The sequence below is a fragment of the Rosa rugosa genome, chromosome 1, assembly GCF_958449725.1.
Source record: "Rosa rugosa chromosome 1, drRosRugo1.1, whole genome shotgun sequence".
NCBI classification, from domain to species: domain Eukaryota; kingdom Viridiplantae; phylum Streptophyta; class Magnoliopsida; order Rosales; family Rosaceae; genus Rosa; species Rosa rugosa.
The window spans coordinates 48,549,216-48,610,163 of record NC_084820.1 but is presented as its reverse complement, the minus strand read 5'-3'; the positions used below and the strand labels follow the sequence as shown (position 1 = coordinate 48,610,163).

General features: G+C 38.0%; 1 protein-coding gene and 3 long non-coding RNA genes across 4 annotated transcripts; 1 reads left to right on the top strand and 3 right to left on the bottom strand.

The window, feature by feature from the left end:
* Positions 1–2,943: 2,943 nt before the first annotated feature.
* Positions 2,944–60,461, bottom strand: LOC133739724 (uncharacterized). Its single transcript, XR_009860781.1, has 4 exons — positions 59,816–60,461; positions 59,511–59,715; positions 59,321–59,376; positions 2,944–2,986 (listed from the first exon to the last, which is right to left on the bottom strand). It is a non-coding gene; the product is annotated as an uncharacterized LOC133739724 (long non-coding RNA).
* LOC133725209 (uncharacterized) lies at positions 11,761–31,765 on the top strand. Its single transcript, XR_009854316.1, has 2 exons — positions 11,761–11,938; positions 31,361–31,765. It is a non-coding gene; the product is annotated as an uncharacterized LOC133725209 (long non-coding RNA).
* Positions 17,904–26,289, bottom strand: LOC133725208 (uncharacterized). The gene has a single exon (XM_062152363.1). It carries the CDS (start codon positions 24,492–24,494, stop codon positions 18,990–18,992), a length of 5,505 nt encoding a protein of 1,834 aa, XP_062008347.1. The 5' UTR covers positions 24,495–26,289; the 3' UTR covers positions 17,904–18,989.
* On the bottom strand, positions 52,118–54,736 carry LOC133739720 (uncharacterized). Its single transcript, XR_009860778.1, has 2 exons — positions 52,402–54,736; positions 52,118–52,297 (listed from the first exon to the last, which is right to left on the bottom strand). It is a non-coding gene; the product is annotated as an uncharacterized LOC133739720 (long non-coding RNA).
* Positions 60,462–60,948: the final 487 nt, after the last annotated feature.

Genomic DNA, 60,948 nt, shown 5'->3' with positions numbered 1-60,948 from the left:
ATTAGATCTGGCTCAAAGGGATCCGTTAAAGATTTTCTTCCTCACTCGGATCCATCTCAAGGGATATTGCCTCTCTAAGATATGTCTAGAGGAGATTTCACTTCACTTGAATCTTCCTCAAGGAGATTTTCTTCTTACTTGGATTTAACTCAAAGAGATTTCCAAACAATGGAGGAATAGAATTCAGTCTTTGAATATACATGATTTGATCTAGTATAGGATCTAAATTATGTGTTTGTGATTGCTTAAGCATACTGTTTCTTACAATTGGTCGTTATAAGTCGAAGTTAATTCGAACAATACATAACATTGTAAAGAACACTACGGGGAACTCACCTAATCACATTGACTGCTGAAGTGGATCAGGAAAATTATCAAGAGAGAAGACCAACTCAAAACTCATTAGTACTCTTAAAATGTGATGGTGAACAAATAAAGCTTGAGCACAACAGCCAGAGCTAACTGCAGCAGAAGGATCCCGGCCACAATCAAGAACCACCTTTCACCTGCTGACATAATGTGTGTTTGAAGGTTAATGACCACAAAATGGCGGACATGACCACAGCCACACAAGCAATTACTTGTTGGAGAGGGCAGAGACACTGCAAGCAGAGAGTAGCAACGTCAGCTAGCTACTGTATCCATCTAAATCTGAGATTTTTCATAGTAAAATGCACCTATGAAAGCATTGGCTCTTGATAAACAAGGAAAAATTTACCATTTAGTAATTCTAACCTAAAACATTAATGTCCAAACTCTTAGAAGTAACAGCATTTAAGAAAGCATCCCCGGGATTCAACTTTTGCAACGTAAAATTTTGACATCCAGAAAATTTCTGATAAATGTTTTCCTCCCACCCTAGATCTACATTTTAATGTGCATAAGTCGAAATAGCTGGAATAAGCTTTGGGGAGATCGAAACGTTTCTGAAATACATCTCTTTAGTAATAAGGCTAAGGATAAAAATACATCAAAACAAGGGACTTACCAAAGCTGGAATAAAGGCAAACAGGGACAAGCCATACAGATAAAACATTAAGTCTAGGCTCTGGCTGGTAGGTTATCTTGTAGAACTTTATTTATAGATCATTTGTTGCATATTTTATCTCATGATCAATTAGGAAGGTTGGCCCAAAAGGCAATAAGAACAAGTATTAGAATGATATCCTCTTCTTTAAGTAAAGCAATGGGAGTATAACTGAGCTAACATCAAGAGCAATATGAATCTCGTCTTATGTTGGAGATATGGTATCAAATATTCATATTTAATAAATCTAATCGGGCAACCAAATCAATTAAATTAATTGAGCACATCATATAGAGTTATAGACACAAATAATATAAAGAAGAAGAGATATGTCAAGCCTGTGAGAACAAGATACAACCCTTTGCACGTGCAGCTCATAACGGTCGTCTACAACTCGAATATACAACCCTTTGCACGACTAATGGTAGACAGGGTGCCAAGTGTTTATCGGCTGCCTAAGGATTAGGAAATAGGAACAAAAAGAAGAAAGATGAAGAGTAAGAGAATGAGAGTAGTACAAAGTCCTCTACCTTTTGTCTCAAGAGTTAATGTTTATAGAACTCTTTATAACCCTTGGAAAAGATATGACTCTTCATTTAAATTAATATTATTTAAATAATAATATGAGTTTTGAATCTTAATAATTTAATAAAAAACCAACAATCCCCCACAAGATTCAAAACTCAATGAACTCAAAAAGATGGGATGGTTGAGAGAAGGAAATTTGGGCAACTTTTATACCATGCAATGGGTGTAGGTGTCTTCCGAACTTGAACTTACACTTATTGTAAACAACTTTCATTTGAAGGAATCATAGTTCACTATGAGTCTTGAACTAGACCTCTTTTAATCAAATTACACATTGTCACACACATGATATCAATACGTAAACTTGGCGCGGGTTAGCACTATTTATGGCCATGCGCTTAATCTTGATACTCATGAAAGTTATTAGAGAGTAGCCCAGCTCTCACAGTTACGGCCTCACAACTACTCTCACTTAGGTGAGTTCTCCAAGAGTACATGTGACAATACCCCGCGGGAGTTTGCCCGCCTCTAAATTTATTCAAGGTAAGATACCTTTCCTTAATTTCACATGCATTAATATAGCACATTAATGCCTTAGGGATGTGAGGGAGAATCTCTTTTCGGATGTCTCCCTAAAAATTTGTGCTATATATGTAAATGAGTCATGCAGTATGAAAAATTGAACTTCCTTCATGGGATCTCCAATCACAGAAGTTGGGTTTCTTCCCTAGGTGATTCCCTTATGGGCTTAACCACACCCCCCTACGACATATAATATATATTATAGTCTCCTACCCAAGACTATAGCCTTCTAGAGGCATATATGACTTTTTGTCATATTGAATGAATTCGATCATTCAAGACTTGCCCCCCTTGCTAATACATCCATGTTGGATAAGTTTTGGGTGGAGGACACGCTTGATATTATACAGGATGTTCTTATTGAGGATGATTGTTCTTTATCACGAGGTTTAGACTCTATGCCCCCCTCATTGTATTGTCCAAGTATAAATAATGAAAATATAGGAAGGAGCACCACCACTCCAACCTAACGTGGCTTTTGCCAGTCTTCAAAAAAATTGTTACACATTGACACTCGTACAAGTGTTCAGGAGCACATTCAGCTAGAAATTAGACCATCCCATAAATTGAAAGACTTCAATACATATAATATTACACCACATCTGAACTTTAGGTTTCAAAAACCCCTTTAATTTGTTTCCACTCTTCTTGAGGCTAGCACCTCCAAAAGACCCTTTCTGTTGTACCTTGGCTCTAAGCTCCTTCAGTGCCTGCTCATCATTAGAATAACAGCTTTTTATTAATAATTAGTCAAATAACTACATCAAAAAAGAACTAGGATATTGTGACAATTTCATGAACTCTCACCTTCTCCTCATCCTTCTTCGTCTGAAGGTTAGCCAAATCATCCTGCACGGTAGCAAATAAAAATTGACATTGCAAGGAAAATTGCGATAAAATCTATAACAAGGCAAGTCCTGCATGAGCCTAAACATGGGCTCGATCAATAAAATCTGAAGAAACATATGCTAAATAAGAACGCAAGACACATATAACCATGCCTCAAACCCAAGGCAAAGATCAAAATCTAAGCAGGACAATCCAACCTTAGAAACTTAGAATACAAGATTTTATCATGGAACAGCTTATATTGTGGTAATAACAAAAAATAGTTAACGTATAAAAATGCCAAGCGCAAAAACATTCCAAGCTAGAAGCCAAATGCAACAATTCCTACTAGCAACGGCTATGTTTCTTAGAGTGATCTAAGATATTCATGCATCTTCAATAAGAATTTCATCTTCTAAATTCTAATGTGTAATGATTGTGATATATCTGTAGTAACGCATTCCATTGCATGAAGAGCCGGGCAGGAAATGGCATCAAAAATAGTTTTCACACATACAATACGAATCTTCTTTCAAAATATTCTCTATCCCTTGGTTGCAAACTTGATATAAAAGCCTCAGGCTTGGTTTAATAAACTTTAGACTTTAAGTAGACCGACAGAGAGGTGTATTAATTAGCTTTGAGTAGTTCTAGAGATATCAAAATTTTATACAAAATGATGTGGCATATGCCGCAATGTCACTTTTGTGCTGAATCTACACTGATCCTCAATAAGAACATCCTGTATAATATCAATGATCCTCGATTGTTCACAATGTATTCAAGAGCCCTCTTCTGCTTCTACTCATCCAAGGCTTTGTTCTTCCAAAAGATAGAGGGCAAACGTACTAATTGGATTTTCAACAAAAGATTAAGACAGTGGTTTAGTTTTTTGTTTTCGCAAATTCTCATTTCTTGTTTCACTCTTTTATGGTTTGTGCATATTTTTGTTGCCAATCACCCGATTAGATATGTGCGCCCAACTGTTCCTATAAAATTCCCAAATCCTAAACCCCCCAAGTCCCTAATCCCAAAATCAGAGCAGAAAGAAAAAAAAGCTCTCAAGTGAACGCAAAATGAAACTTCCAGCAATCTGCAAGAACTCCGACATTGATCTGCTTCCTTCCGACGGTAGGCCAGATCAGCATCGGACTCCGAGGGTTGCTCCCTTCCTCCGCGTCGTCGATTTTCCTCACCAACCCGTCCAGCGACCTCCAGCTCTCCTTCGCCGACGCGACTTTCATCAGCGATACGTAGACCTGTAAATGGATCGGTGTAATACCCCGGAAAATCCAAATTAAATTCCGTGGTTTTTTTAGAAATGATTTCACGATAGTAGGAGCGAGTACGAAGCTTGGAAAAGTTGTGGAATTAGTTCGAACGATTTTATTTTCGAAAACGAACGTTTTTAGGGGGTCAACAAAGTTGACTTTTTATACGTTCAAAATTTGGGAAAACTTCCTTCATGAAAGTTGTAGAGCTCGTCGATACGAGTTCGTGGACATGTGGAACGCAATATTCGGAGTTCGTATGATTAAGTTATGAATATTTGAAAATTGGGAATTTTCTATAAATAGGAAAAATATCTGATTTTTTTCATTAAGGACAAAAAATTTGTTTTTTTGCGGAATAGTCCCCCCTCTCTCTCTCTCTCTCTCGCGCAAAACCCTCCCCACCCTTGCCGACCCGCCGACCCGACCCGACGCCAGCGGCGCCGTCGCTCTTCCTCCGGCCACGACCCGGCCCTCCCCGAGGTCGCCTCGAGCCGCCCAGCCGCTCCCTGCCACCGCCTTGCCCCGACGCTGCCCCCAGATGGAGATCGAAGACACCCCAGCTAGGTGAACCCGACCCGACCGGAAAACCATTTTTCCGGCGTTGCATGGGCCGATCGTCCCCATTTTCGTGATCTCCTCCTCATGCTGATCATCCCCATGTAAGCCTTTCATCACGATTTTTTGTATAGAACGCTAGATCATGGTTTGACTTTTTCGACGTCCCTGATTTAATCTGGAATCTGATCAGACGCTCCGGATTAATCCAACTTCAACGCTTGATCTAGGACGATCTAGGCCAAACCAGACTTAGCTCCAGGTATGGAAGTCGATCACCCTTTCATTTTGAACCAGTTTGTAGTTGGTCACTTTGCCATCTGAGGTGGTTGACCGGCGTTGACCGCCGCGTTGACCGCCCACTGACCACCGCTTGTGGCGGCGCATCAGACCATATTTCGAGTTTTCATTATCTAGGCGATGATCTATGCATCCATACGAGCGTTTTGATATATAACATGGTCATGTTAGAAAAGGTTGATAAATAGTGGATTTACGTTTTGACGTTACTATTTAACGTTTTTACGTTTATCTTCGGTTTACGATCTGTGAAGATCTGACCATCGGTTTTGCTTCAATTTTGGATATGTTGATCGTATGACTGTCCCGGTGACCTTGTGAGGTCACGGGTGAAGATCCGACCGTTGGATCTTCGTATAATTGAGAAATAGTGATTCGGAAGGCGATTCGTGAGAATCTGACCGTCGGATTTTCATATAATTTTGTGGAGATGTTAGTAAAGGCGATTCAGGAAGATCTGACCGTTGGATCTTCGTGATATTTTTGGAGGATGATCCTAAAGGCGATCCGTGAGGATCCGACCGTTGGATCATCATTAAATTCAGATCCGACCGTTGGATCATCGTTTAATTTGAATCTGAGCGTTGGATCGTCGTTTAATTACATATTTGAGTTGTTGGCTAAGTCAAGATCATTATTGGACTAGGTGATTGACGGTTTGAGTTGGTGGACGATTGTGGATCGTATTTTGAGCTGAATTGAAGACGCAGCGGGATTATCGAGGTGAGTAAACCTCACGTGGTTCATATTACGAACCCAATATATTTAATTGCTTTATTTTGCAATCATATGAACTATTGTTGGTGTATTAGACATTCCTGTGTGAATGTCTGTATATATATTATTACGTGAAATAATATGTATTGTTGGAGTTGTGTTGAGTTATTGTTGAGAAACAATATATTGTGAGAGGTGTTGAGTTTTATTGTTGGGGAACAATAAATTGTTGTGATCTGTGGAGATCACTAGGTCACGAGGTGACCATGGCATCTATTAGTGAATCACGCTCTCGTACCGGGCTGGTGGTTATTAATAGTATTAAATCGTAATCACGTCTGTGGCCGGACGAGTGGTTACGTTCAGTTAGAGCTCTAGTCTGTCTGCCAAATGTGGAGTGACCTTATGAGTGAAATTGAGAGTAACTCATAAGTGTCAATATATATATGGTAACCTTATGAGGGAAATTGAGAGTAACTCATAAGGGTCTATATATATATATGAGTCTGTCTACCAAATGTTGGGAAATCTTATGAGCGAATTTGAGAGTAACTCATAAGTGTCTATATATATATATGAGAGTGAGAAAGTAACGTGGGTTTGTGGTAGTCTTGAAATCTAATAAATCAACAGTTCTTTCTTGTTTACTCATACTGGCTGTAAAAAGCTTACCGGGTTTTGTGTTGTTGCAACTCCCGGTACACTATTCAAATTGTGTAGCGGGTAATCCTACAGGACAGGAGAACCAGGACGGTGATCGTGCGGTTAGAGCAATTGTTAGAGTTTTACAACAATTGTAAGTTGTGAGGTGTGTTATGCTCATTTGAGCTTTATAATATATTGTGAGAGTGAATTGTAATAATGAACTCGAAGTTTCGAGATTTGGTTTTTTGTAATTGTAATTATTCAGGTTTCGGATTTGAATTTATTATTCAAAATTCGGGGCGTGACAATCGGATTTGGAGCGAATCGACCTAATAAAAAAAGTCAACCCGAACCCGCTCCGTTAACTTGGTGGATCATTGATAGCTCGATCCAAATCCGTATCCACCGGATAAACGGATACCCGATCCGCTAATCCGATCCGTTTATAATTTTAAATATTTTTAAATTTTAAATAGTAATATTAAATTTGTATCATGATACCTCATAAAATATTAATAAATTATTAAAACATCATGAAGAGTATCACCGAAAGTAGAATTACATTATCAAAATATTCCCTACGCCCGATAAATTATGAGAGATGTCAGGAGATGTGTATGAGATTAATTGTGCTTCTACAACCTTCTTAGCTTTTAGGTAAACTAAGCAAAGCCTTTATCAATAATGCTTCTTGGATGATGGACTAATTGACTTTGTTTACGAAGAACGTCCCTTAGGATTTTGCAAAAAAAATTGAATTAAGAAATTATTAATATTTTATATTTTTCAAAAAATAATAACGTATTAAAAAATAATATTTTATTATTATGAAACGGACCGGATCATTAACGGATCGGATCGACCTAAATCCGTATTTGATCCATTAAATAAACGGGTTAACGGATTCGGATTATTAACGGATCAACGGATCAAAATTTTCAATCCAAACCCATCAAATAGCGACGGATCCGGAGCGGGTTCGGATCAAAATCCGGTCCATTTATAGGTCTAGCGACAAGCACTCCTCCGCCGCCTTGGCGTTCATTGGCGACAGGATCGGCCACTTTTTAGCCACGTCGCTCACCGCATCACCAATTGGCCACACTAACCCCTTCACCGCCCTCGGCGACTCTTCCTCCGCCTGGGCGTGGCACGAGCGCTCCTCCACCGCCTCAGCGTGGATCAGGGACTCCTCCGCAATAGCGTGCCTCGAGTGCTCCTCCACCGACTCAGCGTGGATCAGCGAGTCCTCCTTCGCCACGCGCCTCCTCTTTGCACCCTCGGTCAGATCTCTATGCTTTCTTTTGTCTTTGATTCTTGATGAGCCCCAATTACATGTGTTTCTTATGGCTCTGAATTAGTGGGGTGCATTATCTCCAGTGGTCACTAATAATTCTTTGATATGTATTGTGGTTTGGTGGTAAAGCGGTTTGTGTATTGCTATGAAAGTGAAGAGTTTGGTTATCTTTTTCATAACCAGCGTATAATTTAATTAGTGTAAATAGAGTTGACAATGGTTCGTTTCTACAACTAGATGTGTTAGAAGTCTGCATCTAGGCGTTTTTTTTCCTGCATGCTTAGCTCTATAGAGTGAAGAGTCTGCTAACTGTTTGTGGTCGACACTATCTTATGGTGCAAGCTTATCCAGTCATCTTGTTTTATCTAAGAGTATGAAATTCTTTTTGATCATATTTTGTATGAAGCATAAGTGAAACTTATAGCTTAAAGTATGAATGTTTTCACCTTTAGGAATTGGTTTTGCATTAGTTTTATGATAATGCATGTATTGGTATTGGATTCATTTAGCAGACATGGTTTGCATCAAGTTAATTTGTAATTGAAATTATCTAATAGGGTGATGAGAGTAATATTTACTATGTTTTTAATGCATTTCTCTCTACATTTTACTTAGTTATTTTCTTAACAATATCATTTCTAACTTAGTTTTCTTTTTTAGGTACTTTTGAGTCTAGAAATGGAAGGCAAGGAGTTATATGCACAGAAATGAAGTTTTCCCAGTTCTACTAGGAAAAGGAATCCCAGTTGAAGTAGGAATCCTAAGTCAACTAGGAGTGAGCTCGAAAAAATGATGTTTAGAAATAAGAAATGACAGAGTCCCAATTGGACTGGGAAACCTGATCACATTAGGAATCATGATGGTACTAGGAGACCTGGGAAGACTAAGAGATGTTGTGGCTTTAAGATGACTCAAGATTGTTCAAGAATGTTCTAGAATGCACAAGAATGGCGTCACATATAAAGATGGGCTTCAAAAATGTCCAATTGAAAAAGACTGGCCCAAAGATTGAAGCATGTGACTTGCACATGAGTCTCTAGAATCATCTATGACGTCTTGGAGAAGTTTGATTCCCATAAATATTGCTTTTGTTATGAGAAATAAAAGGAATATCTAGAAGATTCAGCAATGCATCAAAAAGGGAGAGTTTTGGAGAAAATCTACTTCGTGCGAATTATGGAAAAGAAAATAAAGAGAATATTGATTCAGGTTTCCTGATTGGATACGAGTTGAATGAAGACCATTTTGATGGAAGATACATAATAATTTCGGCAAGAAGATTACATAGAAGATTCAAGATTGTTCTCTACTTCTCATGGAATATTTTGATTGGTTGAATGATGTCATGAAAGTAGATTTCGATCTTGATACCCAAGATAGTCGTGCACTATATATAGGGAGGTTTGTGAAGATGTTTTACACACCACAAAATTCTGAATCAAAATACACAAACTCATCTCCTTCTCTTCTCAATATTTTGGCGACTTCATAAATCTTCAAAGTTCAAGACCGTGAAGCATCTCCATCTCCATTCAAGCATCCTGTCATGAGCCACCATTCATTCCACCACCTTTGAAGCTTCTTGCGTTCTTGAAGGATTCAAAATTGTAACCTTGAACATCTTATTTTGTTTTCAGTTTTTCTTTGTAAAACGGTTTCGATTTTTAATCTTATTTGGATTTCGATTCTTGTTTTGGTTTTATGATTTGTAATTTCATGATTGGATGAAGTGTTGAATTTAGATATGTAGGTTTCGAATACTATGAAGCATGTTTTAGGTTTTAGATTTTCAAAATAAAAATTGTGATTTCATATATGTTAAGCATGTTTGTTGGTTTTGTGCGAATAACCCATCGTTTATGTGTTAATTGATCTTAGGATGCATACTTTGATTGATGAGCACGTAATTGAATCCATATTAAGATGTGCTAGCGTTCTAGGTCTCAATAATTAAAGTGAAAAACCTATAAATACTTAGGTGAATTAACAATGAGTCTTGCATGCTTGATTATCATTTTAACTTGTGTTCTTGGCTTGAATTGATCAAACTTCCATATGTGGTTAATGCGTTGATTGTGTTCTTGTTAGTGATTAGCTACCACTAGTAATTGCATGCTTAATAGGGTTAACTGTAGTGCGTTCATCTAGTTAATTTAATTAAGGGAAATAAAAAAGACTTTGTATGCGTTCATCTCTGTTCTTGATTGATTCCTTGCTATGACATATTTTGATTCGTAATTTGATTTTTGAAACCTTGCCAACGTGTTAGTAGTAGTTAACTATATCTATTTTCGTTTCATTCATATAATTCTATCTTGATTCTTTGTTTGATGTGTCACATGTATATAATTAGTTGTTAAATTAGAATTAAAATCTAAAAATCTCCTTTTCTTTGTATTTTTGTAAATATTGTATATATATTCTTTGTTCATTTGTCTAACGTTTTATTTTTCAGGAATTAATAAGGCCCTAATCCCCGGTTGAGAACGATCCCTACTTATTCTTTCTACATTGATAGGGTTTTAAATTAAGCACTAAGTTTTGTGCAGGTCATAGGGTATTGGTTCAACATGTATATTAATTTTGTAAAGAAAAATATTCAACATGAGTGGACATCCTATTCAAGTTGTAAATGTCTTAGAAATTGTTTTTGCTTAACTGGATGCGTGTTGGTATTTTGAAATTGGTCAAAAATGATTCTTCCAAAATTTTCGGCTTTTGCTTCATTTACGCTCTTTGTTCTTGATGACTGCAACTGTTTCTTTAAACTTTGATCTTCTTTCCTTAAGTGGCTTATGCAGATTCTACTTGCTTGGGTTTTCTTTACAATGACCGCAATTAGTTCTTTAAAGTTTAGTTTTCCTTCTTTAGAGCCGTAGTGTGGTTGATTCTGCAGATTCTAGTTGTTCATAAAAAGTAGTTTTTATTGTTTTGTTATTATTTTATGTAAACGTATTAATAATGACTATCGAATTGTGCGAGGCCAGCCGCTCTCCCTCGTGTTGCGCCACGAGTCGGTCGACCACTTGGCCCGGATGGTTTACCGTTCATTGGGCCACTCTTTGCTCCTAGGGTTCACCCCCCTTGTTACTGGTCCTGAGGCCGTGCGGTCACTGATGCCACTTTCCGCATTCTTCGCCTACAGGTATAGCATTTCAAAATTATTTAAATTTAAATTATGTGAGCAATATTTGAAGTGAAGACATAGTCACCTGTATAATATTGTAGGATATTGTTCCACATGCTCGTCCTCATTCTGCGCCACGGGGGGCTGGTCGACCACTGGGTCTGGACGGTTTACCATTCATTGGGCCATTGTTTGCTCCTAGAGCTCACTCTCTAGTTTTTTATGATGAGGGCCTTTTGGTCACTGATCCTATTTTTGTGCCACGCATTCTTCGTCTTCAGGTATAGCGTTTAGTTTATTGTGTTTCCGCACTTTAGTTTATTTTTGCAACAAGTCTTCTGAAAGAATTATCTTACATTTTTTAAGGTGTTTGTTTTTCCTCCTTTTCGATGATATGTTGTCTAATATGCTAGCTACAGCAATACTCAGGCATTTTGATTCTTAAATCTTAATTAATGAAAATTTTGTATTCAATTAATTTGTGTTTTTTGTGTGTTCCAAGTTACTGATCTTAGTACTCTAGTAGCTCGAGAGTCAGTTCCCAATTCCCATTAAACTAGCTGTGTTAGAACATAGGAATTGATTATAGCTACGCTGAATGTGGGGGTTTACTAGTAAGTTGATTAAGGAAATAGTTCAGTACTCTTTATGGCATAGAAGCATCTCTCTCTAAAAAGTATTTTCTAGAAATGGTAAAAGGTAGAATTTCAGATGAGTACTTATTATACTCTTACCTAAAGCTCACCTCCCCTTAGGAATAGTAACTCTCTTAGGAATATTGCCTTTACGTTTTTGCCCTCACTGTTTCTCGTGTGCTTTTCCGCCTTTTCCCTTATTCCCTCATCTAAATGTTTATCTCCTCTTCGATCTCTTTTTTTTTTTTTTTTTTTTTTCAGTTTGGGGGTTGGTTTTGTCACAGCCAGAGCTGTAGAACAGCTGAGTGAAAGAAAAGGATAGAAAGTTGGGAACGATTTCAAACTGGAGGTGAAGTACATCGCTTTTGGTTTTTGGGTTAACATCTTTTCAGAATTGCATTGATAGAAGCAGGAGAGTGTCAGGTCAGTTGCCCTCTCTCAATTTTTCTTTTCCCAGGTTTAATTTATGGAAGATCCCAATTTTGTATTTCTACGGTCTCAAATCCCTAGCTTTGTTAATTAAACAGTTTGGTTATTGGGTTTAGGGTTCATGAATATAAAAAAAAAAAACGTTGCTTTCATTGTGGTGCATACTAATACTGTTGAATTGAAGTCAAATTCCTAATCTTAAAATGGGTCAACTATGCAAGTTCTTTCAAGGGGAAATGATCATTTACCCAATTTCAGCTTAAAATTGCCCACTTGCTCCACTAACAGTTTTTTAACCTCATTTACCCAAAACACTGTAAGGGATTATTTCCCTAATACCCAATTAATTCTTTTTTTATTCTTTTTATTTATTTTTGGGACTTTTTTGCCCTCTCCTTCTTTCTCACTTAGAGAGAGAAGTCATCCTCCACCTTGCTGTGCTCCGGTGACCAGTGGTCGGCCGCGGTCTCCGGTGACCCGAGTCTCGCGTCCAGTGACCGGAATCTGACAACCAGTCACCGGAATCCCGAATCCGACTGCCGGACTCCGGTGACCGGATTCCGACGTCTGATTTTATTACCCCCCCAATAATACTTAGTAATCATATTATTGACCCCAATAATCATATTATTGCTCCCCAATAAACTTGTTATTGGGATCAATAATTAGTGAAAAATGAAAATGTTTCGAATTTGAAAGCTTTCGGAGGTTTATCCAAATAAATAATTTTATTATTGCCCTCCAATAATTTTATTATTTCCCCAATAAACATTTTATTGCCCCTCAGTAATCTTATTATTGCCTTCCAATAATCTTATTATTGCCCTCCAAGAATCATATTATTTGCCCTCAAGTGAATTGCATAAACTCCCAAAACCAAAATGAATACACTACAGACACAATTGATCAACTTATATGTTCAATTGTACATGTTCACTTTTTTTTCTTTTTTTTCCCTTCCCCATTCCGGAAGCTCACAGTATACCAAAAAAAAATAAAAATTCTATGGGCACCCAGAAATTGCTCTGGACACCCACCGGAGTGTGAGGCCGGCAATTCGGGTCTCTTCTGATCGAGGCTCTGGGTTCTCTGAGGCGAAGGCTTGGAAGTTGACGAGGACTTTGAGGTGGAAATGGGGTTGGGCTTCGATTGGGGAGGTTTCGAGGCGCAGCCGACTCCTCCTCCTTCGCTGCTGTCCCATAATTTGCTCTGGGCACCAGATCGGATCTACAGGGGATGAAATTGTTATGGGAACTTCGTCGACAGCCGTCAGGTGGGTGGATAAAGATGGTCGACGATGGCAAAGCGGCGATCGGAGAGGTCAGAGAGGTCGATGGTGGGGATTGGTTGGGCGTCGATGATGGCAGAGCGGCGATCGGAGTGGAGGTCGGAGAGGTCGATGGTGGGGATTGGTTGGGCGACGGGTCGGGTCGTCGGTGAGGGGGATGGAGGAGAGACCCGAGTCTGGAGAGAGAAATCGGTGAGAGGGATGGAAGGGGGGAGAGAGAGAGAGATGTGTAATTTATTAATTAAAATGAGGGTAATAATGTCAATAGATGTTAGATTGGGTAAGTGGGATTAAAAAACTCTTAGTGGAGTAAGTGGGCAATTTTGAAGCTGAAATTGGGTAAGTGGTCACGGCCCCTTCTTTCAATGGTCTTGAAACATTTGATGACTAAAAAATTGTTTTATTTTTTTACCAGTGATGAACTTCCAACTTTTATGTTTGATAATGAAAACTATAAACTCATTTTTTTTTTAAAACTCAATTAAGGCAGGGAGCTCATTATGTGATTCATTTTGGAACAAATTGACCAACATTGGATTTGCCTTCATCCTCATCTACTTCTTTGTGAACATAACAGGTCATTTTAGTTGTATTCATGTGTAATTGTATAGCTGCTATATGAGTTGGGTGGCATTACATCTCTAGAGTTTGAAAAGATATATGCAGTCAATTATATGGCAAAGTTAGCTCTTTGCTTTATTTCAGCAACCTTGATTGTATATCACTTTCTTCACATGTTAGGAAGTTAGAAATAAAGTGGATACATATGTGTTATGAAAATATTAAACACACCTGGAATGACTATTATTCAGTTGAAAGGTTGTCGCATTATCAAATTCAACTTACAACTTCCAAGTATTTGGCCTCATTCTAAAAAAAAATATTAAAAAATATATTTGCATGTTCTTTGAACTTCTATCCATCCTTGAGAACTTACAAATTGACATGATACATTTTTCATCTACTGCAGTTTCTCAATAAACAGATGATAATTGTTATATGGATTAAATTCAGTTTACTCCCTTGAACTTTGGCCTAAAATCAGATTGGTCCCTCTTTCTGAAAATCGATTACGTCGGTCCCTATACTCTCAAATGACATCACCCGAGTCCAAAATTTGAACTTAACTCGAAACATGACGTCATGTGCTGAGTTGGAGCCGACATAGGGGCCCACTTTTCTGACTTTAAACCCTACAATGAGGGCAAAATAGACATTTCTAATTTTTTTTCTCTTTTTTTTTAAAATTCTCTCTCTCTCTCTCTCTCTCTCTCTCTCTCTCTCTCTCTCTCTCTCTCTCTCTCTCTCTCTCTCTCTCTCTCTCTCTCTCTCTCTCTCTCTCTCTCTCTCTCTCTCTCTCTCTCTCTCTCTCTCTCTCTCTCTCTCTCTCTCGTAGCCCTCAAGGCCCAAGCTCCAATGAGCCTAGAAGGAGTCTCAGCCTCACCCCCATCGCCAAATCTGCTAGCGCCGCCACCATGAATGTCACCGCCACCGCCTACTTGGTTGCCACCGCTACTGCCACATTGGTCGTCACGCTCACCACAAAACCTGCCTCCGAGACTAGGACCACCACTCCAGTCACCAAAACCAATCTGCGCAAACAAAGAACGATCTGGGGAGACCCAAACACTCTTCTGTCACCAACCATCATCATCATCCCCTACAGTGATACCACCACCAACAACATCGCCCATTGTATGGACGCCAACCTCTAGCACCAGCCGAAAACCTGAGAGCCCAATTCTCTGATCAAACCAACCCGAGTCTAAGGAATCTTGCAGCCCCCCGTCGACAGCGTCACCATGCCCAAATGCTGCATCGAAGAGGAGAGTGGACTCAACGACAACGAAGAGGAGAGTGGACTCGGCGCCGTGGCTCTGCAGCGACGAGTTACCTCGTGTTCGAAACAGGTGCGCGATTCCTCTCTGCTCGCTAAACCTAGGGTTTGATTGGGTGGTGGTGGCGGAGATGGTGGTGAACTCGGCGTCTTCAAGGCTGATAGGGTGGTTGGTGTCCACTGAGTGGACTCGGAGGAAGAACATTGCGAATCGCTGAGTCGACTCACACGGGGAAGAGAGAGAAGCGCGACAGTGTTTATGGTGGCTTGATGGCACGTCTTAAAAGATGCACAACTTAAACCTTGCACTCAAACATCATCGTTGGTAATATAGTGATCAAGCAAGGGTCATTACCCGCTGAAGATTGTTTCTAAACTGCTAATCAAAAATCACAAACTACTCTAAACTATGCTACTGAACAGTTAACGAAAATAAATTAAGTAACTAATCTAGACTCAATGGAATTTTCTGAAACTTTTACAGGACACTAAAAACACATTGAAAAACAAGTACACAAAATTTCAAAACAATTGGAGTTGATTTGCTATATGAAATAATTCACGTAAAACTGAACACAGAAAGCTAATCAAACAGAAACAGATTTTATAAGATTCTAAAACTGTTAATAGAAACAAAGCTAAGGACTCATTCTCTACCACCGAACATATTCATTCATATCAAAGCTCAGTTATGGAATTCTAATTCTCAATTGAATTTACCCGAAATTAACTCACAAGCTCGAGTTAACCCATTACCCTTTCTTAGTTCCTCGTTAAGTGAATACAAGCTCACCACTTAATCTATTTTCGAATATGCAACCTAGACACAAGCTCGCTAAGTTTAACATATCAAAATCATTAAGCAAGAAAAGGGTTTGGATAAATCTAGGGTCACAAGTACGTTGGTAGTCTTGCTAAACCTATGGTTTGAGTCACATGTAATTCGTGAAAACATTTTGCTACTCAATTGGAATGAACACAAGACATATACGAATCTAGTGTTACTCCTAGCATTAGAATCCTAACTTATTCATTTAGTTGCGCACCTAAGCAAATAAGTAAAGATTCATCTTGTAGATACGGTGAATCAAACACTCAATTGACAATATAGAAAACCAAAAACTGAATTATTAATATGAATTGAACATGTTCGGGGCTTTGAAATCGCCCCTAGCTACAAAAGTATTTAGCTAGACATAGTTATGATGAAAACAAAAACTAGAAGAAAAGAAAAGGAAGAGATGATAGCTGGATGATGGCAGAAGGGGTGTCGTTCTTTCTCCTCTTGTGCTGCAGACATAAGTCTAAACTAAATGTCTCTCTCTATCTTCTGCTCTCCCCTTCTCTGTTCTGCCGTTCTCTTCTGCTCTCCCCTCTATTTATCTAGTCATATAGTGCTCCTAGCACTAGTTATTGCAGCTGGAAATATTGCTCCTAGCACTAGTTATTGCAGCTGGAAATATTTCTTTCATATAGTGCTCCTAGCACTAGTTATTGCAGCTGGAAATATTGCTCCTAGCACTAGTTATTGCAGCTGAAAGTGTTTCTTTTTCAAAGATGGATGGCTGCAACTTTTCAAGTTAGGTGTGCTGCCACTTCAGATTCTCGGAATGTCTGACCTTGCTGTACTAATTCGGCCATAACTTTTTGTACAAAAATGATATGGACAAACCGTTAAAAGTTCTGGAAACTAGACATCCAAGGCTTTCCAACCATATAAAGCTCACTTTCTCACTCGCTCTGAGCTGTTCTCAGTTTTATTTTGAAGTTGACTGATCTGCACAGGCAGATTTGCTGATTTGGCTTCTTTTCTTCTACTTTGCTCCATAACACCTACAAAACATAAAAATAAAGTAAATGACTCAAATAGATGGAAAACTAGCTAAGAAAACATGAAGAAATTAATATGGAATCATGTATATTTATGAGCTTATCAAATTCCCCCACACTTATCTCTTGCTAGTCCTCGAGCAAAACAAAAGAAACTAATTAGAAAAAACACAAGAACCTAATGTCTTCCAAACATCTCAGAGAACTTACAATGCCCACAAGTATGATCCTCAAAATTTGAATAGTCATATATCAGAATTCAGAACTTCACTTAGAGGCTAATTTATTTTGATAACCATCATGCTCAAAGTATAATGCAGGGACAATCAAACCCACGCAACAAATGAGAACCAACTTCCTCATGGTTCAAACAAGAAATTCACTTAATTTCTCACAGAGATGCTCTCAATTCTTTTCACTCATGATTTTCTGACTCAGCGCACACAATCCTAAGTATTTCTACGTGAGAGAATTGATAATATAATGACAACAAAAAGCTCACGTAGATAACAGGACAAAGAAGGCTCTTTCTGAATATATTATTTTTTTTTTTAGATTTCACGAATGATACTAGCATAAGACCAAATGAACCCAAGCCATAGGCTCATCTCCATGCACAAATCTCCACAGACCAACTGCCGTCCCCAATGATCAAATAGGTCTTTTATTCAGGGTTATAATGGGGCCAATGGTAAAGGTTAAAAGAAAGAAAGGATAGGGAATAACAAAGATCCTAAAGAACTTAGTGGAGCACTAGAAGAACATAAGAGATAACAACTTGTGAAACTCCTCTAGGTAATCAATCTTCGAACACATGAAGCAAGAATTTTTTTTTTTTTTTTTTCAAGGCCAGATGTCATTTGCTTGGGCCTTTGCTTCATTCTAAACCTTTCTTCTAACACTTGTGAAATAGGACAAAGGTCAAATTTTCTTGAACAGGCCTTCAACTCAAAATAAACTCCTTATTCACAAAGGGGGACTAAAATCCATACACAAATTTTTTTTTTTATTTTTTTTTATGGACAAGTCTCACCCCCACACTTGCTTGCAAAAGTACCTCGAACATAAGTATCTCTCTAAAGATTGCTCCACTAATTCATTAGGATAGGGTAAGGATACATCTATACTAAGCTTAGGGTTACGGAATTTGTGGTGATGAAACAAAAGGTTCAATGTAGGCTCAACGGGGTTAACTAGGGGATTGCACAACTTGTGTGCCTAAGGGGACACAGGTTTAATTTGGCTATGGTGGTAAATCCTAGTGCCTATATCCCTTCAAAGGTTCAAACATTAGATTGGCAAAAAGTTTCGACAGGCATGAAAGATGAGTTCTAGCATTCTCTAGTTACATTAAAAGCTGCGGTCAATATGCATAGTCAAGATGAAACGACATGTGAAATCAACAAACCCTCGTCAAGAAAATAGGATGATCTAATAAAGTCACTCAGAAAAGAAAAGCACATATACAGGATCAAACGCTCACAAGGGTAGAAATTAAGTTCAACTTGTCCTAGCATGCATCAATCAATTCTCAAGTATCACATTAGCCTAACCATCAATGCATTTTTGTCAAGCAAAATAATCATAAAAATCCATTAGCAATTACTTGAAATCAAGAATCTGACATATGCTTGTAATCATCTTGTGACCATAGTAAATTTCTGAAAAGTTCAGACTCATGATACTGTTTGGAAGAACCCTAAAGACTCAACAAAGAATAAACCTAAGAACTAGACTCTTTTTTTTTTTTTTTTTTTTTTGGGTAACAAAAAGTTCAAATTCCTTCCCCCCACACTTAAACTAAACATTGTCCTCAATGTTTGATCTAGAATTAATCATGCAACGGTATAGTTAAGTATAGAAGGAAAGACAAAAGCACAACAAAAACAAATATAGTTAAGAAGAGTGGAGAATGCTCCCTCATGTAGACCTCCCAATGCTCTGATCTTTGGACACCGACCTCAAGGTTATAAGCTTTGAATCTCTAGTGTACGTTCCATGCCAAATGCGCACAATCTTCCTCTTCCATTCATTGGGTTGCCTCCCAAGAAGCGCTTGGTTTAACGTCCTCAGCCGGACGAGGCAATTCTTCAATCTTCTTGTGACACTGGTTCGTGAAGGGGCATTACTTCCACATTTTGCATCACAAAAGGCTCATAATAGATCTTCAGTCGATGTCCATTTACCTTGAATATTTTGTTGGTTTTTTCACTACGAATCTCGACTGCACCATGAGAGAAAACATTAGTAATAACAAAAGGACCAACCCAACGAGAGCGCAGTTTACCTGGAAACAATTTAAGGCGAGAATGGAAGAGAATAACTTTTTGTCCTACAACAAAAGTTTTCCTTGTGATCATTTTGTCATGAAACGCCTTTGTTTTCTCCTTGTATATTCTTGAACTCTCATAGGCATCATTGCGTATTTCCTCAAGCTCATTCAATTGCAGCTTTCTTTGCTCACCAGCCGCATCCAAGTTCATATTGCACCGCTTCACTGCCCAATATGCCCTATGCTCCAACTCAACCGGAAGGTGACACGGTTTTCCATAGACCATTCTGAATGGTGACATCCCAATTGGTGTCTTGTAAGCTGTTCTATATGCCCATAATGCATCATCAAGTCGCAAGCTCCAATCTTTCCTATTCGGATTCACGGTCTTTTCCAAAATTTGCTTTACCTCACGGTTAGAAACTTCTGCTTGGCCACTTGTTTGAGGATGATACGGCGTTGAAACCTTATGTGTGATGTTGTATTTCCTCAACAATGCCTCAAATGATCTATTGCAAAAGTGACTTCCTCCATCACTGATGATAGCTCTTGGCGTTCCAAATCTAGTAAAGATGTTAGATTTAACAAAATCTACAACAACTTTAGAATCATTAGTCCGGGTGGCTTTAGCTTCCACCCATTTGGAAACGTAATCAACAGCTAAAAGAATGTAAAGGTTACCATACGAGGACAGAAAAGGTCCCATGAAATCTATGCCCCAAACATCAAAAAGTTCAACAACAAGAATAGGAGTTTGTGGCATTTGGTTTCTAGCACCTAAATTACCTGTTCGTTGACAACGATCACATGACTTGCAAAACTCAAATGCATCCTTGAATAAGGTAGGCCAATAAAATCCACTCTCAAGTACCTTGAGAGCCGTCCTTTTTGCTCCAAAATGACCACCACATGCATAGGAATGACAAAAAGTAAGAATAGAGAGAAATTCAGAGTTAGGTATGCACCTTCTTATCAACTGATCCGCACAATGTTTCCATAAGTAAGGATCATCCCACACATAATACTTGGCAGTCTTGGTAAGCTTGTCCTTTTGAGCCTTTGTAAAATCATCCGGAAACTTCTTGGTTACTTTGTAGTTGACGATATCTGCATACCAAGGTTCCAAAATTTCTAAGTGAAAAAGTTGCTCATCCGGAAAACTTTCATGCAAAGGCAATAGATCCTCCTCTGCATTTGAACCATTTACAAGTCGACTTAGGTGATCTGCTACCACATTCTCACTTCCCTTCTTATCCTTGATTTCCAAATCAAACTCTTGTAAGAGAAGCATCCACCTAATAAGTCTCGGCTTTGCATCCTTCTTTGTAAGAAGATACTTCAAAGCTGCATGGTCAGAAAACACAATCACTTTAGTACCAATTAAATATGAACGAAATTTCTCTAAAGCGAAAATAACAGCTAAAAGTTCCTTCTCTGTAGTTGAATAATTCAACTGAGCATCATTAAGAGTCCGAGATGCATAGTAGATAACATGTGAAAGCTTGTTCACACGTTGGCCCAAAACAGCACCTACAGCATAGTCAGAGGCGTCACACATTAGCTCAAAGGGCAAATTCCAATCTGGAGGAGTGATGATAGGTGCTGTGGTTAACAACTCCTTAAGTTTCTCGAAAGCTTTCTTGCATTTCTCATCAAACTCAAATGCCACTTCCTTTTGTAACAACCTACATAAGGGTCTTGATATTTTTGAGAAGTCCTTGATGAATCGCCTATAGAAACCTGCATGTCCAAGAAAAGAACGAACCTCTCTCACACTTGTGGGAGAGGGTAAGGAACGTACAAGATCTATTTTTGATTTATCAACTTCTATGCCCTTAGCAGAAATAACGTGCCCTAAAACAATACCTTGATCAACCATGAAATGGCATTTTTCCCAATTTAAAACAAGGTTACTTTCAATGCAACGATTAAGCACAAGAGATAGATTATCCAAGCATTTATCGAAAGAATCACCATAAACACTAAAATCATCCATGAATACTTCTATGATGTTTTCGACAAAATCTGAAAATATACTTACCATACATCTCTGAAACGTTGCAGGCGCGTTACAGAGTCCAAAAGGCATCCTCCAGTATGCAAAAGTCCCAAAAGGACAAGTGAATGTTGTCTTTTCTTGATCCTCCGGAGCAATAGCAATCTGATTGTAACCTGAATAGCCATCAAGAAAGCAATAATGAGAATGACCAGCTAACCTTTCGAGCATCTGATCAATAAAGGGTAGTGGAAAGTGATCCTTGCGAGTTGTTGTGTTTAATTTTCGATAGTCAATACACACCCGCCACCCAGTTTGCACACGTGTAGGCACTAGCTCGTTGTCTTCATTCTTCACAACTGTGATACCAGATCGTTTAGGAACTACCTGCACTGGACTCACCCATTTGCTATCTGAGATGGGGTAGATCACACCCACATCTAGCAACTTTAGTACCTCCTTCTTTACCACCTCCATCATGACAGGATTCAAACGACGTTGAGCTTCCCTTGTTGGTCTTGAACCTTCCTCAAGAAGTATTCTATGCATGCAAGTTGCCGGGCTAATGCCTTTTATATCTGCTATGCTCCATCCAATAGCGGTCTTGTACTCCTTGAGCACAAGAATCAACTTTTCCTCCTCTAATTCTGTGAGGTTTGAGGCAATGATCACAGGTAGTGTTTCTTCCTCTCCCAAAAATGCATATTTCAAGTGATCCGGTAGCGGTTTAAGCTCTAACTTGGGGGCCTGCACCACAGAAGGCAACAACTTTTCAGTAGATAAAGGAAGAGAAGTGAAATCATTGGAATTACCTCCAAACCGTGGTAATGACTCAAGGGCAGCCACAGTTTCCTCAATATCCTCCCTCAACTCAATGTTCCTTTTTGAGTTCTTTGATGTTTCAAACTGTAAGCTTTGAGAGATAGTGGTTTCCAATGCATCCTCACTTATGACTTCAAAGAATTTCTGAGCTAAATCATCAAGAATGTCAATAGAAAAACAAGAATGCAACTCACTAGGATACCTCATAGCTTCAAAGACGTTGAAGCTTATTATGTCACCATCGAACTCCATTGTCAAAGTCCCCTCATAAACATCAATCTTAGTTCTAGCGGTTCTCATGAAAGGTCGGCCTAGAAGGATGGGTGTAGATGTAGATGATGGCTCTTCATCCATCTCTAACACATAAAAGTCTGCTGGAAAGATTAAATCATTTACCTGCACCAAAACATCTTCCAACAAACCTTTGGGATATGCATTAGAACGGTCAGCCAATTGAATAACAACACCATCTTTTTTTATTTCACCAAGACCTAGAGATGCATAAACTGAATAAGGCATGACATTTATAGATGCACCTAAGTCTAACATAGCACGCTCAAACCTGGTGTTACCCATTGTGATGGGAATAGTGAAGCTACCGGGGTCCTTACACTTCGGTGGAAGTTTTTGTTGGAGCACTGCTGAAACATTCTCACTAACCTTCACAGTCTCATTCCCATTTAACCTCCGCTTGGTAGTGCAAAGCTCTTTTAGAAATTTGGCATATTTTGGGACTTGCTTTATTGCATCTAAGAGCGGTATGTTCACTTGGACTTTCCGGAATGTTTCCAAGATCTCCTTTTCAAGTTCCTCTTTCTTTGATTTAGCAAACCTACGCGGAAAAGGAAGACATGAAGTAGTCAAACTTGGAACTGCATTACTAACCTTAGAATCTCTCAAACCCGTGGGTTTAAGGGCTGCCTTTGATGTATTTATGTGATTAGGGGGCTGCCCTAAATTGTCCAAGCACTCATGGTTGTCCTCCTTTGCTACTGTAGCTTCTCCTTGCTCCTCCTCATTATTCATGGCCCTTCGAACTCTTTTTTGCACTCTTGGCTGCTCCAAAACTTCTTTCCCACTTCTTAAGGTCACAGCACTAGCATTCTCAAACCCCCCTTTTGGATTGATCACAGTCTGACTAGGGAGCTTTCCTTGTTGGTGTTGTTGTCCAATTATGTTTGCTAGTTGACTCACTTGACGCTCAAGATTCTCGATAGATTTATCTGTTTTCTGTTGAAAAGATTGTTGAGAGTTAGCTAAAGAAGCAACTAAATCCTCAAGAGACTTACTTGGAGCTTGTTGTTGAGGATGAGGTTGATAAGATGTTTGCGGTCTAGCTTGATAGAATCCAGGTGGGCGATTGTAATTGCTTCCTTGAGGTTGCAAGACATTGTCATTATTGCTCCACCTAAAATTCGGATGATCACGCCACCCTGCATTATAGGTATTAGAGAATGGATCATATTTTGGCCTTTGCTGCCCTTGAAATCCAACCGCATTAGCTTGCTCAAAACCATTTTGCTCCATCAATGACGGACATGTATCAGAAACATGTCCCACCATTGAGCACACACTGCATACTTGCTTTGGAGCGATCACAACCTGTTTCACAAGATTAGTTAGGTTAGCTAATTGTAATTCAATATTAGAATTAGTACTTACCTCTTTGACGCTCTTAAGTGATAGCTCATCCCTTCCTCCAAATTGCCGAGTATTTCCAGCTATGTTCTTTAATAATGCTCTAGCAGTAGTTTGAGTCTTGTCCATGAATGCTCCCCCACTTGCTGCATCAAGCATCACACGATCTGTGCCACACAGTCCTTCATAGAAATATTGTATGAGAAGGTGCTCTGATATTTGATGATTAGGACATGAGGCAACCAAGCACATGAATCTCTCATAGTATTCTCCAAAAGACTCTCCATGCATTTGCCGAATTGCACATATATCCTTCCTTATGCTTGCGGCCTTCGTGGCTGGAAAATATTGCTCAAGGAATGCTTGTTTCACTTGATTCCATGTGGTAAGTGATCCGGAAGGCAAATTGTAAAGCCATTCCTTAGCCTTACCCTCCAATGTAAATGGGAAGGCCCTTAACATAACATGGTTTTCATGGATAGTTGCTGGCTTCATTCCTGAACATACCACATGTAGCTCCTTAAGATGCAAGTTGGCATCTTCTGTTGAGAAGCCATGAAACTTAGGCAAATAGTGAATCATGCCGGACTTTAGCTCAAATCCTCCAGCCTCATTTTGATTTGGATAGGCGATGCACAAAGGTTGTTGTTCTACATCAGGAGTTGCCAACTCTCTCAAAGTACGATTGGCCATGTCTTCTTGCCTCTGTTCTTCCTCTTCCCCGGAACTCAAGTGTGGTGGGGATGGTGGTGGCAAGGATGCCGGTGCTCGCGTTTCCTTGATTGTCCTTCGAAACTCTCTAAGTGTGAGTTCAAGCTCAGGATCATACTCAGCAAGATCAAGGCTCTTATTCCTCCGAGTATGCATGCACAATAAGAGGTATCTAAGACAGAAAAATAAAATAAAAGCAACTAAGTTAATAACCCAATGAAACAGAAAAATAAGACAAACAAAATAGATTAGCTATTTAGGAAAAACAATCCCCGGCGTCACGGCGCCAAAAATTGGCACGTCTTAAAAGATGCACAACTTAAACCTTGCACTCAAACATCATCGTTGGTAATATAGTGATCAAGCAAGGGTCATTACCCGCTGAAGATTGTTTCTAAACTGCTAATCAAAAATCACAAACTACTCTAAACTATGCTACTGAACAGTTAACGAAAATAAATTAAGTAACTAATCTAGACTCAATGGAATTTTCTGAAACTTTTACAGGACACTAAAAACACATTGAAAAACAAGTACACAAAATTTCAAAACAATTGGAGTTGATTTGCTATATGAAATAATTCACGTAAAACTGAACACAGAAAGCTAATCAAACAGAAACAGATTTTATAAGATTCTAAAACTGTTAATAGAAACAAAGCTAAGGACTCATTCTCTACCACCGAACATATTCATTCATATCAAAGCTCAGTTATGGAATTCTAATTCTCAATTGAATTTACCCGAAATTAACTCACAAGCTCGAGTTAACCCATTACCCTTTCTTAGTTCCTCGTTAAGTGAATACAAGCTCACCACTTAATCTATTTTCGAATATGCAACCTAGACACAAGCTCGCTAAGTTTAACATATCAAAATCATTAAGCAAGAAAAGGGTTTGGATAAATCTAGGGTCACAAGTACGTTGGTAGTCTTGCTAAACCTATGGTTTGAGTCACATGTAATTCGTGAAAACATTTTGCTACTCAATTGGAATGAACACAAGACATATACGAATCTAGTGTTACTCCTAGCATTAGAATCCTAACTTATTCATTTAGTTGCGCACCTAAGCAAATAAGTAAAGATTCATCTTGTAGATACGGTGAATCAAACACTCAATTGACAATATAGAAAACCAAAAACTGAATTATTAATATGAATTGAACATGTTCGGGGCTTTGAAATCGCCCCTAGCTACAAAAGTATTTAGCTAGACATAGTTATGATGAAAACAAAAACTAGAAGAAAAGAAAAGGAAGAGATGATAGCTGGATGATGGCAGAAGGGGTGTCGTTCTTTCTCCTCTTGTGCTGCAGACATAAGTCTAAACTAAATGTCTCTCTCTATCTTCTGCTCTCCCCTTCTCTGTTCTGCCGTTCTCTTCTGCTCTCCCCTCTATTTATCTAGTCATATAGTGCTCCTAGCACTAGTTATTGCAGCTGGAAATATTGCTCCTAGCACTAGTTATTGCAGCTGGAAATATTTCTTTCATATAGTGCTCCTAGCACTAGTTATTGCAGCTGGAAATATTGCTCCTAGCACTAGTTATTGCAGCTGAAAGTGTTTCTTTTTCAAAGATGGATGGCTGCAACTTTTCAAGTTAGGTGTGCTGCCACTTCAGATTCTCGGAATGTCTGACCTTGCTGTACTAATTCGGCCATAACTTTTTGTACAAAAATGATATGGACAAACCGTTAAAAGTTCTGGAAACTAGACATCCAAGGCTTTCCAACCATATAAAGCTCACTTTCTCACTCGCTCTGAGCTGTTCTCAGTTTTATTTTGAAGTTGACTGATCTGCACAGGCAGATTTGCTGATTTGGCTTCTTTTCTTCTACTTTGCTCCATAACACCTACAAAACATAAAAATAAAGTAAATGACTCAAATAGATGGAAAACTAGCTAAGAAAACATGAAGAAATTAATATGGAATCATGTATATTTATGAGCTTATCACTTGATAGCTAAATTAAAAGCTATTGATTTTTCTTATTCTCCTGCAAATATGTCAATCGTAGTATAGAGAAATAAGGGTCTCCCGCAGAGGATTAAGTTAAACTAAGTGCTTCAACAAAAGTCAAAAACGTGACTGCAGTTCCTACTGAACAGCAGTCAAAAGACAAACTACGAATCTAACCAAAACAACCCAGAAAAATATGAAAATTTACAGAGACGTACTAGACACACAAGGCGTCTAGCACACAAAATTTGGTGAATTTCGGAGTTGATTTGCTATGGAAATAAAATACAGAAAAACAGATAACAGAAAGAAAGACGAAATTGAAGCAGATTTGAAGTTGGTTGATATCAAGATAATGAAACTAGCTAGGAAGGAAGTATCCACCCCCAACAATCACACACAACACACTTTGTCCAATTTGCTACCAATTAACTTAGTTGAAGACGCTCAGATTGGCTCGGTACGCTTGAACACAACCTATTACCCTTTCTTACTTTGTACGCTAGGCAGGAAGTGCTCTACACCTAGACTATTCCCAAGCAATGCAACCTAAAGGTACGTTTATTAGATTAAACATGCAGAGATCATTAAGTTTAAAAAGAGTTTGAGCAATCACTAGGCATCGCAAATAACTTAGAGCCTTGCTAAACCTAGGATTTTGTTTACTTGCTAGTGAAAACTACCAATTACTTCGCTAGATAATTTGAGGAATCCAACTATTGATCCAGGAATCAAACAATCAAAGTATTAGAACCCTAGCATGCATACTAAGTAGGCCTCCAAAGCATACAAACATAGAATTCATCAATGAGAAATCGGTAAACAAAACCTCAACTTTATTAATTGGAAAACAAATTGAATGTCAAAGCATGTTGTGGATCATGTCTAGGGGCTTCAACGACCCCCTAACTACTGGAAATTTAGTTACACATAATGGAAATCAAAAACACAAAGGAGTTCATGGAGGAAGAAGACAACAAAAATCAGAAAATTGGAAAATACGGATCAGCGATCGATCTCTGGCGTTCCAACGATCGATCGTTTCTGGTGTGATTTTGCAGTCTTGCTTCTTCTTGAGCTCTGGTGCGTCTATGCTTCTTCGTATGTGAGATGATCTTTTCTTGAACGTCCAAGGAGAGATTTTATTCAGTTTGTAACTATTTTCTTCTTTTCTTTTGGGACTCTAACTCCTTAATGTTCTGATTGATTTAGGATTCATTGACATCCTTCTATCCAATAGGAGCAGCCAAGAGAATTAATTGCTGAATATCTTTTCCTTCATATTGCCTTAAGCTTCCTTGATTCATCAAGAGTCCACAATTCTCCATCAATTGCACATATCTCCTTCCTTTTGCTCTTATTTCTTTCCTTACTTCGGAAAACCTAATAAACATAAAAACAACTAAATTAACCAGAAAATAAGATAAACTAACAAAGTAAATATGGGAATTAACAACATTATTATCGCATAATTATGCTCCTATCATGGCTGCGATTGAAGAGAGAGAGGTGGCGATCGTAGGCGGGAGGGAATAAGGCCTTGGGATTGGCAAACCCATTGAGTGTGGGAGGAGGATTGGGCGGCTGAGAGGCAATTGGGGCTACAGAAGGTGTGGAGGGAGCAGGATTGGCAGAGATGGTTTGGGGGTTTAGGGTTTTGAAGCAGTGGTCGCAATAAGGGGGAGGAGAGGGGTTGAGGAGAGGAAGAGCGGAGTAGAGGACGAGAGGAGAGTCACGGAGAATGATTTGGCTGCCTTTGAGCTTGACTGGGGAGGAGGGGGAGAGAGAGAGAGAGAGAGAGAGAAAGAATATAGAGAAAAAAATTAAAAAGAGAAAAAAAATTAGAAAAATTTGAAATGTCTATTTTGCCCTCCTTGTAGGGTTTAAAGTCTGAAAAGTGGGCCCCTATGTCGGCTCCAACTCAGCACATGACGTCATGTTTCTAGTCAAATTCAAATTTTGAACTCGAGTGATGTCATTTGAGAGTATAGGGACCAACGTAATCGATTTTCAGAAAGAGGGACCAATTTGATTTTAGGCCCAAAGTTCAAGAGAGTAAACTGAATTTAATCCTTGTTATATATCATCCCTTCATGCCTTCATGAGTCAATCATAATTGGTGTGTTTGAACTATATGGTTTAAGATTTAGCACTATACAACTCAGATTGAGAGAGTTAAACAAAAAAAAAACTATTAATTCTTCTGTAATTAGATTTTCATATTATGGTTACTTAGATGTAGCGCTACATTTCCATAAAAATTATATATATTTATAGTAATGTAAAAACAGAATCATTTTGCTTATTGGTACATATATGCATTGGCTAGGATATATGAATGCATGTACCAACTTATTATATCTGGTAGATTAAGCCATGAAATCATTTGGATCCCTTTAATATGATTGTTTTTATTAAGAAAATGAGTGATTTCTTGAGTTGAGTAGTATTATGTGTTTGGCTGCTTCAGCTCTAGCATTTTTATCATTCTGGAGAATTCTCACCAATTTTCACTTTTGCTAATGGATTGATATGCTCAAGCTTTTTCCCATTAATCCAATCATGAGTCTCGGCCTTCAGAGCCAGAGGGTTATGGTAACTCTTAGAGAAAAAGCGGGAAGTTATTCCTTGGCAAGACAAGTTTCCTTCACATAATCTCTTTAGCTCCAATATGCATCATCACATAAACATATTACAGTTCAAGTTGTTCATTGCCATATAACATGGGTAGCACTAGCAGCTGGGATCATATGTATTTCTTTAGACTGACATTGACAAAGTCCTTTGCAGATATAGAGAGACCAATCTGATAAACCATATTCTCCAGCAATAAAGCCTTATCATTGTTACATGTATATGCTATTCATTTTGTTATATTTAATTACTGATTGCTACACAAAAAATTTTGGAAAAAAATAATCCTTAAATAACAAACAGATTATAATATGCACGATACAAGGTATATGTATAGACATATAGAGAAATGATGACTGTTCTGGAAGCAAAACCATAGCATCATTGAGAATATGTCATCCCAACAAAGTATGGGATTATGTTTAGATCTTCAAGGATCATCCATTTTAGTGGTAATGTTCACTTTAGTTTACTACAGCTTTAGTTGTCTGGGATGATATCCTTTTGAATTTGATTGATGTGAAGGCACAATTCAGTTGGGATTGCAGTGCCTTTGTGTTCTTTGTTTGATTGTTTCCATGTTCAAATCACATGTATTATAGATTTTCAGAGACCTGCACTTTGGTATTGAACATTTGAACTTAGGTAGCACAACATGTCTATATGCATTCTTCCTCCCAATATATTATGGTTGGTATCAATACATGATGCATTGCAAACAAATTTAGATATAAACATGAATGTGTAAGAACCTTACTTTCAAGAGCTTCAAACCATCTTCCAGATTCTGCTACTTTCAATCCAATTGATTATTCTACCCAATAAATTATCCAACACAGGTCAAATCACAAAGAAATAATGTTCCAGATTTTCATGAAAAACGCATCTTGTGTTTCTATAGAAGTTTTAGGCATTTGATATAGTCATTAGTTTTGAAGAAATTGAAAAATACATTCTGGTTTTTAGGTTGATTTACTTAGAGTAAATCTGTGTGACAGAACTTGCACTAAATGTTTCATATGTGTGTGACAAAATAAACATTGGTTGGGTAAGATTAAATTTGAATTGCATCGATCTGTGCACAAATAACTACACTTCCTATTTCTGCATACCAAAAAAAAAAAAATAGCCTTAGCCTCTCCATGAATCCTACTGTAGATTGGCATAGTTGTTTCCATCTTCCAGTTGTTGTGAATTTGGCTCGTTGATATGCCTAAGTTGATTAGGATTCAAGGCAAAACCAGATGGGTAAATGAAGATTAGTGCGCACAGGAATTCTTCTAGTATCCTAATGGGTTTTGGAATAGGAAGAGTTATTCCTATTAATTTAGACCTGGAAAGTAAGTTCTATTCTAGTTAGGAATAGGAAAGCTAGCTCTCTTTCCTTGTTCTAATAGTTTTAGGAATCCTAATGTGACATGTTTGTAACCAGCACCTATAATCTATAAATAGGGCTGCAGGGAGGTCACATAACGTGTCCTCAGATCAGAGAAGAGATCAAAGAGAGATCTCAGAGAGTTCTTAGCTACATATAAACACAGGGGCAGGGAGAGCCAAGGGTGATAGAGAGATCTAGCAAAGGGGTTGGGGATTAGCATAGGGATTTCAATAAGTACTTGTAATCAAGTTGTTATCTCCATAGTGCTAGTGATTCTCAAGAGAGATCACATAGAGGACGTAGGCAAAGTTTTTGTCGAACCTCTATAAAATTCTGTGTTCGTGTGCTGTGGTTTTTCTTGCTGTGATATTTTGCATCATCATCCTATTACTATTTGCAGTCATAAGTCTATAAAGAGAAACAAGGTTCTGGGTAAAAGGTGCATATTTACTACACCAGTGACGACACTTTAGCTGAGACTTCTAAAGAACTGTTACATGCTGAAAATAGTGAATCTGACATTATAGAATCAGCTAAGGAATCATCCAAGGAGCTGATGTAATATAGTTAGTGTTAACTGCAAGCATAACCAGTTTTTTGCCAAGTCTAACCATTTTTTGCTATATGTATATAAACACCTACTTGATTAGCATATGCAACTTTGAAATCTGGCCAAGGCTTCTAAAAACATCAATGTCCAAACTCTTAGAAGTAACAGCATTTAAGAAAGCTTCCCCAGGATTCAACTTTTGCATGTAAAACTTTTGTGACCTTCAGTAACACCATTTGTTATTAACTGTTAGTAGCAATATTTATTTGTTTTTCTTTTGAGTTTGGTAATTGATGTTTTTATGGGACTTGGTGTTATGTTATGCTTTAAATCCTTTTCTACTCCTATATTTCACAATCATGACGAGTTTCGATCTACAAACTAAATCAGGCATTTGTGGCAACCGTCTCTGCCACCACTTATATTGTACTTATTTCTTTTCTGATGCTCTTTGAGGAAGGGAGCCTTTAAACTTATAAAATTTATATTCTTTGCAGAGACAATAAGCGTTGAAGAGGTATCTTGAATATGAATATGAAGAACCTTGAGCAAACAGTATTTATACTTGAAGTAACTAGATGATAGCCCTGCCTACAAAATAGTTTTAACGGTGAAGAATATGTGCAGTATGTGAAGTGATAGTATTTTGATCATTACTTGAAATAACTAGATGACTACCCTGACTACAAACATAGTTTTTTACTTTGAAGAATAATGTGCAATTTGCAAAGTGAACATAAGCTGATCTGTGATCATCAGACAAACCTCAAAGTTCCTTGTTTCATATGCGTGACTTTAAAGAATATTTTGTCAGTCCAGGTGCAATGTACGTAGATATTTTGGATTCCCTGAATCTGTTGTCCTCATAATTCAGACATAATTCATTGATGCTATTATTTTCATTTGGAATGTTGTCATTTGGATCTTTATTGTGGTATGTTTGATGTTAATTAATTAGATGTAGTCCACTACAACCTACCAAAACTAAGTCTTTATTTTGATGTTAATTGTTTTGAATTGTTGTTACTGATCGACCATGCTGGTTGAACTGAGAAATCCAAGTACATATCTACAAAAACTTGTTAAAAGTGTCAAGGTAAAATGCACTTTTGAGACAACAGTGGTAGTGCAGTGCCTCTTCTACATCCAATTTGGAGCTGTACATGTCATTTTCCCTTTTTTCTTTTTCTTTTTTTTATGCCACAAGAAGATATTAAAGCAAGATGGTTTGCAATGCGAAGTTTACTTTATTAAGCGAATGAGATCAAGAACTATGAAGCTGGTTTGTAGTTGTATTGTTGCATTTCTATTCGATCGAATAGATTGAATATTTCTTTTAAGTTGGATGTTTAGCGTTAATATGGTTTCATATGTCAGAATTTGCTTGTATCAATATAAAGCAGCTGGTTGATGGTTGTATTGCTCCATTTTTAGTAATTATGCAGATTGAATCTTTTTGCTTAGCTTAAGATTTCAGTTCTTAGATGATTGCGAAAGCCATAGTTTCTTAATTGGAAGAACATCAGTAAAGATCTCATTACAAGTGTACTTTTTTTTAGATACAGTACCTAATGTGTTTATCCACACCCTTGGGCAAGGGCATAAGGGCATAGCTAGCCTAGGGCGCCTTCTCAATTTTTGAAAAATCCTTAATTAGTCTCAATTTTTAAAATTCAATACAAATTTATCTTAATTAGTTTTAATTATCCTTGAACTTTAATGGAATGAAATAATATTTTACACTATTAATACACTACATATATCTAATTAATACGAATCTTTTCAAGGTTTTCTTACCCTATCGATCAATATATGCCCATATGCGCATATTTACTATTCTTTGTTAATATGCTAAATTGAAGTAACACATAATTTTTTCTATATTTATCGTTCATCTTAAATCCCAAAATTTATTCAACATGATTTAAGGATCTTTCAATTTCAGCATTAGTACAAGAAATATTACACCTAAATTTTCTTTTTATACTAATATATATATATATATATATATTTTTGGGCAAAAGATTGTGTTATTTTTAGAGAACGACTAGAAATGAGTATAATTTCTTAGTTAATTAATAAAGTTTGACCCTCCTAAGTGAGATTTTTGGCTATGCCACTGCCCTTGGGGGCATAAACTTCTGCGAACAACGTCACTGTATGACACAAAAATGCATAATTGAAGGTGTTCCAGGATGCTTATGCTGGTGATTAACTTGTCACGCCCCGGATTTTGAATGATGAATTCAAATCCGAAACCTGAATAATTACAATTACAAAAAAACCAAATCTCGAAACTTCGAGTTCATTATTACAATTCACTCTCACAATATATTATAAAGCTCAAATGAGCATAACACACCTCACAACTTACAATTGTTGTAAAACTCTAACAATTGCTCTAACCGCACGATCACCGTCCTGGTTCTCCTGTCCTGTAGGATTACCCGCTACACAATTTGAATAGTGTACCGGGAGTTGCAACAACACAAAACCCGGTAAGCTTTTTACAGCCAGTATGAGTAAACAAGAAAGAACTGTTGATTTATTAGATTTCAAGACTACCACAAACCCACGTTACTTTCTCACTCTCATATATATATATAGACACTTATGAGTTACTCTCAATTTAGCTCATAAGATCACTCACTCTCATATATATATGTAGACACTTATGAGTTACTCTCAATTTAGCTCATAAGATCACTCACTCTCATATATACATATAGACACTTATGAGTTACTCTCAAATTCGCTCATAAGATTTCCCAACATTTGGTAGACAGACTCATATATATATATAGACCCTTATGAGTTACTCTCAATTTCCCTCATAAGGTTACCATATATATATTGACACTTATGAGTTACTCTCAATTTCACTCATAAGTTCACTCCACATTTGGCAGACAGACTAGAGCTCTAACTGAACGTAACCACTCGTCCGGCCACAGACGTGATTACGATTTAATACTATTAATAACCACCAGCCCGGTACGAGAGCGTGATTCACTAATAGATGCCATGGTCACCTCGTGACCTAGTGATCTCCACAGATCACAACAATTTATTGTTCCTCAACAATAAAACTCAACACCTCTCACAATATATTGTTTCTCAACAATAAACTCAATATCTCTCACAATATATTGTTTCTCAACAATAACTCAACACAACTCCAACAATACATATTATTTCACGTAATAATATATATACAGACATTCACACAGGAATGTCTAGTAACACCAACAATAGTTCATATGATTGCAACAAAATAAAGCAATTAATTGTATTGGGTTCGTAATATGAACCACGTGAGGTTTACTCACCTCGATAATCCCGCTGCGTCTTCAATTCAGCTCAAAATACGATCCACAATCGTCCACCAACTCAAACCGTCAATCACCTAGTCCAATAATGATCTTGACTTAGCCAACAACTCAAATATGAAATTAAACGACGATCCAACGCTCAGATTCAAATTAAACGATGATTCAACGGTCGGATCTGAATTTAATGATGATCCAACGGTCGGATCCTCACGGATCGCCTTTAGGATCATCCTCCAAAATTATCACGAAGATCCAACGGTCAGATCTTCCTGAATCGCCTTTACTAACATCTCCACAAAATTATATGAAAATCCGACGGTCAGATTCTCACGAATCGCCTTCCGAATCACTATTTCTCAATTATACGAAGATCCAACGGTCGGATCTTCGCCCGTGACCTCACAAGGTCACCGGGACAGTCATACGATCAACATATCCAAAATTGAAGCAAAACCGATGGTCAGATCTTCACAGATCGTAAACCGAAGATAAACGTAAAAACGTTAAATAGTAACGTCAAAACGTAAATCCACTATTTATCAACTTTTTCTAACATGACCATGTTATATATCAAAACGCTCGTATGGATGCATAGATCATCGCCTAGATAATGAAAACTCGAAATATGGTCTGATGCGCCGCCACAAGCGGTGGTCAGTGGGCGGTCAACGGCGGTCAACGCGGCGGTCAACCACCTCAGATGGCAAAGTGACCAACTACAAACTGGTTCAAAATGAAAGGGTGGTCGACTTTCATACCTGGAGCTAAGCCTGGTTCGGCCTAGATCGTCCTAGATCAAGCGTTGAAGTTGGATTAATCTCGTGCGTCTGATCAGATTCCAGATTGAATCAGGGACGTCGAAATCTTCAACTCGTGATCTTTCACTCCACACTCCAAATCGTCAAGCAAGGCCTATATGGGGATGATCAGGGGGAGGAGGAGATCACGAAAATGGGGAGGATCGGCCCGTGCAACGCCGGCACGGCCAAGATCCGGTCGGGTCGAATGCTAGGCTCTGGGGGGCTTCGATCCACGTCTGGGGGCAGCGGCGGTGCAAGGGGAGGCCACCAGGCGGCTGGGCGTGGCACGGCGAGTCCGGAGAGGGCCGGGTCGTGGCCGGAGGACGCCGGAGGAGGGAGATGGGTCCGGGTCGGGTCAGTCGGGTCGGCTGCGTAGGGAGGAGAGAGAACGGAGGAAACCGGGGGCCAAAATGCAAAATTTGCATTTTTTCGTCCTTAATGAAAGAATTCGGAAAATTTCTCTATTTATAGAAAATTCCCAAATTTCAAAAATTCATAACTTAATCATACGAACTCCGAATAATGCGTTCCACATGTCCACGAACTCGTATCGACGAGCTCTACAACTTTCATGAAGGAAGTTTTCCCAAATTTTGAACGTATAAAAAGTCAACTTTGTTGACCCCCTAAAAACGTTCGTTTTCGAAAATAAAATCGTTCGAACTAATTCCACAACTTCTCCAAGCTTCGTACTCGCTCCTACTATCGTGAAATCATTTCTAAAAATCCATGGAATTTAATTTGGATTTTCCGGGGTATTACAGTCTACCCTCCTTAAAGAAATTTCGTCCCGAAATTTGAGCGTAAGTCAATTCCTCTCGATTAAGGTTGACCTAACCATAGAATCTCCATCTCTTCCAAATCTGTAGTAATCTACAGAGCCACAATCCTTTGTATAAAAATACATTCCTATGGCCACTAAATCCTTTCATCACAAACGTAAACTCACACAACAACTGCTCAACAACACTCCACATCACATACACAAAATCGTCACATGGATCATCTCATAGATCCTCACATAGATCTTCACATAGATCATCACATAGATCTTCACATAGATCATCACTCTGTACTGGCATACAAGCACAGTAAACACTCTCACAAAGTGTTTCGCTACTCAATTAGCATCACGGTAAATCTCCATAGTAAAACTTAAGATGCATCACTCAAAACAAATCATCCCCAAAAGCACGCCAATAAATTATGTCATCCAATGATGATGACTTGGGCTTGCTCAATCCTTGGGTTAAGCACTAGGGCTGGCCAATTGGGCCTGAAGAAATCGGACCATCCACATTTCGAACCGGCCCAAACCACTTTGGGTTTAACATTTGGGCCTACTATTCGGGCCGAACGATTGGGCTTAACATTTGGGCCTACCATTTGGGCCTACCAATCGGGCCGAACAATTGGGCTTACTATTTGGGCCTACCAATCGGCCCACCAACTTCCAGCTCGGCTACGGTATGAAATTGTACATACCGTATATACGTATACATACCATACAGACCGTATATACGTATGCATACCGTACAACTGTATATACGTATGCATACCGTACAGACCGTATATACTTATGTATACCGTACATATCGTATATACGTCCGTATATCAAGCATATACGAGATCCAAAAATATTTGTAAGAGGTAAGGTTCGAACTCCCGACCTCGAACACGAAGGTTTTGCTCCCAACCACTGAAGCAAGAGCTGCCTTCATTAATATATGCTCACGTGTTATATTTATTATGTCATAAGTGACATAAATAAAATAACGGGGAAGGCAAGGTTCGAAACCTCAACCTGCCGCACGAAACCTTTGTCCCCCAACCACTGGAGCACAAGCTGTGCTTAATATAATGTGTACAAATTTTATACTTATTATGTCATAAACGAACATAATAAAAATAAACGAGAGGCGAGGTTCGAACCTCAGACCTCTTGTACACGAACTGTACACTCAACCACTCGAGCACGGCTGCTCACGTTATTATCCATACCAATCCTTTTATTTAAACCAACTGTTTCAACTGTTTCAACAATTCGGCCCAAAACATCCAAGACTGTTGCAGAAACCCAGCCCAACGTATCCAAAACTGTTTCAGAAACTCGGCCCATCATGTCCAAAACTGTTTCTGAAACTCGGCCCATCAGGCCTCCACCCACAGCTACAGTGATGCCTTGATCCGAGACAGGCCCAAGTACGGCCCACTTGTGTCACGGCTTATCCCTTCCGTGATTTACGGCAGTCAAATCTGCTTTCGGCTAAAGCTGTCTGCCACAGCATCTCGAGGTTCGGCCTGTCCCCTTACACGCTCTCCACGCGCCAACAACTTTTCCGGGTTTTCGGATGACTTTAATCCAACGCGTGGATTCAAATTCTGAGATCGTTCATCCAACGGTGGAGATCTGCTCACCTTGTTCTATAAATAGGTGCATTCTGGGGAAAAACTGTTCACTCCAAAAGAAAAGAAATTTTCTTCCGAGCTCAAGCCTTTCTCTCTCAACTCTTCAGCCTTTCTCTTCTCAAATCCTTTCTTCATCAATTTCAATCCTTCTCTTCTGATCTTCTCTCCCATCTAGTTGATTCAATCCCATCTTTCCTCTGAACTTTCAGATCTTCAATCTTTTCCTCCAAATCTTCAATCCTTCTTTCTCAGATCTTTTCTTCCATTTGAAGATTCGATCTCATCTTTCCTCTGAGAATCTCAGATCTCCAATCACCAGTTCAACAACTCCAATCCTTCTAACAAAATCTCCCTCAAACACTAAACCATGTATTCCTCGATTTCCACATCCTCTCACCCCATGACCCAAGAGCCACGAACTCTGCAACTAATGGAGCTCCAAACCCCGCAACAAATGGAACCACAACAACAGCAACCAACAGAGGAGGGAGGAAACACCCAAGCAGCTGGAAGTAGTGCCAACATGGATTTTTGGCGAAGCCGTACCAGGTGGATTCCTACTCCAGAACAAATAAGAATCCTCAAGGATCTTTACTACGTCAAGGGATTTAAGTGCCCAACTACAGAGCAGATTCACGAGATCTGTCTCCAGCTGAACCAGTATGGGTATGTTGAGGGTAAGAACATTTACTTTTGGTTCCAGAACGTCAGGGCTCGAGAGAAGCAGATGAATAGGTGTAATCAGGCTGCTCCAGTGCCCATGAGAACTAGTTCTCTTGGTACTGGTAGATCCATTGATCTCAATTTTGGGTCCACTGGTTCTACTGGTGCTAGTGGATCCATCGACATCAATTTTGGGCCAGCTGGTGGATCCATTGACATCAATTTTGGGTCCACTAGTTCTACTGATGATGGTAGATCCATTGATCTCAACTTTGGTTCCACCTATTCTACTGGTAATGAAGGATTTCTTGATTTAAATTTTGTTTCATATTCTTCCTCACACTTCAACACTAATACCAGTCCAACTCTTTTGGCACAACAGGAGGACAATGATAGGAGCATTTTAATGCGACGTTTTACTTGTTTTTCCCTACATTTTCTGCGCCATTTCCTTGAAAAATCCTTGTTTAGGAAAGTTTCCATTCTTTGATTGGGAAAGTTCCTATTTGTGTAAAGTTTCTATTTTCGTAGTTTTCATTTCTCATTTCTGGCAAGTTTCCATTTTCAGTTTAGGAAAGTTTCTATTTTTCATTTTTAGTAACTTTCTATTTTTCATTTTTAGTAAGTTTCTATTTTTCAAATTAGGAAAGTTTCTATTTTTCTTACTAGTTTCTATTTTCAGGACCTCCGAGCTAAAAAGTGGAAATGAACACACGAATGGAAAGAGGAGCTTGCGAACGTCAAGGGGAACAAAAATGAAGAACATTGGACCACACATTTGAGCAGAAATGAAGAAACAAGCTTTCCTAGTGCAACCAGGAAACCCTGCGAACTGGAGGAGAGCTTACCAATGAAGTTTCCAACGCAACTATGAAAAGAAATGAAAGAAATGAAGTGTTTTGCGTTGGAACATATGAAGACTTGAAGATGAAGCAACGTGGCCCAAGAACTCTCAAAAATGAAGTGGATTTTCGGCAAAATGGATCATGGCCCATCAAGGTCCAAGGGATTAGGGTTTGTGACGCATGTGAGAAACCCTAGAGGAGTTTTGCCGTCCAAAATGAAGAGAGAAACAAGGAAGTGGCGTCCAAAAATCAGAAATTAAAAGGAGATTTTCTAGGGAGATTTTCTAGGGCTATTTTTATGGAAATACATCAAGAGATAAACCCTAGAATATCTTTTGCCGTCCAAGCCAAGAGGAAAAGAAGGAATGAACCGTGAATTAAAGAAGAAACCCTAGAGATTTCGGCAAGATGTTATTCTCTAGAGAGTTTTAAGGAAAGAAAATATGTGTGGAGACCAAGAAAAGGGCTACATGGCGTCTAGATACATTCCTAGAATCTCTAAGGGAGTTTTGGCCGAAATAAAAGAAAGAAAAATCAGAAATTATCTCAAGGATTTTGACCAAGATTATTTAGGGAATTAATATTGGAATTTTGTGATTGGTTGAACCACCTCATAGGGCTTATGTGGCAAGCAAGCATTGGAGGAAATTATGTGGAGCAAGCATCACATGCCGTGAGGTTTCTTAGGGTTTTACACGGCCTTGGAGACCAAGAAGCCGTCCCCTATATAGTCTCCCCTCTTCTCAACGTAAAAGGGGTTCCCCTCTCTCCATACAATTTACACTTTAGAAAAAATCAGAAAACTCTCTCTAGCTTAGCCGTGTTCTTCTCCATCCTCTAGGGCAACCACGAAGTTCAAGCAAGGCCAAGGAAGAAGAGGACAAGCCGTGCACATCATCCATCACCATCCTTGAAGATTGCTTTCGAAATTCAAGAGACCATTCATCCCATCTCCATCTCTTGGTGTAATCCGATTCTCCTTGTAACCTTTGCTTTGTAATTTTCGTTGGTTATGCCCTAGTTGACACATGTGTTTGAACAAGTTTCGAATTCTGAAATTCTATGATTAATTGTTAATTTTCAGATTCATGTTTTGCGATTTATGGTTGCTTATGTGTGAGTGTTTGATTAAATTTGCATGATAGATAACTTTTGTATTTTAATCTTATGTGGTTGCAAACACCTAGGGTTTTTATATAATTGGTGCTACGAATTTAAGAACATGAATCAACTTTTTGGTTTTGTGTTCTTGAATCAATAAGTAGTAAAGGTTTTGTACAAAAACCGAATTTAATCAAAGAAGATTGCAATTAGGTGGACTTTTTCATACTAAGTTGCACATTTGAATTGATAGCCTTTCTAGATGCTTAATGCGTTAGACATGTATGATTGACTAGCTTTCTAGGGCTTGAATGCATGTTTGATAGGATTAGTCTATGTGCTTTCGCTTAGATTAATTAGCGTTGAAAGTAAAATATGGGAAATTGTTTGCTTTGAACGTTTCACATGATCAATTCCTCTTGCATGACTATGATGAACAATGATGAACTTGAATTAATTTTAATCATATGTTTCGATTTTGATCTTTGTTCTTGCATTCCATTTATATTTTTATGTTTTAGCATTTTAATTATTTTCTTTACTTAGTTTAATTTTAGAAAATCAAAATCAAAAATACCCCCTTTTTTCGTAAATATGTATATATGTGTGAATATTATACTTTGTTTTAATTTTAATTGTTTAATTGTTTGACAATGACAGGTGTACCCTCAATCCCCGGAATAGAACGATCCCTATTTGCTTATACTACTAACGATATTTCAGGGTTAAATTGCGCGCTTGCAAAAAGCGCATCAATTTTTGGCGCCGTTGCCGGGGATTGAAAAATCATTTGTTATTTTGTTAAATTGTTTTGTTTATATTTTGACCGAAAAAAAAAAAAAAAAAAAAAAAAAAATTTGCTTGTTAATTTTGTAATTGTCGAAAATTAGATAATTAATTACTTAGGTTGTTGTTTATATTGTTGAATACTAGTTTAATTGTGAGTTGTAAATTAAAGAAGGAATAGGTGAAGTCGTGTTTATTAATATTGGCCTAAACCCCTTATTGGTACCTAGTTCAGGTCCCTTAAGGTTGAGGGCGGCCTTTATTAACATTCATCGAACTGTCTAACACACTTAGGACCTTTTACATCCTAGTAAGAATATCCTATGTGAGATGGTGTCTAGGCTGGGGACAACGTTCATGACGGGTTCTGGATTCAGAAGTGCTACAAATGGGCGTAAACCTCAATGAGGGAGTAGCCTATGCCAAAATGGATCCTACCTCTTGTGTTCGCCCTCCCCTACCTGGCCATTTCAGTAAGGTTGCCCAACGGATGTAGGAGGGACTTTGTGTCTAGACGATTATACTTGGGCCGCACGTCCACTTGATTTACCGCTTGGAATTAAATTCGATATCAATAGTATTTATAGCAAAAAGAAAATGTAAGAAATTGTTGTGGCACTTAAGGTATATTGGATTAAACATAATCTTGGAAGGGTAGCTGTTTCAGCCCCATTGCACAACGAGATTCCCTGTTCCCGTACCTAAGTGTTGAAAATAATTGTAAATAAAAAAAAATAAAAAAATAAAAAATCGGAAAAAGAAAAAAAATAAATAAATAAATAATTGTGAATAGTGACGTTTTGTATTTGTTTGGTTTGAAAGTTTTGTCTAATTTTACTTGTAAAGAAAAAGAAGAGGAAAACAATGAAAATTGAATTATGAATATTGTTAATTATTTAATTGTTGTGAATGTGTAAAATCGTATGAGTAGACAATGGCCCTTTTGTTAATATTGGCCTTAACCCTTCATTGGTACCTTTCTAAGGTCTTATGAGGTTGAGGGCGGCCTTTATTAGCATTAGGAGAACAGTCTAACACATGAGTACTTTCCAAACTGAGTAAGGGGCATTACAGATGGTGTCTTAGGTTGAGACCCTGGGTGATGGGTTCAAATTGGATCTCAGAGATACTATAGACTGTGCGTAAACCACAATGTGGAAGTAGCCAATAGGGGCGTAAACCTCAATGAGGGAGTAGCCTCCGTAGTATCACCAAAATGAGTCCTCCCTCTCACTTACCTCTTAATCTGGCTATCTGGCCTTCTGAAACCACGGAAAGAGACTTATGTCTAGGCGACTATCCCTATATCGTAGCTCACCAATAGTAGTGGTTTCTATTGGGCTCGACTTACAACTTGGAATCAATTGAGTTATTAACTATGTTTATAAGTTCTAAAAAAAAAAAAAAAAAAAAAAAAAAAATATACTTGTACATACCCTTCACTTGTAAATTGGTTTGTTTCATACTTCTCTTACTTGTACAAACTTTGTAAGTCTCTTTTGTTGCCTTGTGAATAGTGACGTTTTCTTGTATATAATATTAACTTGTATTTCTTGTACTTTGCAATTTACTAACTTACTATGAGGCGTTTGTGGAGCATGAAGTGGAGGATGTACCCCTCCAAAACGCCCCACAACCAGAGGATTAAATGGAGGTACAAGTCTAGGCTGAAAGACTATAAACATTAAGCGCTGCTTGGGAGGCAACCCAATTCAGAAGTAGCTGTGGAGGAGTCATCAACGCAGATTTGCTTTCTCTTCCCCTTTTACTTCTCCATTTTCTCTTTGTTTTAGTAGTTATTTTCGTAAATTTCATCCCTATATGCTTAAATGTTTCATTGCATGCTTATTCTTGATTACATTGAGGACAATGCAATATTTAAGTGTGGGGGAAGGGATTTATATTTTTGAGTCATATATTGAAAAAAAATACAAAAAAAAAAAAAAAAAAAAAAAAAAATCGAAAAGTGTCAGAAAAATAAAAAATTTCGTTGCTTTTGTTTTTGGTTTTGAGTCTTAGGATGCCTTTCAACTGTCTGGGATGATTCTATATCTCTGAAATCATGACTAAAAGCGGATCACAACATTGAGATGATTTTAACATGGTATTCTTTGGTTAATTGAGATGTGTGAAAAATATGTGCCTTGTAGTGGATATGGATTGCATGACCTTGGTACAGAATATGAGCATGTTAAGATGAGTTGTGATTCATAAAGCCCATGTGAGATAATTGAGCCATGTCCCTTTTTCTTGGAGTGAAATGAAAATATATTCTTAATTTCTTGGCGATGTTTTGATGATCTCATTATTCTTTCATCTTGATTGACTGCTTGCCATAGATTAAGTTTAATGGACTAGAGAATGCTAGAATTCGCTCTTGTGCTTGTTGAGACGTAATATCAATACATGGCCCTGATTCTGGAAGGGATAGAGGTTCTCTAGGAATTACCACCATTGCCATATAAACTTGTGTCCCCATTTGTGCCCGTCGTGGGACCCCCCTAGATAAGCCCCTTTGAGCCTACATTAAGCCTTTTCATTCATCACCTTTAAATCCTTAACCATGAAGCTTAGTATAGTTACAACTCTACCCTTTGTTCTAAGAACTTAGTAGAGCTATCTTTTGAGACATATTACATGGGTTTGGTGCTAAGGATGAAGATTGAGAAGAGGTGAAAGTTCAAGTGTGGGGGTAGACTTGTCCATAAAGAAAAAAATATGTGAAAGCCGAAAAAGAAAAGAAAAGAAAAATGTGTACGGCTAAAAAGAAATAAAAAGAAAGAAATGTTTATGGATTAAGTCCCCTATACTTAGTGATTTTGGAGTTTCGCTTTAAATTGAAGGCCCACTACAGAAAAATTTGGCCTTTGTCCATTTCACTAGAGTCAAGGGAAGTTTACATTGAAGATTGGGCCCAACATGAAGACATTTGGCCCTTTTATGTGACCTATATGGGGAAGTGACGTTTTTTGAAATGCCTTGGTGGAATTTTCGAGATCTCTACATTTATATGAGCTCTACTAGGTTTTTAGGACACTTTGATAAATCCTTACCTTTCGGTTCTTTAAACCTTGAGCCTGAGCCCCATTACAACCCTTGAGAGAGAGGACCTTCTTGATCCTTAAGATGGGACAGCCCTTGATGTGGAGATGAGTTACAAGAGTTGAACCTATGGCAGTCCATTCGTGCAAGTAGTTGATATCCTTCATGAGATCTTTAAAAGAAAAATTATACTTGTGCTTTCGTTTCTTGCATTATGTGATATACTTGCTATCTTTCACATATACTTGAGTGTATAAGCTTTTAAGCATTGCCATGATCTGAGAGAAGAAAGAGGGATATACTTGTGAGATTTGAATCAAACTTGTTTGAAGCATGCTTAACAGAAACCATCACCATTGTTACAACCAAGTCCTACTTGTGTATGTATGGATTACATGTTTTAATTAACTCTCGAATGCTTCACATTGATTCTTGGTTGAGTGCTAATCTTGGTGTTGTGAAAGTAAGAGATTGCTGAGACAAAAAGTTGAAGGGCAATAGAGTCTTTGTTTGTTTGAGTCTTTAATTTTCGTTGAGTCTTAGTGTGTGTCTGTGTTGTGATTTTGCTAAGGGACTAGCAAAAGCTAAGTGTGGGGGAATTTGATAGGAGCATTTTAATGCGACGTTTTACTTGTTTTTCCCTACATTTTCTGCGCCATTTCCTTGAAAAATCCTTGTTTAGGAAAGTTTCCATTCTTTGATTGGGAAAGTTCCTATTTGTGTAAAGTTTCTATTTTCGTAGTTTTCATTTCTCATTTCTGGCAAGTTTCCATTTTCAGTTTAGGAAAGTTTCTATTTTTCATTTTTAGTAACTTTCTATTTTTCATTTTTAGTAAGTTTCTATTTTTCAAATTAGGAAAGTTTCTATTTTTCTTACTAGTTTCTATTTTCAGGACCTCCGAGCTAAAAAGTGGAAATGAACACACGAATGGAAAGAGGAGCTTGCGAACGTCAAGGGGAACAAAAATGAAGAACATTGGACCACACATTTGAGCAGAAATGAAGAAACAAGCTTTCCTAGTGCAACCAGGAAACCCTGCGAACTGGAGGAGAGCTTACCAATGAAGTTTCCAACGCAACTATGAAAAGAAATGAAAGAAATGAAGTGTTTTGCGTTGGAACATATGAAGACTTGAAGATGAAGCAACGTGGCCCAAGAACTCTCAAAAATGAAGTGGATTTTCGGCAAAATGGATCATGGCCCATCAAGGTCCAAGGGATTAGGGTTTGTGACGCATGTGAGAAACCCTAGAGGAGTTTTGCCGTCCAAAATGAAGAGAGAAACAAGGAAGTGGCGTCCAAAAATCAGAAATTAAAAGGAGATTTTCTAGGGAGATTTTCTAGGGCTATTTTTATGGAAATACATCAAGAGATAAACCCTAGAATATCTTTTGCCGTCCAAGCCAAGAGGAAAAGAAGGAATGAACCGTGAATTAAAGAAGAAACCCTAGAGATTTCGGCAAGATGTTATTCTCTAGAGAGTTTTAAGGAAAGAAAATATGTGTGGAGACCAAGAAAAGGGCTACATGGCGTCTAGATACATTCCTAGAATCTCTAAGGGAGTTTTGGCCGAAATAAAAGAAAGAAAAATCAGAAATTATCTCAAGGATTTTGACCAAGATTATTTAGGGAATTAATATTGGAATTTTGTGATTGGTTGAACCACCTCATAGGGCTTATGTGGCAAGCAAGCATTGGAGGAAATTATGTGGAGCAAGCATCACATGCCGTGAGGTTTCTTAGGGTTTTACACGGCCTTGGAGACCAAGAAGCCGTCCCCTATATAGTCTCCCCTCTTCTCAACGTAAAAGGGGTTCCCCTCTCTCCATACAATTTACACTTTAGAAAAAATCAGAAAACTCTCTCTAGCTTAGCCGTGTTCTTCTCCATCCTCTAGGGCAACCACGAAGTTCAAGCAAGGCCAAGGAAGAAGAGGACAAGCCGTGCACATCATCCATCACCATCCTTGAAGATTGCTTTCGAAATTCAAGAGACCATTCATCCCATCTCCATCTCTTGGTGTAATCCGATTCTCCTTGTAACCTTTGCTTTGTAATTTTCGTTGGTTATGCCCTAGTTGACACATGTGTTTGAACAAGTTTCGAATTCTGAAATTCTATGATTAATTGTTAATTTTCAGATTCATGTTTTGCGATTTATGGTTGCTTATGTGTGAGTGTTTGATTAAATTTGCATGATAGATAACTTTTGTATTTTAATCTTATGTGGTTGCAAACACCTAGGGTTTTTATATAATTGGTGCTACGAATTTAAGAACATGAATCAACTTTTTGGTTTTGTGTTCTTGAATCAATAAGTAGTAAAGGTTTTGTACAAAAACCGAATTTAATCAAAGAAGATTGCAATTAGGTGGACTTTTTCATACTAAGTTGCACATTTGAATTGATAGCCTTTCTAGATGCTTAATGCGTTAGACATGTATGATTGACTAGCTTTCTAGGGCTTGAATGCATGTTTGATAGGATTAGTCTATGTGCTTTCGCTTAGATTAATTAGCGTTGAAAGTAAAATATGGGAAATTGTTTGCTTTGAACGTTTCACATGATCAATTCCTCTTGCATGACTATGATGAACAATGATGAACTTGAATTAATTTTAATCATATGTTTCGATTTTGATCTTTGTTCTTGCATTCCATTTATATTTTTATGTTTTAGCATTTTAATTATTTTCTTTACTTAGTTTAATTTTAGAAAATCAAAATCAAAAATACCCCCTTTTTTCGTAAATATGTATATATGTGTGAATATTATACTTTGTTTTAATTTTAATTGTTTAATTGTTTGACAATGACAGGTGTACCCTCAATCCCCGGAATAGAACGATCCCTATTTGCTTATACTACTAACGATATTTCAGGGTTAAATTGCGCGCTTGCAAAAAGCGCATCAGACAAACATCCCTGCAACAACGAGGAGGAGATCACCAGGAGGTTCAAACTCTTCCTCTGTTCCCCGTGAACGGCGAGGACGTCTTTGGTAACCTGAAGACTACTTCCGAGGAAGGTAGTGCACATGATTACTATTTCGGTGGCTCAGGCGGTTACAACCGTGGATCTCCAGTTTCTCTTGAGCTCAGCCTCAACCCATCCGGAGCTGCTGACTAGGCTTAGTACAGCATAGTCCTCGTTTTCCTTTTTCTTTTTCTTTTTTTTCTTTTTTTTTTTGTAATATAAACTCAATAAGATGGTGTGCATGTTTTCTTTCCTGTTTGTTTAACCAACAACAACACCAAGGATCGAACCTTGGTCACCCAATACTATTTTCAAAACCATAAACAACTCTACTGCACACATCTTTCATAATGATGCAATAAAAACAATCACTCAAAAAGAATCCAACAATCAATTAAGTCGCATCGAGGTCTAGCTAGTATCCTCTGAGTCAAACCAAACACAACAATTTCATCGATAGGATTAGGGATTTATAAAGCTAAACACATCCTGAGTTAGCTAGGAAAAACCCACGTTTTTAGAGTTACTCTTACAACTCTTATAGAATCTCGATAATTCCATCTATCAATTGCTTCAACAAAAACTCACCACAATTCAATCCCTAACATTTAGCGATTCAGAAATCGAATCAAACTCCATATCACATAGTAATTCACTTGAACCACTATGGATACCTAACAAAGTCACTAAAATCAATATCTGAAATTGCGTTTAACTATATCACCTAAAATCAATCACCAAAGGCAAACCCTTGCCTGACTCTAACATGTCCTCCATGCTTCTTCCTGCACCATACATAGGCCTCAAAATTCAATTTCATTCACTTGAACAAAACTATATTCACAAGTCTGCTATAGACATCAGGGAAAAACCCATACTTTTACTCATAACTTTTCCTTCTAAAAGTTCATCACGTAGTGTATATAAAATCACCACACAACCTTCTTAGTCTACACTAAGAATTCAATCTCACACAAGGTCAGCATAATTGCCTCAGAGTCACTTTAATCACGTATCACATGTCAATTACCAAAACTCCACTAAGACGTCTCTTTATAAAACAAGATATCTAATCCTTGATACGTACACCTCATCTAAACATCTGTACGTCCAACTTAAGAAGACAAAATTTATAACAATTCATACTCGTATCCACACTAGGTACGTGCATAGGTCCACACCATGTCTTCAACCAAACACTTCAACAATCAAAAGAACCTCATTTCCATAAAACAATCCTCGTTGACTTAACAGAGTTGAATCAAGAGGTTCCTATTCCTCAAGGATTGTAACTCGCGGCCACTGAACTTATTCCAATACGAACCTACAAGACAACTGTAAGGTTCTAAGTACAACCCCTTCGAATCTCCATCACCTAAGGAGTATAGTATGCTTGGCTAATACATGTATAACACTTAAAACACAGTATAAGTCAAATACAAATTCATATTAACCAAGTCAATACTATAGGGAAGGTATTCACGTTCCTAAAACGACCTAGCGGCCTAAACAACTCCCAACACTCACGCATACCCAATGACTTAGCCAATACCGAAGAGCACACGATGGGGATCCGCTGCAGACGGGCCATCACTCGGAAGGTATTGACACATCACCAAATATGCACCTTACGCTCTGATACCAAACTGTCACGCCCCGGATTTTGAATGATGAATTCAAATCCGAAACCTGAATAATTACAATTACAAAAAAACCAAATCTCGAAACTTCGAGTTCATTATTACAATTCACTCTCACAATATATTATAAAGCTCAAATGAGCATAACACACCTCACAACTTACAATTGTTGTAAAACTCTAACAATTGCTCTAACCGCACGATCACCGTCCTGGTTCTCCTGTCCTGTAGGATTACCCGCTACACAATTTGAATAGTGTACCGGGAGTTGCAACAACACAAAACCCGGTAAGCTTTTTACAGCCAGTATGAGTAAACAAGAAAGAACTGTTGATTTATTAGATTTCAAGACTACCACAAACCCACGTTACTTTCTCACTCTCATATATATATATAGACACTTATGAGTTACTCTCAATTTAGCTCATAAGATCACTCACTCTCATATATATATGTAGACACTTATGAGTTACTCTCAATTTAGCTCATAAGATCACTCACTCTCATATATACATATAGACACTTATGAGTTACTCTCAAATTCGCTCATAAGATTTCCCAACATTTGGTAGACAGACTCATATATATATATAGACCCTTATGAGTTACTCTCAATTTCCCTCATAAGGTTACCATATATATATTGACACTTATGAGTTACTCTCAATTTCACTCATAAGTTCACTCCACATTTGGCAGACAGACTAGAGCTCTAACTGAACGTAACCACTCGTCCGGCCACAGACGTGATTACGATTTAATACTATTAATAACCACCAGCCCGGTACGAGAGCGTGATTCACTAATAGATGCCATGGTCACCTCGTGACCTAGTGATCTCCACAGATCACAACAATTTATTGTTCCTCAACAATAAAACTCAACACCTCTCACAATATATTGTTTCTCAACAATAAACTCAATATCTCTCACAATATATTGTTTCTCAACAATAACTCAACACAACTCCAACAATACATATTATTTCACGTAATAATATATATACAGACATTCACACAGGAATGTCTAGTAACACCAACAATAGTTCATATGATTGCAACAAAATAAAGCAATTAATTGTATTGGGTTCGTAATATGAACCACGTGAGGTTTACTCACCTCGATAATCCCGCTGCGTCTTCAATTCAGCTCAAAATACGATCCACAATCGTCCACCAACTCAAACCGTCAATCACCTAGTCCAATAATGATCTTGACTTAGCCAACAACTCAAATATGAAATTAAACGACGATCCAACGCTCAGATTCAAATTAAACGATGATTCAACGGTCGGATCTGAATTTAATGATGATCCAACGGTCGGATCCTCACGGATCGCCTTTAGGATCATCCTCCAAAATTATCACGAAGATCCAACGGTCAGATCTTCCTGAATCGCCTTTACTAACATCTCCACAAAATTATATGAAAATCCGACGGTCAGATTCTCACGAATCGCCTTCCGAATCACTATTTCTCAATTATACGAAGATCCAACGGTCGGATCTTCGCCCGTGACCTCACAAGGTCACCGGGACAGTCATACGATCAACATATCCAAAATTGAAGCAAAACCGATGGTCAGATCTTCACAGATCGTAAACCGAAGATAAACGTAAAAACGTTAAATAGTAACGTCAAAACGTAAATCCACTATTTATCAACTTTTTCTAACATGACCATGTTATATATCAAAACGCTCGTATGGATGCATAGATCATCGCCTAGATAATGAAAACTCGAAATATGGTCTGATGCGCCGCCACAAGCGGTGGTCAGTGGGCGGTCAACGGCGGTCAACGCGGCGGTCAACCACCTCAGATGGCAAAGTGACCAACTACAAACTGGTTCAAAATGAAAGGGTGGTCGACTTTCATACCTGGAGCTAAGCCTGGTTCGGCCTAGATCGTCCTAGATCAAGCGTTGAAGTTGGATTAATCTCGTGCGTCTGATCAGATTCCAGATTGAATCAGGGACGTCGAAATCTTCAACTCGTGATCTTTCACTCCACACTCCAAATCGTCAAGCAAGGCCTATATGGGGATGATCAGGGGGAGGAGGAGATCACGAAAATGGGGAGGATCGGCCCGTGCAACGCCGGCACGGCCAAGATCCGGTCGGGTCGAATGCTAGGCTCTGGGGGGCTTCGATCCACGTCTGGGGGCAGCGGCGGTGCAAGGGGAGGCCACCAGGCGGCTGGGCGTGGCACGGCGAGTCCGGAGAGGGCCGGGTCGTGGCCGGAGGACGCCGGAGGAGGGAGATGGGTCCGGGTCGGGTCAGTCGGGTCGGCTGCGTAGGGAGGAGAGAGAACGGAGGAAACCGGGGGCCAAAATGCAAAATTTGCATTTTTTCGTCCTTAATGAAAGAATTCGGAAAATTTCTCTATTTATAGAAAATTCCCAAATTTCAAAAATTCATAACTTAATCATACGAACTCCGAATAATGCGTTCCACATGTCCACGAACTCGTATCGACGAGCTCTACAACTTTCATGAAGGAAGTTTTCCCAAATTTTGAACGTATAAAAAGTCAACTTTGTTGACCCCCTAAAAACGTTCGTTTTCGAAAATAAAATCGTTCGAACTAATTCCACAACTTCTCCAAGCTTCGTACTCGCTCCTACTATCGTGAAATCATTTCTAAAAATCCATGGAATTTAATTTGGATTTTCCGGGGTATTACATAACTTCTATGAAAACTAATGCTGTTTGGTTACAAATGAGTGTCTTCAAATCCCTTTTGGTAAAGATCAAGTGGAGTGATACCCATATTCCATAGTATGCAGCACAAGAATAGTCATCCTCAGTAATGAATTACTTGTTATCCATATAGAGAAATTATGTGGGTTTTCATTGATGAACATGCAATAAATGATGCAGGGGAATTGCAAATAATTATTGAGAAGGGTATATCCTACAAACACCAAATGACCCTTGATTTGAATCAAATATGGCTATCATTTTATTATTTACTTTCATCATCATCATGATGGCAAATCTATGCTGTGACTGCTTCCAATAACAGGTATTTTCATCATACAAGGTAATGATAATACATTGATAGGGTAACAAGAAAGATTTTTTTTTGGTCGAAAAAGAAGAAAATCTTGCAAGCCTGAAAATAAAAACCAAACCAGGCAGTAACAAAGACACAAAGTGGAATAGAAAACCAAGGTGTTGGAAAGATCAACAGATCTATATGCACAAGTAAAAAGTCACTAGCATAGACACTACAACCTAATGGAGCCAAGTCTCTAGCTAGTCTCTGCTTGAATTGTTGATACTGATCGATGGTGCTGGTGGGACAGAAAAATCTGAGTACATATCCAAGAAAAACTTGTCAACAATGTCAAGGTACACCGGACTTTTGAGGGTGAACATTGCTCCCTCAATTACCATTTATTTTCTGGAATGATAACTGATCTTTTCCTTTTCCAAGATCACGAGACCTTCCGCTAGAATTCTTGTCCCCTAACAACCCCCCTTCTTGTTTCTTCTTCTCAGGACTTTGCTTTGGAAACATGATGAAGCTTTCACTACTTGGATCCTCATCCTTGATTGTTTCTTTTGGTGCACTATCTCTCTTCTTCACCTTATCTATGGTAGACTCCCACTCATCATGATAATCAGTGTAGAACTCATTCTGTTGGGTGATATTTCAGGTCACTCCCACAAAAGAAAGGATTCAAGGAAAGGGATTTGGGTAGTTTTGTATCCTCCACAGAAGAAGCTTTTGAGGTTTTGAAGAGTTTTGTCATAGAAGTCCTTGCTTTTGTTCATGGTTTCTTTTAGGACCATTTCTGCTCTGCTCATAGCATAACAACTCTTCTTCTGATATTTGCTTCAATGCAGAGATAAGAGCCTCGTATTACGAGGGTTAAGAAAGTTTCAAGTTTGTCAAGCTTACATGGAGACGTAGAAAATGGAATCAAAGAGAAAACTTACTTCAAAGTTTAGCTTCCAATCTCTCTTCTTTCTCACTCTCTCTTCCAAGCTATTGAGCATCTGGTTATATGATCACTAAGCAGGCATCCGTATTCTTTATCATTCTTTGTGGGTTGCTCCATAATTTCGGCACATAAGCATTTATTTGATCGTGTGTGCAACTATCTTTATGATGACACAACATGGATGTGCAATTCAAGAAATGTGCCTGTAGGGATTTAGAAAGGTTCTTCTATTTACTCTGGTGCTGGATGAGAGTGGAAAGAATAAAGACATAGAAGCTAAAAAGTACTCATAATTTTATAACAAGACATAGGTACTGGCTGTTGGAATTTTTCTCAAGTATGATGTAGATTAACTGAAACTCTATATAGTGGTCTTTTCTCACCTGTGTGCATTTACATCACATTTCAGGAATAGGAAAGACCAAAACTGGGGAGGAGACCAGATATATTTCCCCAGTTTAGCCCCATGAAAACACCTTTACCGACTCCAATGCCAGCAGATCCTCCTGAGTCCTGAAGAAGACGAAGAAGAGGAAGAAAGAAAGAGGGTGAGGAAGAAGGAGAAGACAATCCAGACAAGGGGAACCCAGGAATCCCAGAAAAGCAGCTGTGCATTAAACTAGAGTATGTGGAGCATATTTCACTTCAATGTACAGCTGCCTTGTATGTTTTCAAGCTTGCCAAGTGCGGCTGATGCAGTTGAGTAGAGTATGAATATGGAGTTGAAGCTGTTGGAACCAACTTGAAGAGTATGAATATACAGTTCATGCTGGACGAGTTGTACAAATTCAGACAAAGCATAAGAATAACAGCATAAGAGGCATTTCATCATACTGCATGTTGGTGCGCAAGTTAGTATCAAAAATTTGGTACATCAGTCTGTTCCAAAAAATAAGAGATAAGAGAAGAAGTATACCTAATAAGTTGGTGAGATTGGTACACATGTTATGCAGAAGTCATCAAGCCATCGATTAAATTTTTATTGGATATCCCCATGGGGCTAAATATAGATTTTCAAATACTGGGTAATAAATGTTTGTAAAAAGCCCATATCTTCAACTGAAGAGTAAAAAGTACGAGCAATCCTTATATTTGAAGGGCGTGTTACAATCTTCAAAATGGTTACACTATTATGCATTAAGGTCAACTTAAAAATTATAATTGAGCGTGAAAAGACTTGCTAGCTGGAGAGGTGAGGCTTATTTCGTTGCATATGCATCCTGGGAATCCAAAGGTAATTGGTATTTTATAAGTCGAAGTTAACTCGATCACACAGTAAGATTACATACATTGTAAAGAACACTACAGGGAACTCACCTAATTCACATTGACTGCTGAAGTGGATCAGGAAAATTATCAAGAAAGAAGAGGAGTTGGCACAAAGATATGAGCAGATTTGAGCAGCTTATTTATCTCACCAACATATTAAAGTACCTCAGATTTCAGTTCAATATCCAAAGTACAATATGTATGTTTATAACTACACCAACATATTAAAGTACCTCATATTTGAGCAGCTTATTTATCTCACCAAGATCGTTCTCCTGTCAATTGTACAAGAAATATCAAACTATAAGGGAAAACTTAGAGAGACTTTAAAATACACAAACTTTTACTTGCATATAAGAAACTTCCATATGTATGTTGGCACAAAGTTTTGGTGAAGTACCACAGAAAAGAATAAGAAGAAAATCAAACATGATGTTAAATTAAACTATTTTGATTCTGGACTCAGATAATTTAGAGTGACATTTATGACTTATGACATAATAGAAAAAGAATGGACAAACTAGACATGAAGGGAATTAATCGGACTTAATTCAGTTCCACAATATCCGATTTCTAAGCATCCAGGCATCGACATTAGAGCCCATGATGCCATCTTAAAGTCTTAGATTAATGCTCAACCAGTTAGCTAGGATTTCTGTAATGCATGGCTAAGCTATTGATTTTTTAAGTATAAAGCTAATGTAATCTCTCATTGACCAATTAGTCAAACTTGAGAAGTTTTCTGTTAGAATTTGTGGCTTTGATACCACTGTGGTAATTTGGTGCGGAAGCTTTCAGTAGTAGTGGGCTAGGACTAAAAGATGGTTGAGTTTAAAAAACAGAGGAGGTAGGTTGTATGAAAGGAAAACAGAGGAGAGGTTTGTATATATTGAGAACGGGGGAGCTTTTGATTATTAATAGAGGAGCTTTGATTAATTGTTTCATTAATTATTAGAAGAGTTCATCATGCAGACATATATAGAGATGATTAACCGACTTACTCACTCGTACCAGTGTACCACCGACCTTGATGGACTAGTCTAGATCATGCTAGACCATGTTAGACTTAATTGATTACATTCATATTTACATGATTCTTCTAGATACTCGCTGTAATAACTGGATAATTCTAGATCAATCTAGTAACTCTTGGACTTCTCTTGGTTTTCTCTAGACTTCTCTAGATTGATGTAGATTATTTTAGATGATCAATGTGCATTAACTTTCAACATTTTCATACTCAAGATCGCCTTGACCTCTAATCTTTCTTTCATTGTCTGGTGTTTGTTGAAAATGCAGATGGCTTACATCTTCAATGAAGCTCCATCTTGTTATTAACTGATTTCTATGGATTGGATTGCGACACCTCTGCTAAACCTCCATAACATATTGTATTGATCCCATCCTCCTATTGACTAGGGAAACTGAATGCGGCTTTCTGTAAGAACCTCTAATGCAGCAATGCTACATGGAGCCAAGGCTGACCTATCAATTGGAAGTTGACCACTGCCCCATACATTCCCCACTATCTATCCAACACTACTCTATCCAAGCTGCCCAACCCATATCTCAGAGAAATAAATTGTACGTAATACTCCCAATGACTCAAATGGGGGAACTAATCCTGTTTAAATCACTGAGAACTTGAGACTCTCAGTTAGTTTCATCACAGGAGCTATAAAGTATCATTCTTGACACCTGAGATTGAATACCCATTCAAACAAATCATAACTGCACAGGCATTTCATCAGACAGTTGGTGAACAAGTCACACACACAGTTATTGCAGAAAGACTGTTCAATCGAAAAACAAAAATAAGCAAGCAGAAGAGTGAGCTAGTTGTTTGAACTTTGAAGTTTAACCAAGGAAAAGCAGAGGTTCTCGAGCAGCAGAAGAGATTGAAGCAAAGAATTCAACAAAAAAATTTGGACCATAAAAGGCTATCCATAAGTGAGTAGTTGTGACCAATCCTTATATGAGTTATATCAATCTGAAGGTCTTGTTACAGGCTTCAAGGTGATTGTAATATTATGTAATGATTGGAAGTTTATATACACTGAAATTGAACTTGAAAAGTCTTGTTAATACACTAATCAAATCAAGTTTTTTTTTTTTTTTTTAATCTTGTGTTCCTTCGTGTTTCCATTCAATGATGATTTCCCTTCTCTTAAGTCTTAACAACTCACTACACTTATATATCGTTTTCATGCTCACCCACCGCATCAAGTCATCAGTTATGCTAAGATCATGTGGTTCGAATGTGTCTCCCAATCTCCCATGATGCAAAATAAAGTTAGGGAAGCACTGAGCTCCATATGAATGATTCAGTGCCAAGATCTGGTAAGGAATTGCTAGCAGATTCAGTAATGCTACTCGGTTATGTGTAGATCATGCTGTTCAGAGCTGGAAAACAAATATAAAATTAGTGAAGAACTAAAAGCATAAGAACAATCCAATGGATAACGAACTGCTGAGAGTGACTATGCATCTAATAACTCACTGCCCACAAAAGACAGAACTGAAATTATTGGAAATAGATTACTGTAATTGGTACATGGCAATAGAAGATTTTGTGCTGCAGTATTTCAAGATGCAAATGTCAAGAATGTAGATACAACATATTTAAGGTTGTCTGAAACGTATGAGACCTGAGAATCCTCTCGAACTGAAGATCACACTGATCTAGGCAATGCACTTCAATTGGAGATGTCAACTCAGCACCACTAAAAAGGGTCTGGCTTCTCCACTTTAGTTTCAATTTTTTTTTTTTCATATCTATGGAGTTATTTAGTGCCAGATATTTTGATTCAATCCTCATGCCAAATTTCAGCATCCTCAGAATCATAATGCATATATTACCAACTCATTTGCAACTGCATTGCCACCTCTAGGGATATAATGAAATGAAATATATTGAAAAGCAAGAACCAATGCTAAGCCACCATAGCTACTTAAGACATGATGCAGAAGCTCTTATTGTAACATTTTAAATCATGTATAGAATTATGGATCGCCTTTTATGGTCCAAGAGAAAAGACTTGATATATATTTATGTAATATTTTCAGTGGACTCAACTGTGAGTATGACATACACTAGTGAAACAGAAAAATGGATTTCATGCTTGAAGAAAATGATGCAACTGTCTATGAGTTTTGAGTGCAACGATTGTCTTTGCTTGATATGGTTCCTTTTCGTTGGTGTTGCTTGCTTTGTCCAATCGATTCTCTTGTCGACCCAAAGGCAAGTTTTTTGGTAGAGTTCGTTCTGTTAGTTCTGTACAGTTGGTGACTTAACTTTTCCATTACAATATCTATCTATTCTAACTTACATAGAATAATTAAAACAGACTAGCAAAGAAGGAAACCTTGAAACTTCACCCACCCTCAGAAGGTCATAATTAAAATTGACAACTTCTTTTTTTATCTCTGTATGACATTGGAAGATTCATGGTCTAGTACCGTCTTATGTTGATTGATGAACCTGATGCAAAACTTTGGCCATATTCTAGAATCCAGTTAAGACATAAATTGGAGAACTGATGCAATTCTGACTTGCCTGTTATCCAATCCACTACCCTCTTATGCAAACACAGATGATCTAGCAGACGTTGGAATGACATGAACTATTGCCGAGGAGTTTTGACCAGGAAGCACTACTAGGAGATCAAAGATTGTGCACTGACAAATGGACATCCCAGAAGAAAATATGGCTCATATATAGCACCGTGGGAGGACTCGAGAGCCATTACGATTATAATGCAACTAAAGAAGTTCGGCAGCCAGGCTTTGAGTGCAAAGGTACATTTCTCATGTATGGGGAACGTAGGCTTTGAATTGGACGGCACATATCTGGGAAAGCTATAACAAGTCTAATACTCTAATGAGTAGAACTGTAGTAGTGTCAGTTTGCCAAACTGAATTTCACAATTAACTAGGCCAAGCAAATCAATGGGAATATATACCATTTACTTCAAAATTTATGTCTTTCATCAACACTGGAAGATTCGTTTAGAGCAGAATGACATTAGATGGACCTAGAACAAATAATTGTTCATGTTTAGCTTAGCTTAGCTTGTTGAATTTTGTCAGAGGGATGAGCAGGTTAAGAAAGATTAGCCTATCAAAATCAGACTTCACAGTTGATATGTGCTGGAGGCGAGGGTTTCTGGAACTCCTCAGATAAAGCTCAGGCAACCCGGTAGGTTTTTTTTTTGTGCCAGCTTAAATGTAATAAACTAGAAATAGGAGCTTGACGTTGATTTTAATTTTCAAAACCTTCATCAAAAGACAGATGGAAGGATTGAATTATCGCTGTGTTTTAAACCAACAGTGATTCAATCTTTGCAACAACGACAAACCAGCACATTCATCATTCTCATTTGCTCATAGAAGGAATTTACTCCATACATAAAAATGAAACTAGCTAATTACGAAAGGCAATTCAATTTATTTAGTCTTAATGTTACACACTGAAGCGTTTAGGAGCACATTCAGCTAGGAATTAGACCATCCCATAAATTGAAAGACTTCAACGCAGATAATATTATATCACATCCAAACTTTGGGTTTCGAAAACCCCTCATTTCTTTCCACTCTTCTTGAGGCCAGCACCTCCAAAAGACCCTTTCTGTGATGCCTTGGCTCTAAGCTCCTTCAGTGCCTGCTCATCATTAGAATAACAGCTTTCTATCAATAACTAGTCAAATAACTACATCAAAAAGGAACCAGGATATTGTGACAATTGAGCTCTCACCTTTTCCTCATCCTTCTTCTTCTGAAGCTTGGCCAAATCATCCTGCATAGTAGCAAATAAAAGTTGATATCGTAAGGAAAATTGCAAATAAAATCTATACAACGCAATTCCTGCATGAGCCTAAACACTGGCTCAATAAATTCTAGGCTATGCTTAATAAGATCTAAAGACACATATAACCAGGGATCAAACCCAATGATACAGATCTAAATCTGAGCAGGACAACCCAGCACTCATTACAGTTAAGAGTACAAGATTCAGCATAGAATAACAAGGAATCATGAAACATCTTATATTGTGGTAATAATATCAAATAGTTAACATCTGATAAATGCCAGGCGCAAAAACATTCCAAGCTAGAAGCCTAATGCAACAATTCCTACTAGCAACTGCTAGTCAAAGACGTGTACCATTTGCTTTATTATGTGGTTCCTTGTTACAGATCTACACCTCTTATAGAATAGTTAGAAGTATGCGTACGTAGAGATTTCCTATTAGAGAAAAAAAAAACTAATCAAGAATATTGATAATGAAAAAATAATAATTTAGCAATGCCAATTTAGACATTAGATTCCTCTAAACTAAAGAACTACATGACAAACAACATAACAGATCTAGATTACGAAACGAGTTCCTCTCAGGTGAGCAATCAACAAAATTACACTAATCCAATTTCCACCCAAACCTGTGTACAAACCAATTCCACTGGTCACAACAAATTGAAGGCTAAAACATCTCCCAAAAACACAACCCATCATTGACCCAGACAATAAAACCCATCTATTCAAGCAATTATAATATGTTCCTCTCTAATCACTAAGATCTCAAATACATAATGGGCCACCAAAGCTACGAACTTTTAAGTTCAACATTCATTCAATAGAAACAATACCTCGTCGTACTCCTTCTTCTCAGCCTTGGGTTGCTTCAAAGGCTTTGCCTTTCCACCTAAACCAAAAGGAAGAAAATTAACTTTGATTCCAAAATCCCATCAAAATCTGACAAATTTTTAGGGTTTATGAGAATTGAATCTAAAAATTGAATCTGAAAAGGTTGGGGCTTTTGAATTAGAAAGGACGTACCTTGCTTGGACGACATGGCTGCGATCTAGGGCGGAAGGTTTGGTCGGAAATCGAGAGCTAGAAGAAGAAAGAAGACCCAACCCTATTTGCAGCAGCGGCCGATATTATTATAAGTGGAAGTCAAGTCACCGCCATATATAGACAGAGATTACATACTTTTTACACGGGCCTATAATTGCTCATTGTATTTTACACTTCTACCCTCCTGTACAATTGGAGATATATGTCAGCATGTCGTGCATAAAATTGTAAGCGATACCATCCTAAACAAAAAAAAATTAAATTAAATTAAATTCAAGGGATACCAAAACTCGGGGTGGGCACGGTTCAGAATCGGGACCGAGCCCAATTTTAACGGGTCGAGTTGAAATGAAGCTTTCTAACATCAGAAACCGAACAAGACTGAATTAATTAGACTCGGTTTGGATTTCGATCTTTGATGCGTGGACCGAGAAGAAGAAGAAGATAAGAAAGAAACTCGTAAACCAAAATAGAAGAAAAGAGAGCAAGAGTTATGTTTGAACCCAAAATGAACATTTTGGGAGCCAAACAAGTTAAACCCAAAAAGAAAGATGAAGAAAAATAGAAATCTAGGAACTTATATGGCGTAGACATCGATCGCAACATCAAGCTCTTTGCCTTAATTTCCAAGCTCTACTTCTTATGCGAAACCCACAACACCTGCTTCAAGTACCAGCTCCCTAGCGATGATCGAGTATGACAACCTCTACATCAACGATTTGTCGAATGAACTTTGGTTCATAATCGAGATAGAAGAATTTGAAGTTGGAATCAAGAAGAAGAATATAATCAAATAGGGTTGGCTGGTTGGGTTATTGAGTGAGGATGAAGTGATGAACTGAAGAGTGAAGATGAACTAATGAATTGAGGAACTGAGAATTCTAGGGTTCTTTGAAGAACAAAGAGAATCATAAGATTTTTGGTATTTTATTCAGAATAAGTCAATGTTTGACCGAAGTTGTGTTAGTTTTTCCCCGTGATTTTGTGAGGTCAGGTGCATCCTAAAAATATAGGCTTGCATAGACAACCACTGATAGTGTGACATGCAAAAATAAATATATTCTGTCTGTCCGGGTTTTTTGATTGGTGCATTATGGGTACAGGGACTGACCCATTTTTTTCTAAACCGATCCAGTTCGTGATTTTTTATGTATTTTGTAGAAATAAAACTGAATCGGCCAGTCTGAACCGATCCGATCCAGTTTTTTCAGGTTTCTAGGCTGAAACAGCCAGGCCTACCAAAACATTATACCACTGAATTTAGTTTTTCTATTCTTAATTTTAAGAATTTGTTTTTTTGTTTTACCATGTACGATTCGAGTTCATAATTCAATGGTTCAGGTGAAACTTGTGGCTTTAGTGATAATAAATAAATCCTGTAAAGTAAGCAAAATTCATCTAACACACCTTTATAGAG

Bases quoted from the DNA above. Each gene is read 5' to 3' on its own strand.
- LOC133725208 (XM_062152363.1), bottom strand. From the start codon at position 24,494: ATGCATACTCGGAGGAATAAGAGCCTTGATCTTGCTGAGTATGATCCT.